Source organism: Tribolium castaneum, chromosome 7, assembly GCF_031307605.1.
Source record: "Tribolium castaneum strain GA2 chromosome 7, icTriCast1.1, whole genome shotgun sequence".
NCBI classification, from domain to species: Eukaryota; Metazoa; Arthropoda; class Insecta; order Coleoptera; family Tenebrionidae; genus Tribolium; species Tribolium castaneum.
The window spans coordinates 16,639,083-16,711,171 of NC_087400.1; the positions used below are offsets into that span (position 1 = coordinate 16,639,083).

At 34.4% G+C, this 72,089-nt stretch overlaps 3 long non-coding RNA genes and 1 other non-coding gene across 9 annotated transcripts; 2 read left to right on the top strand and 2 right to left on the bottom strand.

Annotated features, from left to right (window-relative positions):
• Positions 1-15,762: 15,762 nt before the first annotated feature.
• LOC135266653 (uncharacterized) lies at positions 15,763-19,350 on the bottom strand. 5 transcript variants are annotated; one of them, XR_010334771.1, is made up of 5 exons: positions 19,214-19,350; positions 17,581-19,066; positions 17,129-17,523; positions 16,034-16,151; positions 15,763-15,980 (listed from the first exon to the last, which is right to left on the bottom strand). It is a non-coding gene; the product is annotated as an uncharacterized LOC135266653 (long non-coding RNA). The 5 variants fall into 5 exon arrangements; XR_010334770.1 differs by having other exon boundaries at positions 17,129-17,533; XR_010334768.1 differs by having other exon boundaries at positions 17,129-17,683; positions 17,770-19,066; positions 19,214-19,349.
• A 17,062-nt stretch (positions 19,351-36,412) lies between these two features.
• LOC103313068 (uncharacterized) lies at positions 36,413-37,430 on the top strand. The gene is made up of 2 exons (XR_010334772.1): positions 36,413-36,701; positions 36,849-37,430. It is a non-coding gene; the product is annotated as an uncharacterized LOC103313068 (transcript).
• Positions 37,431-38,451: 1,021 nt separating this feature from the next.
• LOC103313072 (uncharacterized) lies at positions 38,452-44,749 on the top strand. 2 transcript variants are annotated; one of them, XR_001575808.2, is made up of 3 exons: positions 38,452-39,187; positions 42,445-42,865; positions 42,952-44,745. It is a non-coding gene; the product is annotated as an uncharacterized LOC103313072 (long non-coding RNA). The 2 variants fall into 2 exon arrangements; XR_511464.3 differs by lacking the exon at positions 38,452-39,187 and having other exon boundaries at positions 42,630-42,865; positions 42,952-43,354; positions 43,421-44,749.
• LOC107399151 (uncharacterized) lies at positions 42,035-42,507 on the bottom strand. Its single transcript, XR_001575807.2, has 2 exons — positions 42,367-42,507; positions 42,035-42,300 (listed from the first exon to the last, which is right to left on the bottom strand). It is a non-coding gene; the product is annotated as an uncharacterized LOC107399151 (long non-coding RNA).
• Positions 44,750-72,089: the final 27,340 nt, after the last annotated feature.

A 72,089-nucleotide genomic window follows, 5' to 3' on the forward strand; every position in this document is an offset into this window, starting at 1 on the left:
TTGCAGCCTTGTAGCGATCAGGCGCCAAGCGCCGGGGGCGACATGAAACGGGTGGACCATCGGTTGTCCGGATGAAGTGGACGGTGTTGTGCCTTCGCTCTTGATGAATATTGGGTGGCTTGGTGATTGCGGGGAATTCCAAGAGTAAACGGTGGTACTCACTCGCGCCCGCAATGCATAGAGTTTTAACTGTCGGCACATCTACTGCCCGTATCTCGCACTCCGCGCACACCTGGGTTAATGAGTCTATCAAGCGTCTATTGCGTAAATCTACTAGAAGTTTGTAATGGTGAATAAAGTCCGCCCCGATTATTGCGTAGCTCACATCCGCGATAATAAACTGCCACTTAAATACACGACGCAACCCCAGATTTAGCTGTAGCGTTCGTAGTCCGTAAGTTGGAAATCGCGTACCGTTTACCGCAAAAAGCACCACGTCGGACGCCGGTGGAGATCCACGCAGAAGTTTTTTGGGGAAAACACTCACATCGGCACTTGTGTCAATAAGAAATGGAACTCCGTCGTCACGATTGCGGATGAATAGGCGGCAAGTGTTGCGAGCGCAGTCGTATGCCGCCACTACTGACTGCTTGTGCCGTTTTTTTTTTTGGTAGGAGCATGGGGCTTCACACTTCCTTGCCTTGTCGCCAAAACGGTGGTGAAACCAGCATTTTCCATCGCGCGGCTTGCTACGACTCCTCGACCGGTACCTAGATGGCGCCCGAGTCCCAAAACGCGAAGCATGGCCAGACTGCGAAGTCTGCAGTGCTGCCAGTTGTCGTGAAAGGTCCTGCACTTGTTGCGAGAGGGCGCTGATGGTTGCGTCAAAGTTTCCATGAGTGCCGGTGGTGGCGCTACTGGCGTTCGCGTTGTTGTTGATTGCAAAAACTCTTGCCTCCGGTATGGTTTCATGGATTTTGTCCGCCGACACCGCTACCTCATCCAAGGTGCATTTCGATTGCGTCGCAAGGATGGCTTGCATATTTCTCGGCAGGCGCCCTGTCCACAAGGTTCTGAGAAATGATTCATGAACGTTTGCGCCAGCTAGGTCCCTCAAATGGCGTAGGAATTGAGATGGCGTCCTATCACCCATCTCTTCTCTTTCCAGGAGGCGCCTGGTTTTCTGTTCTTGACTTCAGGAGAGGCGTTTTATCAGCTCTGCCTTTACCTTTTCGTACTTGTTCGTTTCGGGGATGTTGGTGATGACGTCTTTGATCTCCATTAAGTACCTTGTCTCCAAATTCGTAATTACGTAAAAATATTTTGTGGCGTCCAGGGTCACCCTATTTAATTGAAATTGTCCCTCTAGTTGCAAAAACCAGAGGGAAGGATCTTCTGCCCAGAATGGTGGTACCTTAAGGGCTACGCGATCGATTATCGTTGGGTTTTGCGTGGCGTCGTTGTCTGTCGGAGGAGGCATTTTTCCTTTGTGCACAATCACTTTCACAATTAAATCCGCGAAAGTCCACGAATCACGTCGGGGTCACCACTTGTGGGTGATTGTTGCAACAAAAAAAGACTAAAAATTAACAGTTTATTATCTTTATTTTTTATTATTATTTATTATTTATTATCTTTATTTATCTAATCTTGGTCAGCGGTCAAATCCGACTGCCTCGCTTGCGCAGCGTTGTCCCGGCCGGTAACTCAGGGAGCTGTGATTTTGAATTTGAATTTTAGCGCCATCGCCCACAATGGATTCATTTTAGTTATTGAAATATTGCAATATCCAATTTTCAATTATTGAAAAATAACCAATGGTCACCATAATAAGCCTGAATGAGGGTTTCCAATGTTTTTTTTAACTAAAGTTCAATGCAATTCTATTCGCAATGTGACGACTTAAGACTTGGTTGAGTTTGCGTGGTACAATGGCTTGTTGCCAAATTTCTCAAATGAATTATTTTTTTGAAGGCTTGAAAAATTAAAGAAAACGACGTGAAATTAGCTTAACATATAGGCCTTTATATTTTACACCTATTACTATGCATTATTGAACATAGTAATTTATTTTAACTTCATTTTCTTGGGCAAATACTCGTTCATAATAAGTTGAGATTTGACGTGGCATGTTTTTTTAATTTTACAGAGGAAGTCTCTTTGCCGCCGAAACAGTCAAGTGTAAAATGGTTAGTTGAAAATTTGCTTTTTCATAATGTTTTGTAGCTACTATTGATAACTTTTTCTCATTTATTTTTTTAGATTCATAGGTTATGGGGTATGTACTTTGAATATCTATTAACAAATCTTTATTTTACCATTTATTAGAAACCCCCATTCGGGACACAAAGAATCACACATGAAATCCCTAGTAGCTAACTACTTTAACCGAACACAAGTTGCAGACACACAGCTCACCCCAGAATAAGTTAATTTTTATTGTCAAAAATGTTCTAATTCTCAAAATCATCTAATCGTTTAAAACTCATCTAAGCCTCTAAATCAATCATCTAAATTTGTTGGATAGCACACTTTTATTGCTCTTAACACGTACACGTTCTAACCTCTACATCACTCAAAGAAACTGTTCTATTCAGTGTTGTTCCGAGCAGGGATATTTTACGTACCAGTGTGACAGCACTATGGGGACCAAATTTGAAATTTGGGTACCATATTTGACGACCAAACCGTGGACCAAACTAAATTCTCTATGTAAACAAATGAAATAAAAAAAAACATTTTAGAAACATGATTTTATTATAGGTACTAAACAAAATAAACTTTTGAAACATCAAAATATTTCTAAAATAAAAAATAAATTTCTACTTGAAACATAAATGTCTACACAACAATACAACAAACAAAAAAACAAATATTCAGTGTTTACATAATACAATATGTATTAATCTTGGGCATTCGTAATTATATCATCATTAGCAACTTCAACTATAGCTATAAAGCTTGTATTAAACTTCAGCATTTTGGGAGGTGGCGACCACTCATAGCAACTCATATGTGTTGCATTCTAAGAATATCCTTACAATGTAGTAAGCCAGCACACGTTTTCGCCAATAATCTGTTGCGTGTTTTACATTTTATTAAATTAAGCTGGGAAAATGTGCGTTCCGCTGCCGCAGATGAATGCGGAAGCACGAGGGCAATTTCAGCAACTTTAACAATATTTGGAAACATTGGTTCGTTCAAAGCATTTTTAAGGAAACTAACCGTATTCCAAAAATCTACCACATCACAGTCGGAGTTTTTTTGTATTTCGTCAGTCTCAGGTAAAAGTCAGTATTTTAAGCCTAGTTCCTCTTCGTCCAGATTTAAAAAGGGAAACAAATGCACAGCTTCACTAACTGTATTTACATTTCCTGATATTACAGTTTTCGGATCAAGCTTGCTAACAAATCTCAATACCGGATCCTCAAAATTGAATCTCTTTTTTATTTGTTTCGCTAATTCAATGTAAAACTCCTGAATTCGCAGCCTTATGTTTTTTAGTTCTCCAGGTTCAACAGCATTATTTTCCAAGAATGTATTGACTGTTGCTCCAATATAAATATCTTCAAGTGGTAGATAATGCGAGGGATTCTCAATATTGATTTTTTCAACGGTATGCAAATCAATGCTATTTTTCTTAATGGAGGATTTTATTACAACCTTATACAATCCAGTGACCCTTTTTATTAAAAGATGAATTTTTGGCGACTCAGCTTGGAATTCAAGATTTAATTGATTGGTCAACTCCAAAATATAAGATAAGAAAAGGTAATATATATTTTATATGTCGGGTTGTTTAAGGCAGATAATATTGTGCCAGCAACATTATCTTTATTTTCAAAAGCTGCTGATAAAAAATAAATAATTGTAGAGAACCCCAATGTTCAAGAATTCTGTTCACGACATTTTGCAATGACAGCCATCTCGTTTGGTTGGGTCGTAACATCACTTGCGGCTTCTCACTTGCAAATATTTCACATTCCTTCAGTTCATTACTGCGTTTACTACTGTTGCCGATATAGTTGTAGATGTCTTTGCATAACTGTTTGATACTTCTTGGCAACTTTTCGCAAGCGTATGATAAACACAAATTGAATGAATGACAAGAACATCCGAGAACATATATATTAGGACTTTCCCTCTGAAATAAGGCTTTTACACCATTGATGTGCCCTATCATGACATTACAGGTGTCGGCTCCAAGTCCAGTAATATTTTACACCATTGATGTGCCCCATCATGACATTACAGGTGTCGGCTCCAAGTCCAGTAATATTTGAAATGGGAATGTTTTTTGTTAATAAATTGTATTTTATGGCATTGAATGCATATTCAATCCATGGCTGTTGACGATTCCATTTCGACCAAGTCAAAAAACCTGTCCACAATTCGGTTTGTTAAATAGTATCTGGCGATGATCGCTAAGCATTTGACAGTGCTTATATCCGTCGTTTCGTCGATAATAAAGGAAAAATATTTTGAACGCATATCTTCAACCAAATCTTCTTGATTAGAAGGACCTATTACACCAGTAGCTATTTGGGTAGCCTTCTTTCTTTTGATGCAATTTTTTAGTTTTTTTCCTATTCGTGAGTCAGGACATATTAATGAAATTAGCTGAGGAAGATGATCCATAAGCCTAAAAGGCAAATTATGTTCTGCCAAAAACATTACCATTTTTAACTCTCCTTCTTTCACTTGCTGCTCTAAAGTTTTATCAGCAGTTTCAGATGTAAATACTTGTTTGACTGAGGGAGTTTTCTTGCTGACTGCATAACGAGTTTTATGATAGTTTGAACTATCGTGACGTCGGAGATGTGAAACGCTGCCAGTTATTTTAACATTACAAACTTTACACAATGCTCCATTTTCTTCGCGTTTTACAACCCAGTCGTACAAAGATTGCCACGTCTCACTAAATTTGTGATTATACTTTCTCTTATTCTTGTCGTTTCCACAAGTTCTTCTTGCACTGTTTCCGGCTCCTCATCAATATCCATATCCACATCATCACTAAAAAATTAGTTAAAAATAAAAGTCTAAGCCGTACCGTAAAATCATAAATAATTAATACCTCTGACTGTCCGCCGTTTTATTTTCTGAATTTTCTCCCCGTTCCTTTCCAGCCATGATGGGTGTTTCTGTATCTGTTGAATTCATCTTCTTTTGTAAATCAATTGGAGTTCTGACTAAAAACCTTGAAGATGCATTTTCGTGAAAAATTGGAAGTACTATGCTGCCGTTCTAAGCAAGAACGTCGTAACTGATTTTATATGAATCTTGAGTTATGTCTTGTTTTCTACATTTTCAGAGTGCACTGTTATTTTAAATGCTAGTAACAGGGAATATTGAAGTCTACCTAACAATTTATTTGTAAAAAGGAAATATAGTCCGGGACATTTCTATATGAGATACGTCACAGCGCATACCTTGACGCGAGACTATATAGAGCACAAAAACTAGATAAGAGCTCAAATTTAGGGAACTTGGTTGTTTGATGTGTTTGACAGATGACAAATGTAAACAATAATAAAAATTTAAATATTTGTTTATTGTAGTAAAATACAGCAAAATGTACCAACTAGAACACTTAAAAACAAATGGAGAAACTTTCAAATGCTTTGAAGTACCGTTGCTGGATTACTGTTGAGGTTATGTTTGACCTTGGTATGACTGTCAGGTTTAAAGTTGAAATTTGCAATAAAAAGGCCATAAAAGCCTCGAAGTGCATTTTAGGGTAGTCATCGTCATGTTCCAATTGCATGCCCCCTCTCTGCCACATCAGTAAAATTTGCCACAAAAGTTTTAAAAAACGACTTTAAACAACAAAAAAGGCCCTATTTTCATTAACAATGAGACATATCTCGCTGCATGCGGCACGACATAGGCCTCATAGACCAATGTCATTGTGAATGGTTTTGTATTAGAGGTTTTTTGCATCGCTGAGATCACTTTGAGAGGGTTTCACTGAGACTGACGTTGGCGGAAGGCTGCCTGCCTCGCGAAAAGTCTTTGCACCAACATTCGAAAACGCTGTCAATGGCTTAAAATGATAAACTGTGTCAGTTTTTTTGTGTCTTTTGGGATTAGTCTTTGAGTCCTGTTGCGCCGCATGTAGCGAAGCAGATCTCAATGTGAATGGGTTCTTTAAGAAACAGTTTCAATGTACACCACAAGACATACACTGAGACGGCCTCATGCCTCCATATCATGGCTTGTAATTGACAGCGTTTTATAGAATGATTTGGAATCATAATGCAGAGATTGTTGCGAGACAGGCAGGTAGGTCTCAAGCCTATGCAGAAGTCGCTCTCAGTGAGTCTATGTCTTAGAGATGCAAGACTAATTTAGACCATTTACAGTGAGATTGGTGTCCGAGACATATGTCATGCAGAAAGCCAAACTTCATCGTGAATGGACCCTTTTCAATGGGGGTGTGCTTTTTGAATAAATTTGAAATGGCCTTTTTGAAAAAAGCAGTTGTCTCTCTTTTATTCATCTATTCAACACGTTTGTATTCGATGCACTTACACCAATTTCATTATCAGTGTCTTGATTATCAGGCAAGGGCAAAGTGGAATTGGGGGCAACCCAGAAATAAAAACACTTTAATTTCCTTTATTAGTAGGCTATATTTTTTATACAAGACGACTACTCTCAGATAGACGTACAAAAATGTAAACAAGAGTAAAAGTTGTTTTTTCGCAATATTTCACACTATTCTTCCACACGTCCACAGTAAAATCAGAAAGCGCTTCTTGTTATAAAGCCCTTATTTTGTTTATGGCTGAGACTTTGTGACGTATTTGTTAAACGTAAGTTTTCAAATACCCCATGCCAGTGCAAAGGAGTTATATTAACAATTTTATAGGATTATTTTTAACTTTACACCCATTCTGCTTGAAACAAGAGTGGCCACCAGGAAATAACAACCAAAAAAGTGGACCCAAAAGGCTTCAGCTGCAAATTATAAACACTATCTGTGATTTTTTAAATAAATTTTTTAATAATTAATAAAAAACATGACAATATTAAACTTTTCGATTTCGTTTGGTTTGAATTTTATATGAAAATAGAAAGGTCAACCCTCTACACCAGAAAAGACAAAAACATAAAGAAAGTATCTGTAAATGTCGTGAACTTACTTTGAAGTAAACAGTGGGCTCCATCTATAACTCATAATTACTTGAGCCGCAATTCCCATCATCAAAATGTGCAAAACTGCGATAAGTGATGTTATGCAGTTATGCACTTTGTTTTCCAGTTTTTCACACAAAATATATCACAAATCATACAACCAGCGATAGTCAGTACTGTCAGTACGTCACAACAGCTTTCTCCAGCACAATCACTGACTGCAATTCTGTGTTGTGCCATTCCCATCTCATCATACAATCTAAGTAGTTGTTATATGAGAAGTAATGTTTCTACCTTCAAAAATACTTGCGTAAATATGTTATTATCCCGTTAGTACACACTTTTAAATCAGCCACTGGTTATATAGATTAAAATTATAACATTTCCTTTGTTATTGTGTTATTGTTTACATCAGTCAGCTGTTTACTGTCATTTTCTAATGCTACCAATTTAAAAAATGTCCCTGTTATTAAAGCTCAAGGACCATAGAATGAGAGAGAGAACATTTTTTGTTCAAAAAGTCGTAACTACAAAAATATTTATTAACGGCTTTAAACAAATGAAATAATACGTAACAACAGGAAATTTAAAAAAAATGTACCCAAGAAATTACACCTAGCGTACGATACTTTTGAAATAAACGCAAATTTTGCCAAAAAATCAATCGGTTTTCTGGTAGAATATTTTTAATTTTTTTTAAGAGTTCCTGTTTTCTTTCTGTATCTATGCCATTTGTTGTGTGTTTTTGAGTGGGTTTTTTGAATATGTTATTGATGTTAGGAAATTTAACTCTATAAAGTCACTATCAAAACTGCATTTATATTTCATGTTTTTTTTTCCTCTTTCAAACGTAAAGTTAACCATGTCGCTTAGGTAAGGTCGATTAATAATTTTGGTCAATTTGTACTGTGAAGTGTAGTCTTGCCATTTGAAAAAGTTTTCAATTTTCATTTGTTTAATTTTAGTTCTTGTACCCGTCCTTCCAACCGAATTGATAAAATCGTCAAAGTCATACACTATTTTTGTTTTTTTAATTGTAATTCGACTTGGTAATCAACCAAACTTGGTGGTACCTAATGTTTTTGATTAATTTTAGAAAATATACAATTTTTGATTCATTAATGAGTGGGTTTCATATACATTTTATAGTTACGACTTTCTTGCTAAGTAATATTGCACAAACCCCACTTACGTCAATTTTATTTACGTATTTCGTCTTATTAATTTCTGGATAATATCTATTTAGTTTTTTAGAATCAAAGTTATTGCACTATTGATCTCAGATTATGTGTTATCTCAAATTTGACAAAAAAGTCAGTTACGACGTTCTTGCTTAGCACGGCAGTATGCTTCACATGGCTTACTTGTCCATTGTTATTTCGCTCCACCACGCTCCACTTCGATTTAACGATCTTAAAGCCTAATTATTCTGCCTGACTGTCATTTACTTTACTTATGCAGACATATTGCTGATTATGCCCTGAGTCCTGCTGTGGGTTTACAGTTTACGACAGATGACAGATTGATAGTATTGACACTTGACAGACAACATAACAAAATTTTTGAGCGAACGAAATGTTTTCAAACCGGTTATACGGTTTCAGGAAGAGTCGACGTCATAACTTTTAAATTTTATTTCAATATTTAATAAATACACACTAAACATTTTAGGTACCAAATTGCCTTTGGGAGGACCAAGGTACCTGCCGAGTAAACAAAGTACCAAATTTGGTACGAAAGTACCAACTGGAACAACACTGGTTCCATTCGTAGATTATAGATATTTATAGTGGCTGTAGATTGGCGACTCTGCCGTCCCCACCACAAATTGTACATTCTAGTTACTTACTGGTAATGTCACGTCAGCGCTAGTTGTATCGCTTGGAGGGAAATTCAAACCCATCCAGTATTAGACAATTCTAACATCAAATATATTTGATGAATAAAAACACAGTTTTACACCCAACACACGAAACTTTGAGTTTAACATGTCGCATTTCAACCTGAGGATTTCCACAAGGTGATCAGCCTCAGTTGAAAAGGATCTTATAAAACTCGAAGTTTGGTGTGGCGGTTGTAAAAATGTGCTTTTATTCATCCACGTGCGTGACGCATGTGTTCAACAAACACAAATTCTGCGCCTGCAGATATAATTAAGTATCGAAGGGTTGCGACAAATTTAATAGTTTCATTGATTCTGTCCCATCACAACGAGAGACACACTATTTTGACAGTATTCAAGTGTGAACCGTTGGAGACACATGCGCAAACAAATTTTTTAAATGATTGAGACAGTAATATATTTTATCTTTCTTGATTGCTTATCAGCGCTTCGGTGATGTTACCACTAACTAACATACCTACTCCCGGCTTTTTTTAAGAGTGAACACCCCGTGGTTCCACTCCACTGTTTATCATTTTGCGTAGTGGACCTTCGACCATATATCATATAGACTCGCCGTAAAGCGAGTGAAAAATGTGGTCTTCAAAAATGTCAAATGAGGCTGGAGGAAGAGTATGTAAAGTCGAATTAATTAATAATTTGTCAATATTTTCAGTTTGAAACATTGTGTCATTGGCTGCCTGTAAATATCTCAGGCACTTTTCTTCTCCCGCTCTACAAACGTTAACAACAAATGACGAGGCAATCGTCATTTTCCCATATTGCTTTCGTTTTTGTAAAAGTGAAGTTGGGGAAGTTGACTCTAATAATGAAAAACAAAATGCACAAATCACACTTTTTTTTTTAGGCATTGAACAACAAAACCTGATACATAAGCAGCCACATCGTCGACATAAGTTGTTAAATGCCAGACTGGTGCTCTAATATAGTCATGATCTTCAACTGCATTTGAGATTAATACATATTCTTGAGAATCTTCGAGATTCTAGTTATTGTCATTAAAAGTTAATGTTTTTGATGAAACAGTTAAAATGCAGGTATTGTCCAATGCAACAGCCTTACCTGAATCGGCCCTTTCAATTTCTGTGTGCAGCAGTAATCTTTTGTACGAATGCTCAAATTGACGAGCTGTGGGGTTGCTGTTTGTACCGCTTCTACTCCTTATTGCACTGAAAAATATTTCCAGATGATCCTTTGACATTTTATATGATAACAGGTATTTTAATATAGGCATGTCATTGACTATATACAAAGAAACCATAGCAATTAAACTTTCTATGTTAATTAAAAAACCTAAAAATCCAGTTTTTCTATTTGAATTTACAAAGAGGACATTATGCAGTTGAATCCCAAGAATGTACTCTTTGCAAAAACGTAAGTACTGAAATATTTCTTCAAAATTCTGAGAATTTATTGGCCTTCGATATTTATATTTTACAACAAAGTTTCTAGTATTAAAAATATAGAACAGATTATTTAGAACTTTACAAAAATTCGCAGTAGCGTTAACATGACGAAAGTTTTCTAATTGTAAATCATTTCCCAAAAAAAGAAAAGCATCCGCAACGCTGTTACTAAAAGTTTGTGCAGCTATTTTAACTTTCATTTTTTCTTTGGTCCAATCTATGTGACGCTTCCTCAACTTTGTTGCCGCATGAAGCCCTTCAATATCCTGTAGTTCTACGAATTTTTCAAAAAAAAACACCACAAAATTTCACCCCTATCTTTGTCAACAAATTTCCCTTGACTTGCCAAGCAATTCCTGATAAGTTTCAACGTATGACATGCATCTAAATAAAAATAAATTTTTTGCTCTATTAACGGATGCATAAAATCATCAAATTTTGCACCCAAAAGGGCAGCCATATTCAAATTGGCAAGCACTACCACTAATTAAAAGAGAAAACAATTGTGACAAATGGCAGTTTTTTATAGTTTTGAAACAGAAATAACATTAATTCAAAATAAAGATGGTGGTAACTTACATTTACAGTCAGCGAAGTGTTTTCATTTATCAGGTTATTGTCTTCCAGATGTCGTAAAAGTGTCTTTAAACAGTTAACTCGTGCCTTTAATCGTCGGTTTTGTTGCTGTAAAGTTCTAATTTTTTTGCTCTGTTGTATAACTCTTGATTTAGCCACACGCCAATTTTTTTATGCTTTCCTTGGATTGTTCATCTCTTCTGTTAAACAATCACCCATGTATCTAACAAACTTCTTTTTTTCTATAAAATAAATAAATACTAATGATATGTGCTGCAATTTTTTTTTAAACATACCGGCACTGAATCTTGCTCAAAGTCGAAACGTGTGCCTTTTTTTCCGACTCATGTGACTCACTGGTGGAACTAACAGTGCTATGTGCTGGTCCTACTGGTTTTTATTCTTTTTCGAAGTAACTGCTGATCAAAGCTTCTAAAATTTGACAGATATTTATACATCTGTAAGCATGTATTTTTTTCACATTACCTTTCTCACTAAATCTAAAGATTATCATATGCTCACTACTAGGTTCTTTATCAGCAACAGATTCTGTGGCCGACTTTGTTGTCGAAGATGATAATAATAATAATAATAATAATAATAATAGTAATAATAATAATAATAACAATAATAGTAATAGTCAGCCTTTATTAAGGAAAAAATAAATTATAAAAAAATAAATAAATATATAAACATACTCTGAACAGATCTGGACTTAATCTGCATTACTTTTTGTGACTACACGTCACGGTTAAGGTAGAGGTGAAGTGAGTAGAGCAACGGTTTGTGCTAAACTAATTTCATTTTACAATTAACCTAACTGTACAAAGTAATTACATTGCATTTTTGATATACAAATGTTAAAATGAATGTGGATTTTGGTCAGCTACTCAGCACTTTGACAGTCGTTGCTTCGAAACTCAACGACTGCAAAGTCCAGTTAATTCCTTCTTTTGTCCATAATGTTTCCACATCGGAATTTGGAACGGAAATTTGTAATCCTGCCAAAGCCGTTGACGACAACTTGCAATTGGCAATATCGCTGACCAGGATATTGGCAAATGTGTTCGGTTTAAAGTTTAAAAAAAATTGGGATGATTTTAATGTTTAATTGTGATTAAACATTCTGGCGGGACTCGGGCGAAGAATAAATGGGCTGTAGTTCGATCATCTCCGTCCTGTGTTGTTGGGTTGTTCCTTCAGGGCGTCTTTGTTTTCTGTACCTTTGTACTTTGTACTTTGTACACTTGTATCCTAAAACAGAAAATAACACAATCGTTATGACAATTGCAGCTGTAGCTGCGCTTGTGATGATGGAGTGATGATGTATTTTCTTACAGACTTTCCCATCAATTTCTTCTTGCATGTCGCTTTCTTGGTCCATGAGCTTGCTAAGCTTCTCCGTATTTTTTAAAACCGGCTCCAGCATTCGAATTGGATCGTTGGGATTACTGTAGGGCAAGGTAAAGTTTTGTACTGGGACTACCTTGTGAAAGGATGCCAAAACTGGAGACGCATCAATCCGCTTGGGATTGATATTTTGTTTCGTTTTGATGGTGCAATCTTGAGTTATCTTGACTATGCTAGTACCATTCACCGATGCTTCTTCTCGTCTGCCGTTGCAAGTGATTGCCACTTTAACAGATCTGTTGACAATCACCATCCACGCGTTTTTCATGTACATCTCTCTCCAAATGGTGGTAAAAATGGAGTGTCGGACAACATTGCATTGGACGGGGTCTGATCTCTGATAAATTTCGCCAATGATGCAGTTTGGACTGGTTTCCATGTTCTGTATCGCTGCCAAGGAGCAGACGTAGTCATTTGATGACAATTGAATGCTGTCCCTTAGGTCTTCTGCTGTGAGTTCGAAATAAAGTTGGAGACTATAATCCACAGCGAAAATCTCCTTTTTTACGTCAAATATCCAATACGAGTTATTTTGGACCTTTAGTGGAACTGGAGTCACTTTGATAAGTGTAAAATTTGAAATTCCAACTAGTAAGAAATGGGTAAACACATGCAAATTTTGGTCGTCGGATTCGAATGACATCTTTATTATGGGGTCAGAAATTATACTTAGTGTTGGCGGTATTTTCCTGTGCGCTTCCGCAATCAATTTGTTTACATGAGCTGATGAAATTAGCTCATGTAAACTGCCGCGACGGAATCGAACACTCACTCAGCAGTTTTGAATAATAATCTCGAGTGTCTTCAACAAAATTCTTTGCTGTTTCATAAGAATTCAAAATCTGGATGTTAAGTGTGTTGTGATCTGCTGCTGACCACCACCTTTTCATGTCGTTTACAGCAGCAAGGCCTTCATTAAGTTTGATTCGGAATTGCTCTAACCTTTTGTTGATGCGTTGCTCGGTCTCGTTGAAACTGGCGAGTGAAGAAATCATAAACTTCGTCTGGTGACTTGCTGATCTTCTTAAGTCCTGTTGATTGTTTTCTAAATTTTCTATGTCTTGATACACTTCGTCGTTTACCCCAAAAACGGATGTTAGGAGTGGTCCTAGTAACCCTCCTTTCTGTCGTCCTGAAACAGGATTTTCTAAGCCATTTTGGATCCATTTGATTTCTTTGTTGAGTTCTTCCAAATGATGCTGAAGAGAGTGACATTGTGCTGCGGCTGACAGGAATTTTGTCTCGTTGCATAAATGTGTGAATTGAGCAGTAACATTTTCGACTGTATTAACGTCGATTTCTAATTTCTTGCGACTGTATTGAAGTTCCATCCTAAAGATTCCTCTTTCTACTCGAACGTGACCAAGGTGCTCTACGTACAATCCTGGGGATAGGGCTTTTATTACGTAGCCGGCCATGTTTCCTTTTAGAAAAAAGCTTAGAAGTAGCTAAATAGTGACCAATAAATTGGATCCTGTCATCTTCGTCTTCGTTTTTCTCTCTGGCACTTGTCTGTTAAACGTTGCAAGATTGGCTTGAACTTAAACTTTTTGTGGTTGGTTTGATTCTGTTTCTAACAGAAGGGGTATTAACTGATGGATGCTTCGTTTGATAGGGCGGTTATCTGCTTTTGTGATCGTCACGACTCGTATATTGCCGTCAGGGTCCGGATGTGTGTGAATGATTTTCGCCAAGGGCCATTTTTTCGGATTTATTTCCTTTTCTTTAATGATGACAATGTCGCCAATGGTTGGATTGCCTTGTTGACTTGGCCACTTATATCGCTGTTGTAATCTGTTGAGATATTCGGATGACCACGATTGCCAAAAATCTTTTTTCATCTTTTGCACTAGTTTCCACCTTGAAGTTAAATTTGTTGTCAAGTCGAGGGCTGACGAATCTTCAGAACCCAAGATTTCTCTTCCTATGAGAAAATGTCCTGGGGTTAAAACATCAAGGTCTTGAATGTCGTTGGTCACTACTAGTAAAAAAATGGCGACCACGACACACGTCTGTAAACAGTGCCGTGAAACAGTAAATATAAACATCGACAAAGTGATCCTTTGTTATGGAAAGTGCAACACATGCATTCACTATGCATGCAGCCCATACAAACCTGGAGAAATCAAGGTACTAGATAACTACAAGGAAAATATCAAATGGGTGTGCGACTCCTGCAGAATCAGACCCTCGCAAGAGGAAGCGATGAGACACCTTATAGACATTGTAAGTAACCTTAAGGGAAAAATTGACGACTGTCTGAAACAAATACAAAATCAAAACGGAACAATACAAAGGTTAGATCAACTGTTAGCGGAGTCACAAACCAAATCGTCCAAACCAATAACAAGATCCAACAAAGGACACACAGATGTCATCACAAACCAAGAAAGAGAAAACCTGACGAACGTAAAAGCTCAGAAAAAAAGTAACAAGCCATCTGACAGGGTGATAGAAAACAACAAGCAAAAAAAACAAGTTGACAAGGAGGGTAACACAGTCCAGGACAAAAAACCCGAAACAAGCCAATCATTAAACCAACGAAACGACGAAAAAGAAAAAGACATCAGGACAAAGGTTGCAAAAAAATCGAAACAGGACGTAATCACAGGGACAGCTAGAGTAGATGAGGCTGACGGCTTCAGAGGCGCCCGTAAGATGGGATGGCTGTTTGTTGGCCGTGCAACAAGTACTACGACAGAAGATAAAGTATCAAATTATCTCAAACAACTACATCCTGATGAACATTTCACCGTGGAAGAACTACCCAAGCACATCAACAATAAGAGTCAAAATAAATCCTTTAAAGTTGGACTACGATTTGAATTAGTAGAAGAAATGATGAAACCTGAGTCGTGGCCCGAAAACCTAACCATACAGAGGTTCAAGTTTTTTCGAAGACCCCAACAAATCGGTAGGTTTTGAAAACCTAACCACAATAATAAACTATAACATACAATCACTATCGAAAAAAATAGACGCACTGACTATACAGTTAACAGAAGACGAAGTAGACATTGTAATTATCACTGAGCACTGGTGCAAGGACAACACCCTGGAAAGCTTAACCATCCCAGGATATAATATTATAAGCCACTTTAGCAGATCACTTAACCAGCATGGCGGATCCTTAATCGCAACAAGGGAGGGTATTTCCGCAAAAAATATTGAAGGCATTAGACCCTTATGTGAAGAATTCACTGCAGAAATCTCAGCTGCTGAGATTCCTTCAAAAAACTTAATAATAATGGCGGTATATCGATCTCCAAATCAGAACTTCAAGCACTTCATAGATAAAATTAATGAAGCACTAGAAAACCTGACACAAAGGAACCACTCTAGACGATACATTGTCGCTGGGGACTTTAACACCAATATTCTCAAGGATGGCGTCGAACAATCTTTATTAATCGAAACTTTCACAACATATGGTATGCAACCACTAATGAGAGAGGCATCTAGAACAACTGAAACTTCTTCTAGCTGCATAGATAATATATTTTCAAATATTAACATAGAAGAAATCTTCTCAAAAGAGACAAAAAGTTGGTGCATGTCTGATCACTACTGTCAAGTCCTGAAGATTAAGAACCCAGTGCAAGAACCTAGAAAACCAGAAAAACATATATACAGAAGAATAAATGAACAGAATACTTACTACTTTAAGGAGTACTTAACCGGAATTGAGTGGGCTCGTGTCTTCAAACACCGTAATGCAAAAGAGGCCTACACTGTCTTCCATACAACTCTGACAGCTGCCTTTGACAAATTCTTCCCTAGAAAAGAAAAAATTAATAAACCAAAATTCAATAAGAGACCTACGTGGATTAGTAAAAAAATCATGAGTATGAAAAATACACTAGAAGCTCTACAAACAATAGCAAGAGTTGAGAAAAGCCAACAATCAGCTGAGGTCTTCAAGTCATATAAACGCAGCTACTTCCAAGAAATTGAAGAAAACCACAGAAACTACAACGCTTATATCCTAAACAATGCTGATAATAAGCAAAAAGCCATTTGGAAAATCATCAATACAAAAACGAAGACAAGCAATACCAAAGAATGCAAATTGAATGCCGACGACCTCAATCTCTACTTTGCCACGATAGGAGAGAAAACGTCAGACAGTATAAAAAAAATCGACAAAGATCCTTGTGATTTCCTCAAGGCGTGTAAAAGCAATGCAAAATCGTTTTGGTTAGCGCCTGTTAGTGAAGAAGAGGTCACAAGACTGATAAGATCCTTAAAATGCAAAAACTCCAAAGATGTGTACGATATGTCTACGTCATTTTTGAAAGAAATACTCCTAGAAATTACAAATCCACTTACTATGCTCATAAACAAAAGTTTTATTGAAGGATACTTTCCTGACGAGTTAAAGGTGGCAAAAATTATTCCGGTTCCAAAAGAAAAAGGCGAAGTAGAAAACATCAACAAATTTAGACCAATCTCTATTCTACCTACAATTTCAAAAGTCTTCGAGGCTGCTCTGAAGAATCGTTTAATGAAGTATCTTGAGCAAAATGACTTATTTAGTGAGTCACAACATGGCTATAGAAGTGGTAGATCAACCATTACTGCAGCATTGGATCTATACAAGAAAATAACAAGAGCCCTAGATAACCGAGAAATGGTAGAAGTAGCGATGTGCGATCTAAGCAAAGCGTTTGACACCCTGCCACACAAGTTGATTCTACAAAAATTACAACACTATGGGATACGAGGGATCACGCAAGAAATTTTTAAGTCCTACCTTGAAAATAGAACCCAGATAGTAAAATGGAATGAAAAATGGTCAAAGCCTCTGCCAACAAGGTGTGGAGTGCCCCAGGGATCAATCCTCGGTCCACTGCTATTTATAATCTATGTAAATGACTTGCCTATCAATATGAGAGTGGATGGACAGTGTCTATATGCGGACGACACTTCCTTCTGCATCAAAGAAGAAACAGAGGATACGCTAAAACCAAAAATGAGAAAAATCCTTGAAGATGCCAATGAATGGTTCACAGCAAATAAACTGAAACTCAATGGAGACAAGACTCAGGAACTATTTATATCTTCAAAACCCACCAACGTCACATCGGTAAAATTCTTGGGATTTTACCTAAATAGCAAAGCATCTTGGAAGGACCACATTCAGGAAACCTGCAAAAACCTAGCATCAGCTTTATTCAGTATCAGAAGAATCAAGAATATCTCAACTCCCCAAGCTGCAAGGGTGACATACTTTGCTAACTTCCACAGCAAAGCCACCTATGGTATACTTCTATGGGGTACTTCATCAGATGCTGACAAGATCTTCGTCCTGCAAAAGAAAGCAATCAGAATCCTGTGCCAAATGAACTATCGGGAAAGCTGCCGCCCAGCCTTCAAACAACAACAAATTCTTACCATCCCTTCCGCGTACATATTGAGCTGTCTGAGGTACGTCCACAACCACCTCCACGAGTTCATCAAGAATGGCTCATATCACGAGCATAACACAAGACACGCTGACGCGCTCTCAACACCGTACCATCGGCTTAAAGTGTCACAGCACAGCATTGACCATTGGGGCCCGAAGCTTTATAACAAGCTTCAGGACCCGATGAAGAGACTAGCTCCGGCTCTGTTTGAGAAGAAGGTAAAGGACGCACTATTAGAAATGAGTTATTATTCTATCCAAGAGTTCCTGGATAACCCTCCAGATTTAAAATAAATGTATGTATTGTCCCATATACACTTACATGTACATAATTATATGACGCGCCATGTATTATTTATTGATGGCAATAAAATCTATAATCTATAGTAGGGCCCCTTCAGCACACAACCATTTTTTAAGGAAAATTCCCGGATTTTCAAGGGTAAACAGAAAAGCAGAAGAAATTGTGAAAACACCCCCGTTTTTAAGGTTTATTTTAAAATTAACATTTTCAAAGATTTTACGTTTTTCTGTTGGGCTACTGTAACACACATTGGAATACGATTCCGGCCAAACAAATTCAAGTATTTAAAATTAAAAATCAAATATTGTCACAGATTGAACAAATGAATTATATTAGAATTAACTAAAATTGCAGTTATCAAAAAGGATTTGTGTTCTTGACATAAATAAACCTATGAATAATTTATTTATTATTTTATTGATGATACACCTTTATTAATAGAAAAATATAAGAGTTAGCTGAATAAGTTGCCATGAAAATAATAAAAATATGAAAAACTTGAGTGATTTGCTTTTTAACAAACTTAAATTTCACCCGGTAACGTGAGCATAGTTTCGTCTGTGGTTGAAACTGATGTTTGGGACCCCTCTGGCGAAGTAGACCCATTGGATTCTTCACTCGAGCTTGAGGATGATGAATCATTTTCAGCTAGATCTCCGAGCGTTCTCTTAAAGGCGTCTAAACTAGCAGCACTTCTGAATCTTATTCTTATAAACAGAGCAACGCTCATCACTATTTCAACAGTTGTGTCATCAATTCTATCAATCTCCTGAACCGGCGGGCGACAATTCTGTATGAGATCAACGGTTATTCGCTTGTGGGAAGCCGTCACCATCATTTCGGTCTCTCCACCATTATTGAAAGACACAAAGGCCAATTGTTGAAACATTGCTCTTTTCCTTCTCTTTAACTGTAGAACTTTTAATTCGTCAATCAATCGACTATCAACACCATATCGTTTTTCTTGTACCATTGTTTTTCTGTAACAGATAAAGAAATGCATAAAAAGTTGTGTACCTAGCGTATTCAGCCACATAAAATAGGAAAGCCTCTTCCATGAGTTTTGAATTAATGAACCACAGAAGGAACCATCGAAATACACAAAAATTAATAACAATTCTCCTTACCTTATTTTGTGTTCTTCAATAAACGCAAGAAAAGTCACCGAAGAAAAGATGAAAGTGATTTGTTGTTGATAATATTTTGACGTAGTGATTTTGACATTTGACTTTGCCGGTTGCCCCATCTTTCGGTGTACTAGTGCAACATATAATGACAATTGACTTTCCGAAGTAGGCAACTCAGTTAACGTTTCTGCATACAATTTATCTATTTTTGAAAATTCAAAATTGTATTTCTAATAAATAAATCAGACCTTTAGATGCAGATTTTTCAACATCCGCGGTTGCAGATGCGGATTTTAAGAATTTTTTGGCGTAGAGGTGCAGAAATAAAATAGTAAGATAATAATAGGTGGTGGTGATATTTTTTGACCTTGTTTTCAAAGGTATGTTTAAGAAAAGCAAAACTATATGGGCTTGTTCGGCACACACCATTTTTTATCAGATCTACCCCGTTTTTCAAGGTACCTTTGTTAAAAGTTAAAATTCGCTTTTTGCCCTGTTTTTCTATTGTGCCCCTATAGTACACAGCCACTTTTAAGGTAAAACACCCCGATTTTCAAGGTAGTTAAAAAAGTAAAAATATTAAGCAAATTAGCCCCGGTGTTCAAGGTAATCTAAAAAAACTAATAAGGCCCCATAGCACACAGCTATTTTTTAAGTAAAACACCCCTGATTTTCAAGGCAAACAGAAAAGCAGAAAAATCATGAGCCACTTGAGCACACAGCTACTTTTTAAAGAAAAACACCCCGATTTTCAAGGATTAATATCCAAATGGTAATGTATCAAAGTTTTCTAGAATAATTCTCTTGTCATAAATAAAACCAAATTCTTTTGTTTCTATTTTATTTAAAAGTTCTTTAGTTTTAGTATCTCTGGTAATTCGATTATATTGTGTACTGATTTTTTTGTCTTTCTTTTCTAAAATATTATTTATACTATCGGAATTAATCTTTTTGGACGTTTCATAATTTAACGTAAATCCTTTTATTTTACAAACAACTTTACCTGTGTTTGTTTTATAACAATAACTTTTAGGACCTGTTGATAACCAGTCAACAATCCATACATCCTTACCTAATTCGTCTGTCCAATCTCCCAATAGACAGCCTGTTTTAACAGTGTTTTTTCCATCATCTATATATACAATGCTATCTGTATCATAATATACTACACTTTCTCCTAATATATCTAACATTTCGTACAATCTTAGTCTAGCATTTGCAGTTGTAAAAGCAGCTATGAATATATTGGTATTGAAATTATTTTCTACATAGCAATCTTTATACTTGTAATCAATTTGTAACATATTTTCATTTATTTCATTGATATGTATATTATCAAGTCTGTCATCTAATAAAATTTCATAAAATCTTTTAACATCTGTAACATATTCTGTTGCGCCCATATTTTGTCTTTGCCCAAATTTACCCCATAAGGAATTTAAGCATATTTTCGCAACAGCCCTCTTTCCAGGATTATTTTCTATTTTACCCAATTCAATACCTAGAATTTCTTTTACAGCTTTTCTATATTCTTCTTCTGATTCAAAATCATTTCTCCATTCACTTGTCTCTAACTTTATTTTCATAAATGCTTTTACATATCCTTTAAACAAATAACTCGATTTTTTTTCAAAATGCCAAACTTCATCAATACTTATTATTTTATAGCCTTTTTCAATTGCTTTTTCTACTTCGTTGGTACACCAGGTTCCTCTGATAATTCTTTGAGATTCCGTATGAGAACATTTATCTTTTTGATTATTTAATTTTGCGCACAATTGACATAATGGAAATGTTAGCTTTTCATCACCAGATTTGGTTTTATTCTTAACAGGTAAAACGGGGTGATACAATCCTCTTGGCGGTAAAATTGCACATTTTATTAAACCATACCAATCTGTATTATACGTACGAGGTTTGAATATTTTAGTAGGATGTCCAACTGGATAATCATCGTAACATTGTACTGTTGGATATAAACTGCAAATATCTATATATTTCATTTTCTTCCCCTTAACGCGCAATTTTGTTGCATTCGTTCTTCCTCCAAAGAATGCGTTTCTAGGATTAAGTTCTTCCAATTCCTTAATTTCTTCTTCAATTTGTTTCATTTCTTTCTTATATTCTTTTGACTTCGTCCACTCACATTCCCACATTTCTATTAAGTTATAACCAGCTTTTTTTAATTGCTCGCTTCTTTCTATTGTTTTCTCATAAAGATCTTCCATAGTTGTTTTATTCTTATTATTAATAAAATCTGAACTATAACATGTTGTACAACCGTGCCAAAAACAACCGTGATATTGGTAAACAGTATTGGATTTTTCATCAAACCCGTCAACTTTTGATCCACATATTTTCACTTCACCATTGTTCAAAGCGTGTTTTATATTTGGATTATGAAAACTATTTAACCATGAAATAGACTGTTGAGAATATTGATCTTTTTTTAGATTATCAACAACAGCTATTGTATCTTTCTTAATATATTTTGATCTATATATCGCCAAGCAAACACCTGCAATAGTAATATATCTAAAAGGATCTATATTAGCAATTTCTAGAAACTGATTTCTTAATTCAAGACATCCTCTTCTTAATATATCAACATCAGAATTACAATAATCATAAAGTTCTTTTTTAAAATCAAACAAATAATTTTCTTTTCTTTTTTGTTTATGCCATTCTAAAAACTCTTCCCTTTCTTTTGGTTTCATAGAATTAACACCATAGTATTTTGTATCAGGTATTTTTCCAATATAGTTCTGATTTTCCGTTGTATTGAAGAAATGTGGAAAATAACCTTTTTTAAGTTCTTTTAGACCGAATGTTTTAGGGAAATTTTTTAAAGGTCCTTGAACAAAATTACTACTATCAATAATTCTTAAATTAATTGATTTTATTTCCATTAACATTATTTTAGATCCGTTATATACGCAGAAAGGTTTAATACCGTTTTCAACGCAATGTTTTAAAATAAAGTAAGAATCATAACCTTTAGAATAATGTGCGATAGCTGTATATCCTTTATCATCTCTAGAAATTAACCATTTGCAAAAATCTTCGTTACTCTTAAAAGAATTAACATTTCCGCTAAAATCGTGAGATATAATTAAATTAGCGATGTGTTTGCCTGTTTCTTGCATCGCTTCATAATCAAAGAATAAATATTTTTTTGTATAGGTACAATGATTTGTATGCTTTGTAGAACCACAGTTAACACATTTAAACGGTTTCGTATCATTCAGTGGTTTTTTATTACAATTTTTGCAATCACAGCATTGATAAACCCAATAGTTTTTGTTTTCAATTTTTTCCTTAGAGTATATTATAGTACACCCTTTTTCGTTACAATTTTTACAACCTTTTACTGTGTATTCCTTGTCATTTTCTTTTATTTTTGTTTGGCAGATTCCACCTTTTTGTCGTTTCCATTGCATATAACATTTATGTTTTAATATTTCAACTTCTTTACAACAATTTCGACATTTTTCCCATCCACATCTGTGTTCTTTACAACCCTCTTCTATCATTTTGTTACCTTTTTCAATTATTTGATTACCCTTCTTGTTATTTCCTTCTTCAATCATTTTATTTCCTTGTTCAATCATTTTTTTACCTTCGTCAACCATTTTATCACCTCTTTTGAGTATTTTATTACACTTTAAGCATTTATGAAATCTTTCACAAACTTCTGAATGATTTTCTAAACATTCTTGATTAAAACAGTATCTATTGCATTTTTCACAATATATTCTAGAGTCTTCTTCGTGTTTGGGGTTAAAACACATTAGGCACATTTTCTTTTCTTTTTTGCATTTATGGTCGTCTTTGATTTGATATGGTTTATCACATTTTTTACAATAATAAGACTGACCGTAGAAACCTGTCATACTATTGATTGTATCGAAATGATTTCCATTTTTATATAAATAAACTTTCACATCTTTTTCAGGTCCTGAATATATTATAGAATTAAAACATTCGGCTGCTACGATTTTTATTTGAATATTTAATAATCTTTCTATATTTGCAATATCATCTAAAGTAAAATAATTTCTATTATATTCCCCAAGTTGATTACATAGTTCTTGAGCTAAAGTAGTTTGTAAATTTCTTCCCATTCTTATGTATCTTATATCATTATGATCATATTCTCTACCAAGTATAATATTTGTATGATAAGTTAATCCAACAATAACAGCTCTTGGGCAACATAAATTATCTTTGTTTTTTATCGGTGTTATGCTTTTTTTTGTTCGTGAGTCTTCTGCTATATTTAGCAATCTTTTCGCATTAGTAGCACCTCTAGGCATATTAACTACTTCAGTATAAAATGTACAACCGTATATATCTAAATCTTGATTTGAAGTTAAGATACTCTGAATTTTGTTTAATAAATTGTCAATATCAGAAGTTCTTGATAACCCTGTGGAAATAGGGGACCAAAGATCATTGTGATTAACTACTATATTTAATAAATCTCCTTCTTTGAAATTTGTTTTCTCTTTTACTATTTTAATCATTTCATTTAATCCCTCTCTAATGACAGTAATTTTTTTCATAATTAAGCCTGAAAGATCAGGCTCGGATGATTCTTCCTCTTTCAATAATATAACTTTATAGTAAACTTTATGTTTCCTCCATCTTTTGGTGTATTCAGCATTTGTTTCTATTATTTTAATTTTAGATTTTTTCGAAAACTCTGTAAAATAACTATCTTCAAAAGCGAACGGTTGGTCGTTAATTTTTTGTAATAATTCTGCCTTCTTCATTTTAGAGTAACCTTTGATATTCTTTTCTTTAGCAATTTTTCTTAATTCTTTTATCGTTGTATTCTGAGTTGATTCGTTTTTTGACATGGTTTCCTCTAATAATTCCTCTAAACTTTGCGACCCGATTTCTTTAAGAACAGTATTTAAATTCGCTTCGCTCATCAGGGCATTATCTGAAATTTGATTCACTAGATCTGTCTTTTTACTATTTTGCTTTATCTTTAGACCTAGTTTTTCAGCAATTGATTTTAATTTTTTAATATTGAGTCTATTTAATTTATTAAACCAATCGCCTGCATTGATGAGCTCTTCTTTTAGAATTAATTTTATAAGATCTAATTTAGTCTTTGAGTTATATTGCGAATAGTTTTTTAACCCCATCTTTTTTGCGATGGCTTTTATTTTTTTTAAACTTAGTTTATTTAGCACAATCTCATTATTTGATTGTGGTGTTAAAAAATATTTATCCATCGAGGACGACTCATGTGTCAAAGGTGAACTCTTATCTGAACTCGATGACGAATTGCCTTCACTAATTTGTTCAATTATGTCACCCACTTTTTTTAAATCACCTTTAGTAAGTTTTATAATTTCCTCAAGTGTCATTTTACGAAGCTCATCTTTCGAGAGCCCCATTTATTAGGGAAAAAATTATTCAAAAAAATTTATGAATGAGATTATCCTTTTAAGTCGTTAATATATTTTTCTAATTTTTCATGCCATATTTTTTTGAAATGTCTTTTTTTATATCGTATCGGAACATCCATAAAACATATATTACAAGTAAATTTATCATTTCGTCTTTTTTTACAATCATAACACACGTATCCGATTCCATATTTCTGATTTTTACTTTTAACAAAATTTGAATGAGATTTTATGGTTTGACAAATGGAACATTTTCTTAATAACGACTCATTATTCGGAGATGTTTGTTCATGATCAATCTGACAATCTTTATTCCCCATTTATTAGAAAGATATTATTTCATAATAAATGGCTCATACCAAAAGGGAACAGTCAGCTAAACAAAAGATAAATATAATAATTAAAAAAGATTATACCTTAACAGAGTCTAGTATTCCATCAGTTAAGAATTTAAATAATATGCGATCAAGACAATTAGCGTTAAATTTTTTAGCACAAAAAGGAGATCCTACTTCTAAAAATATTACTTTAAAAGAGTTTGCTAAACAGAATAAAATTGGTGAAAACACAATTAGGAATCAAATAAAATTTCTCACTGGTGAAACACTAATTAAACATAACACAAAATCAAACAACATAGAACAATATAACAAAAAACAGAAACAAATTAAATCTAAACACAAATCAAACACATCTCAATCAGATTACAAAGCTAATTCTCAGCATACTGCTGGCAGTACAAAACCCGAAGAAGAATTTGATAAAATGTTTGATAAAACTATGAATTCCCTATCTAATAAATAATGGCACTAATTGATGTTGCAGATAAAAATCAGATAAAAATTATTCAAAATAGAATAAAAAAAGACTGTATTGAGTTTAATAGTTTATCTGTTGGTAATAAAGTTAAAGCATCTAATCAGCTGTATATGGAAAACAGAATTTTAAAAGAATTAGGAAATGCTGCGGTTGAAACAATAGAAAAAATGGATGAAGAAATTGAGTACAAAGATAATAAAATTAATGTGTTGGAACAAGAATTAAAAGAGGTAAATATTTATGATGAAGAAAAAATAAACGCGTTACTGAACAAAAATCCTGTTATTAGATATAACAATAAAGAACGAGCAAAAAGACGATTAGCAAATACTCTTTCTCTAGTTAATAAATGACTGGCAAGGCCAGTCCAGTGTCGAAGACGACGATGAACACAGCGAATTTATTAATCAAGGCAAACTTAAAGATTGTGGAATTAAAAAAAGAAAAGAAAAAAATTATATTTATTTTTATTTGTATTATTTCAATAATTCTTATAATAATGTTAATTGCATTTCTTCTTCGTATATCCCCTCTTTAATTTTTTCGCCGTTAAGATCAGAAACAAAATAAATCCAAACATTATATACGCGTTTTTCTACAACTGTGAATATTTCTTCAGTCCAGTTTGTTTTTAATTTGTTACGAAAAATATCAACCATATTAGACAATCTAATTCTATCACCAACTTCAAATTTTGGTTTTTTATTTGTTAATGTAATCATATATACGGTTTCTAATAACTGCCTTTCATTTTCTTTATTAACATCTTTTGGTTTCATTTTAATCGTAGAATGATAACAATTGTTATAAGATTTTATAATTTTTGGAAGTAACGAAAGCCAATTAAAACTGTCATACAATATTGGCTTGAATTTATTTCCTAAAGTACGGTTGAACCTCTCAACAAAGAAAGCTTTATTTTTTGTTCCAGTACTATAAAGATTGATATTGTACTTATTTAAAACGATTCTCATATCTTTATTATAAAACTCTTTTCCTCTATCAGCATGTAAATTTTTCGGTGGATTGTGTTTATCTTTAATCGCTTGTTGTATGATTTTTAAAAACGCGTTAGCTACTTCTAATCCTGATTTAGTTTTTAAAGGTTCTACCCATACAAATTTAGAAAAGGTGTCTTCAGCGACTAGAATATAGATAAAACCGTTATTGATCTTTTTAAATTTATTAAAATCATTCGGCTTCGTCTTCGACTCTGTCTTTGTTCTTAAAGAATAGCTTGGATCTTCTGCTTTTCCTTTTGGTCTATAAAAAACATAAATATCTATTTGCCAAGTATCATCAATACCTCTATGTTGAAAGCGACGTGTTGGGTATTTTTTCCTAGCGGGTTTAAATAATTCAAAAATTAAAATATCTTTAGGTGATTTAGAAATATTATTTTTTACTGATTGACAAATTTTGCATGTTGATATTCTTCTCCAGCGTTTATATTTTACAATAAATTCTGGTTCTCCAGTGGATTTAGTTTTTGTTTTGCATATTTTACAATAATCCATTTACTGTACAACAAACAGTAGAGATACCATTACTTTTGTAAACGCACAATGAGCATGAAGGTCAAAGACTGATAATTATACAGAAAACTTAACTAGCATATAAAAAAAAATTGGAATTCTTAATAGATAAGGTTTATTATGGTTATAACCACCGAGATTTTCATCTGTGTTTACCTTTTCTTTTTTTATTCTAAAAGATAGAAGATCAAATTCTTTAACAGTAAAGGGTTTTGAAAGATCTATTGTTTCTTTATTAGTACTAATATCCAAATCTTTCAAATTAGCCGTTGAGTAGAATTTTATAACTTCCACATTCATTGGTATTCTAAGAAATAGTTCACCATCAAAAGAAAAGTCAAGCAAAGTAACAGCCTTTTGTCCATGAACTTCTTTAACAAAACAAATTTTTCCTACAAATTGTAAAAAAGAATAATGAATTTTTTTCATGAATTCAGTTTCCAAGTTAATTAACCTTTCTCCGTAAATATCTAGTTGTTTTTTATTGACAACATCATGCTTATCAATTGCATCGGCAGTTTTAACTAATCTTCTATTACCAATATCAATATATCGTTTTGTAGTAGTTAGATTCAGCGAATCTTTTTTGATCATATTATTCAGTTCAGGTTTAACCAAATTTATAATAGTTTCTGAATCATCTTTTTTGATCATATTACTGAGTTCAGGTTTAACAATTTTTAAAACGCTTTCTGAATCATCTTTTTTAATCATATTATTCAGTTCAGGTTTAACAATTTTTAAAACGCTTTCTGAATCATTTTTTTTAATCATATTATTCAATGCAGGTTTAACCAAATTTATAATAGTTTCTGAATCATGTTTTTTAATCATATTATCCATAGCATTAGTCCACTTCGCCTCGACTGACTCTGTCAGCTTTGTGGACGCTGACTCTAAATATTGTAAATTAACAGCATCGCCAGGATTTTCTGGTTGTTTTACATTAACTAATTTGTGACCTGCGATATCATAATCACCGTTTTCTGTTAGATTAAATCCTATACCAGGTGGTCCTCTTGTTGACTTACCCCCTTTTTTTCTATTTTTTCTAAGAATATATTCAGCATGCGAAGCACTAGTCAAAGACGTTGTCATCGCCTTTGGACTGGTCCTGCCAGTCATTTATTGGTGTAAAATTCTTTCTATATTTCATTTCAGGAGTTTTAAAATCAATAGTTAAGCAATCAAAATTATTAATGTTATTTTCATAATATTCCTTGATTTTCTTATCCAATCCTTTTTCTCTAAATATCAAGCTTATATCATTACCATCACATGATGGAAATATTGAAAGATAATTACATTGTAAACGAATTGATTTTGGTACTCTATACCAATCCTGCGTTATATAGATCATCGAAGCATTCATTTTTCTTCCTCGTATAGCTAAATCTATCAGTTTCTTTTGATCTTTTTCCGTTACGAAATCATCAACAATAATCAAATTTTGTTTATCTCTATCTAATTCGTCTACATTGACTATGTCTTCTATATCTGACGAAAAATCCGATTCAATTATATTTTGAATCGTTTCATCATCAAATACATTTTGTAATAATTGATAATAAGTTTCTTCTAAATCTTTCGCATACAAATAAAAAGTATCAAAAAATAAATATTTTAAAAGATTGATAACAGTATTTGTTTTACCAGAACCACTTCGTCCTATAATTATCAATATAAATGGCCATTTTGGCGCTAATTTATTAATGTTGTAATGTTCTTTTTCATCGGTTTTAATAAAATGAATAGGCAAAGACGTATTCATTTATTTAACACAAATACGCACGCTTATCGCTAAACCGCGATAGCACAGAAGTTAAAGCGTCGCACTCCCAACATGAGCATTCATTTGCTGCGTGTTCGAATCCTGATGACGTCAAAAATAAAAACAAAAATAAAAGTTTCAAGTTGTAAAATAAAATTTCAAAACGAATCTAAAAATTCAAAACGAATCCAAAAATTCAAAAAAAATTTGAAGGGCCTTATGCAGACAGGAATCTACTTCAGTATGCAAAGTACTGTTAATTACTATTACTATTCCTTACTAGATGGCAGCTGGATCAGACTTCGGTCTTTCATAATATATAAATGACTAATAACACTGATAGTAAAACTGAAATAATTGACGCTATTTTAAAAAATCGTGAAATAATTAAGAATAGGATTCATTTAAAACAATTTAACGAAGGAAGAAATTAAAAAACTACAAAAACCTATAACTGACAAACTTGATAATATTACTGAATTTACGCAACAAATTCTTATGAGCGAAACGAATCCAAAAAATGTTTTAGCAATTGAGGAAGATGATGTAAACGAATCGGATAATTCGGACAAAGTCCTCATGAGCGCAGCGAATTTATTACCATTACCAAAATCACCTTCCTCAATAAGTTTAGATCCTAATAAAGATTTAAATTTTGATATTATTGAAAAACAATTTAAATTTGAAAAACCTTCACATTTATTATCGTTAGACATTAAAAATCGAAACGCAAAAATTGATACAACGATACCCGAAATATCAACTAAATTAAAATCATTAAATGCACACATTACAAACGCAAAGAAATCACAAGAACAAGAAAAAATTGATAATTTACAATATGTGTATTCACAGTTGAAAAAATATAAAAGTGTTTTAGAAGATATTCGAAAAATTCCCTTCTATGAAAAAGGAAGCGGGATTCGACCTTCGGTCTTCAGCATGCGAGGCACTAGTCCACTTTGTGGACGCTGGCCATGCCAGATTTTTTCAGATCCGAATGAAATGGTAGAACGTCTTGATCTATTAATTGCGTCAAAAAATGCTGGAAATGATTCAACTGAAATATATAATGAATGCGTAGAAATACTTGATAAGTTGTTTAAAATGAATCTCATAAAAAAGTCAGATCACAAAAGAATATTCTCGAAGCTTGCTTTTTAAATTGAATAAATGAGTCTAATACACATTAGATCTAAAGAAAATGATTTTGAAATAAGTTATTCTGAAAATCCTATTAATTTATCCGGATTAAAAGGTAAAATAGCTTTAAAAACAGCAAGTCTCTGGTATAGTTGGGATAACATTACTGAAGAGTATAAAAATAACGAAATAAAATTCAGGCGAAGCCCTCATGGCCGACGTACCGTCCCTGAAAGGGACTACGGCTCCGCAGCCGAACTCAAAAACGAAATTAAGAAAGAAGGCATTAGAGATGAATCGGAGTGGAAAATATTAAAATTACCAAACGGTTTGTACGATGAAAATGAATTAAATAATTATATCCAAGAATATTTTGGAACGTTTGAAACACCCCCGTTTTATTTTGATGTAAATTATGCAACTAATCGTTTTATGCTAATTATACGCGACAAAGACTATGAAATTGACTTTTCCCACGGTAAGATACATGAGCTTTTAGGATTTGATAAAAAAATATATAAAGAAGAAATAAACTATGCAACAAAAATTGGTAACATCACCAAAGATATTGATCAAATCTTGATTCACTGCTCCCTAGTTTCATCTAGTTATCAAAATAATCTCAAAAGTGATGTTATATACGCTTTTACCCCAAATATTTCACCTAGATCTTTAATTAATATTGAACCGACGCATCCGAAATATTTACCAATTAATCGTACGGATTATATATTTAATATTCGCATTTCCGTTACAAATCAGCTAAATCAATTGATAAATTTTAATGGAGAGTGTTTAAATTTTGTTCTAGATATTCAGTAATTGTCATTGCTATTCTTTCTTGTAGAATAAATGGTACTTGTTGTTCATAGAAAACAATTATTTCCTAAACAATATGGGTTTGGTCTTAAATATCACAGAGATATTAGAGGTGGAAATATTTTTCAATCTATAAAAAAATTTGGTATACCAGCATTGGGTTTTTTATATCGCAATATATTAAAACCTTTTTGGAAAAATAATAAAGAAGATATCATTCAAGGTGTAACTTCAGGGCTTAAAAATATAGCGTCTACATACGTAAAATCGCCGCCCTTTTCTACTTATAAAGAAGAAATTATAAATCCTATTCTAAACAAAATGAAAGAAAAATCGTGGAATGAACATTTACGAGGCGACGGATTAAAAAAAGGGAAAGCTAATCGATTAACTAAAAAATCAAAGGATATCATTAAAAATCTGTTGAATGCTTAAGTTTCTTAAAAGACTTCGCCTTTGGCCTGCGGAGCCGTAGTCCCTTTCAGGGACGCTCTGGGGCTGATTTCATCAGACTTCTTTTTATTTAAAGAAATGGAAAGCGTTGTGGACAATTTATGGCGTATTGATGAAATGCCTGTAACCGATGAATCAACAAAAAGTTATACTTACAATGAAATAAGAGAAAGTAATATCAATGTGAAAGAACTTGAACAGTATACGCTCGAAACTAATATAAGTGGATGGAAACATTTATCAGGTGCTTATATTTTTGTCAAATCTAAAATTAAAAACAATCCAAATAATTATGCAACTATATCAAACAATGGGATAAATGATTTTGACTATGTGAGGCTATTCTATGAAGAGGTATTAATAGAAGAAACAAATTATGTGGGTGTTGCTACGTTAATTTCAAATCTGATTGAATTTTCTGGAGATGTTTCTGATACTTCAGCATCACAATTGTGTTGGTATCCAGACACAGCAGATTCAGCAGATACGTCTCAATACAAATATGAGGCGCAAGATAAATCGGTAAAATTTAAAGATTTAGACGTTGATATAAAAACTATTATTTCAAAAATCACAAATAATTCCGCATTCAATAAAGGATATTTAGAGAGATGGTTGTTAACAAAAGATGAAAAAACTATTACAAAATTTATACCTTTATCTAAAATTTTCCGGTTTGTACGAGACTGTAACAAAGTTTTGAATGGAAAAATTCGTATCGAATTACGTAAAAATAGGGTAAAAAATATATTACACGCTAAAGTTGATGGAAATTATGACTATGAAATATCTGATATTAGTTTGTGGATCCCAATAGTTAAGCCCTCATTAGAAACTGAAAAAATGTTATCTTCATTATTAGTTAGCAAATCTAACTTTCTTTGTGGATGGAATGCGCTTAACTGTTACCGTAGTAATTTGTGGTCTTCTGGAAGTGGAAACTGGCGCGTTGTAAATAATCAAAATAAAATATCTAGAGTTTTTATAGTTTTTTCTAAAGCTGAACGAAACGATAATTTTACCAAGTCAATGATGATTTTTGATAATATGAATTTAGAAAGAATAAATATTAAAATCAACGGTACCCAACATCCTACTTATGAATATCAGGTGAATAATGAGGATTTACAACGCTTGTATGCCGCTTTCCTCTCTTGTAATTATAAAAAAGATTTGGATGAAGGTACGTGCGTTAGCTATAAAGATTTTTGTAACCTCTATTTAGTTGTTGCTTTTGACGTAACAAAAGAAAATGATGAAAATTTATTTAGTAAAACAAAATCATCTGAACTAGAAGTTAATTGGACATTAAAAGATTATCAAAATGTTAATTACTATATGTATGCCGTAGTTGAATCTCAAAGAATTGCAAATATGAATATCATAGATGAAAAGATTTATTTGGAAATGAAGTAAACGAGGTTTTATTTAATTAAATAAATGAATGATTATAAAGTATATTTATCACCCAATCAAATAAAGAAACTCCAAAGTTGTAAAGAAAAAAGAATAGATTGTAATATAAGATTCGATTTAACAGAAAGACCTAATAATACTATTAAATTAAGAGAAAATCAGATTGATGAAATTAAAAAGTGTAAAAAAGAGAAGAAAAAATATTGTAATATCAAATTTTCTCCTACACAGATAGGTGGATTTTTACCTGCTTTAATTCCTGCAGCGTTAGCTGTAGCCAAAGCATTGGGGTTAGGTGCTGCTGGTTATGCTGGTACTAAATTAGCACAAAAAGCCTTTGGAGATGGTATAAAAAAGGATAAAAAAAACACAAAAAAGACGAAGACATATGGACAAGGAATAAAATTGATAGGAAAAAGGGGTTAAGTAATATAGAAATATCTGATATTATGAAAAATGAGAAAAATTCGGGTTTGCCTCAGGAAGCTACGCGAAATTTTCGAGGTGTTTTTGCAATTGACATGTTACCAAAAAAAATTAGAAAAGATGAATCAGGTATAATTAATTTTCAACCCTCTAATTGTTATGGCTCACACTGGGTATGTTACATAAACAAACCATATTTAAGAAATATTTTATATTTTGACAGTTTTGGAATATCTCCACCAGAAAAAATTAAAAAATATTTATTAAGTAGCGGAAAAAATATTGCGTGGAATAGCACGCAGTTACAAATGAATTCTTCTGTTTTATGTGGTCATTACTGTATATATGTAATAATCAATGTAAACAGAGGCAAAGATTTTTATGATATATTATATTCTTTTAAACAGATTCCGTGCAGTTTAAATGAGAAAAAGATTGACCGAAGTTAAAAATTCCCTTCGCTCATGAGGGCTTCGCTCTAATTATGTATTATCTATATGTTATAAATGGAAAAATTTTCTGAATTACAAATTCATCAGGAAGACAGGCAAGGTCCGCCCGGAGTGGAAGACGAGGACATAGTCGAATATTTAAAAAAACGGTTGTATGTATACAGAAAAAGTTACATTTATTTTTATAAAATTGGAATCGGATTATCTATCAGTAAATTATTATTTAGTGCATCGGGATTATCTTCGTTGGCCCTACCTCCACTAGTTTGTTTATCTCTTGGTGCGGGGGTAATAGAAATCTTAGATAAGAGATTAAAAATATCAGAAAGAATTGAAGAATATAAGTTAGTTTATAAATTTTATAGACAGTTATTGCATTTATATAAGGCTGATAAAATAAATGAAAAAGAAATAAATTTACGTGAAGAGGAATTTGTCAGTAATTTTAACTATTTTCCTAGAGAGAAATACCTAGAAAAAGTCCGCTTAAACGGAAATTGATGATTTCTTATAGTATAATTATTTTTGAAGATTTAATTTAAATTTACACTATTAAATGAAATATATGGTTCTTTTCCTATTTTTCACTGCTGTAAAAAGTTCAGATGGTGACTGGCACGGCCATCCCAGAACCGAGGGCGATGTTAATATTAATAATTATTTAGAAAAATTTGGATATTTAGCGTCAGCTGAAGCAGACTCAGGTCTGCGACTAGATAGTAATGGACCATTAATAGCTGAAACGTCTTTGACTAGTGCTTCGCATACCAATGAGGCATTAATAAAGTTTCAAGAATTCTATAATTTACCTGCTGATGGAACATTAAATCAAGAAACACTTGCTTTGATTAATACTCCTAGATGTGGTGTTAGAGATAATCCAACTGCTTATAGAGTTCACACTAACAAATGGTCTAAAACAAATCTTAAATGGTATTTTTCGTTGGCAACAAACGAAATGAAAGAATTAGCACAAAAAGCATTTGATCAATGGGAATCGGTTTCAAAATTAAAATTTGAGTTTAATAGTAATAAACCAGATATACTTATTTCATTTGCTAATATGCCGTTTCAACATAATCATAATTCCCGGTGTCAAAAAGGAGTATGTTCTAACAGTTTCGATGGGAAAGGTAATATTTTAGCACATGGATTCTTTCCAAATAACGATGAATGTCTAGGAATTCATTTTGATAAATCAGAAAACTGGTATTTTGGAGAACTAGGTAATACCCCTGACGGACAAACAAATTTTTATACGGTATTATTGCATGAGATTGGACATACTTTAGGTATTGAACATTCTGCCAATGATAAAGCAATTATGTATGCTTATTATAAAGGAGTTGGTGATAAATTAACGCAAGATGATGTTTGGGCAATTCAATATTTATATGGAATACCTGAACGGTCAAAATATGAATCAATACCAACTACAACTACCACAACTACTACATCTACCACAACTAAAAAACCTATTACTTTGACTCCTAGAAAGACTGATTCATTACCTGATTTATGCAGCTTAAGTGAAACTATTAACACATTTTTAATAGCAAATCATAAATTATATATTTTCTACAAGAAATATGTCTGGATTGTTAATTTAAAAGACATGAGCTATGATAATAAACCAAAATTAATTACAGATTATTTAACTTTTTTACCAGATAATTTTCAAGAAATATCACAAATTTATCAGAGACCAGATGGAACTATTTTGTTAACAACAAACAACTTATATTATATTATTGATTTTCCTAGTTTCGTTGTTAAAAATGGTTTTAATGGAAGATCTATCACAAGTTTGGGTGTTCCTAGTGGAAAGAAAATTAATGCAATATTTAGTACTTATTCTGGTCAAACATATATATTTTATGACAACACAATGTTTATAGAATTTGATGAATGCCTGTTTAGACCTAAGAAACATGGAATGATAGTTGAATTGTTTTCTAGTATTCCTTCTAATGTTGACAAAGCTTTTAGATATATTAATGGACAAATTTATTTCTTTAAAGACAATAATTACTACGAGTATCATGAATTTTTGCAAACGACAAAATCGTATAAATTTGATTTATCTATTTTTGGAATTAAATGTAGTATTATAGATAAAATTATGATTTTACTAAATAAACTTAAATAATTTTCAATATAAATGGATAACAAAATAACTTTAATTTTAAAAGAGAACGGTAAACCTTATCTTTGTTGTCAAGTAAACGGCAAAGAAACTAAAATTGATCTAACAGAAAACGAAGAACTTGAACTACATCTAAAAATTAATGATATTATACTCTCAAAATTAGCCCCAGACCAGAAGTAGCACATAAACATATGTATGAATTCTTAAAATTTGTTGAAAGTAGTTGTGTCCTGAAGGGTAACGCTTTTCAGTTTATCCTTGAAAATCGGGGTGTTTTTCTTTAAAAAGTAGCTGTGTGCACAGCGATTTTAAAATATAAAAGACATGTTGAAAAACAGGGTGATTTCCTTAAAAAAGTAGCAGTGTGCTCAAGTGGCTCATGATTTTTCTGCTTTTCTGTTTGCCTTGAAAATCAGGGGTGTTTTACTTAAAAAATAGCTGTGTGCTATGGGGCCTTATTAGTTTTTTTAGATTACCTTGAACACCGGGGCTAATTTGCTTAATATTTTTACTTTTTTAACTACCTTGAAAATCGGGGTGTTTTACCTTAAAAGTGGCTGTGTACTATAGGGGCACAATAGAAAAACAGGGCAAAAAGCGAATTTTAACTTTTAACAAAGGTACCTTGAAAAACGGGGTAGATCTGATAAAAAATGGTGTGTGCCGAACAAGCCCATATAGTTTTGCTTTTCTTAAACATACCTTTGAAAACAAGGTCAAAAAATATCACCACCACCTATTATTATCTTACTATTTTATTTCTGCACCTCTACGCCAAAAAATTCTTAAAATCCGCATCTGCAACCGCGGATGTTGAAAAATCTGCATCTAAAGGTCTGATTTATTTATTAGAAATACAATTTTGAATTTTCAAAAATAGATAAATTGTATGCAGAAACGTTAACTGAGTTGCCTACTTCGGAAAGTCAATTGTCATTATATGTTGCACTAGTACACCGAAAGATGGGGCAACCGGCAAAGTCAAATGTCAAAATCACTACGTCAAAATATTATCAACAACAAATCACTTTCATCTTTTCTTCGGTGACTTTTCTTGCGTTTATTGAAGAACACAAAATAAGGTAAGGAGAATTGTTATTAATTTTTGTGTATTTCGATGGTTCCTTCTGTGGTTCATTAATTCAAAACTCATGAAAGAGGCTTTCCTATTTTATGTGGCTGAATACGCTAGGTACACAACTTTTTATGCATTTCTTTATCTGTTACAGAAAAACAATGGTACAAGAAAAACGATATGGTGTTGATAGTCGATTGATTGACGAATTAAAAGTTCTACAGTTAAAGAGAAGGAAAAGAGCAATGTTTCAACAATTGGCCTTTGTGTCTTTCAATAATGGTGGAGAGACCGAAATGATGGTGACGGCTTCCCACAAGCGAATAACCGTTGATCTCATACAGAATTGTCGCCCGCCGGTTCAGGAGATTGATAGAATTGATGACACAACTGTTGAAATAGTGATGAGCGTTGCTCTGTTTATAAGAATAAGATTCAGAAGTGCTGCTAGTTTAGACGCCTTTAAGAGAACGCTCGGAGATCTAGCTGAAAATGATTCATCATCCTCAAGCTCGAGTGAAGAATCCAATGGGTCTACTTCGCCAGAGGGGTCCCAAACATCAGTTTCAACCACAGACGAAACTATGCTCACGTTACCGGGTGAAATTTAAGTTTGTTAAAAAGCAAATCACTCAAGTTTTTCATATTTTTATTATTTTCATGGCAACTTATTCAGCTAACTCTTATATTTTTCTATTAATAAAGGTGTATCATCAATAAAATAATAAATAAATTATTCATAGGTTTATTTATGTCAAGAACACAAATCCTTTTTGATAACTGCAATTTTAGTTAATTCTAATATAATTCATTTGTTCAATCTGTGACAATATTTGATTTTTAATTTTAAATACTTGAATTTGTTTGGCCGGAATCGTATTCCAATGTGTGTTACAGTAGCCCAACAGAAAAACGTAAAATCTTTGAAAATGTTAATTTTAAAATAAACCTTAAAAACGGGGGTGTTTTCACAATTTCTTCTGCTTTTCTGTTTACCCTTGAAAATCCGGGAATTTTCCTTAAAAAATGGTTGTGTGCTGAAGGGGCCCTACTAGTAGTTTGGTCAGTGCACAGAGTGGTCGGGAATTTAAACAAGCTTCTATCTGACATAAAAGCGTGGTCATTTCTTCGAAGGTCAGGGTTGATTCAACGATGGTTCTCTTCAAGTGAAACTTCATTGATTTCACACCGGCTTCCCATAATCCTCCGAAATGAGGGGCTGCGGGGGGAATAAAATGCCATTTTATCCCTTTGGAAACAACTTTGTTTTGCAAGTTTTGGTCCTGAGTGATATTCAAAATTTCATTTTGTAGAATGTTGTTTGCTCCTACAAAATTTGTGCCATTGTCACTGTATAAGTCTGTACAGTGACCACGTCTGGCGATGAAACGCCTGAATGCTGCCAAAAAGGCCTCGGTTGTCATGTCACTCACAGCTTCCAAGTGAATTGCTTTAGTTGCTGTTATAGAAGTTAATGTTTTGGTTGTCTATTGAGTATGAAATGGTAGGGACCCTGCAGCAAGCAGCAGTCAGCAGTCCGCATCCGAACACGAACCACGCTTGTAGACAATAAACTATGTAACCAACATGCAAGTAGTTTTATTAATATAACATGGCGCAGTCTTAAAGAAAAAGTGGTAAATTTGAAGTGTGTTTCCAAAAGTGGTAACTAAAAGAAAATTATATTTGTAAAATGGAATTCTTAAAACAGCCAAAGGGCATGTGCCTACAGGGTGACTTGGGCACCAACTGGAAGAAATTCAAAAAGTCAATGATGGTATATTTAAATGCCTCGGGATGTAGTGTTCGAGACAAATCGGTGCAAGCAGCCGTATGGTTACATTGTATGGGGAAGGAAACCGTCGAGTTACTGGAAACATTAGAAATAACAGACGTAATTATGAGTATTTTATTCCGAAGACCAATGTGAGTGTAGAAAGACATAAGTTTAATTCAAGAATGCAGCTTAGTAGGGAAACATTCGATATGTTTTTGAGTGAATTGCGGAAAATCGCTGCCAATTGTAATTTTGGAAACCTAAAGGATAAACTGATTCGAGACCGAATTGTTTGCGCAGTTAATGATAAAAGAGTAAAGGACAGACTTCTCAGGGAAAGTGATTTAACTCTGAAGAAAGCAATCGACATTTGTCAAGCAGCAGAGCTGACAAATTCAAATATATCGGAATTGCTACATAAAAATCAAATTGGGGATGTGGCCGCTATCAACAAGAAGTCAACTTCAGATTTTGAAGCACGTGGACATAAACAGTGGAGAGACGGCAGCGGTGTCAGCAATTGGAATCGTGGGAACAAGAAATGTACGGCCACCAGTTCGACACCTGCATATCAACATTCGTACTATTCACAGAATTCTTGAAGGACGACAGACGTTAAAACAAAGGAGGAAAAAAACACATCTGGCCTGTATGGAAGAAACAACAATGGGGTTCGAGGAAATAGTTGCAGTCGTTGTGGTTTCAAGAAATATGACGTAAGTGTGTGTCCAGCTTATGATAAAATTTGTTTCAACTGTTCGCGGAAAGGTCATTTTAAAAATATGTGTTTCTCAAAAAGTGTCAACACACATGCTATTGTTAGTGATAACAATAAGCAGGATGCAAGTCAATCGTTTGTACTAAATAGCATTAATAGTAACGGCTCGAAAACTTAGTTTGAAATTTTAAAATTTGTTGATTGTAATAAAGATGTTAATAAATTTAAAGTAGATACAGGATCAGACATTAATGTGATACCGAAAAATATTTTTGAGCAATTAGGTATAAAGATCAAACTAAATAAGACCCATGGTCATGTAACAGTTTATGGGGGTACCTTATTGGACGTTTTGGGATCTTGCACCCTGACAGTGGAATTTAATGACATACTATACTCATTAAATTTTGAGATTATTAAAACAAATAATGATACGGCTCCTATTTTAGGATTGAATGGTTGTGAAATATTACGACCTACCTTTTGGTATCAGCGTAGCGCCAGAAATTTTTCATAGAGTTTTTACCGAAATTTTTGGGCATATTAAAGGAGTAAAAGTTTATATTGATGACATCTTAATTTTCGCTAAAAACGTGAAAGAACACAACGAAATTTTAAAACAGATTTTAGAGACAGCGCATCAAAAAGGGGTGCGATTTAAAAAAAATAAGTGTAAAATTTTTAAGGACGAAATACGGTATGTAGGGCATATTTTCAACAAAAACGGAATCAAATCTGATAACGATAAAATCGAAGCTATCACAAAAATTTTACCTCCTGACAATAAAGACAAAGTAAGGAAATTTTTAGGCATGATAACATATGTCTCAAGGTTCATGCCAAATTTAGCAGAAAAAGCATACAATTTGAGACAGTTATTAAAATAAAATGTAAGATTTCAATGGCTAGAAATACATCAGAAAGAATTGTAAAATTTGAAAAATTTATTATCAAACAGTCCTATACAATTATAATTAAACAACGGGCCATTTGCTTCAATTTCGCCGCCATGACAGCACGCTTGTAACGTCATTAACAAATCCATGTAATCCATGGACAAATAAAGTTCTTCTATTTGTTTATGGAAAATATCTGTGTTATTTGGCTGATGATGGGGTAGTTACCCCGAAACAATTGTCCTTATTTTATAAATAAATTTCTTGGGGGGCGACTTCGAGTTTGGTTCTCTCCTTCATTAATTACATTGCATTTTTGTTATACAAATGTTGAAATGAATGTGGATTTTGGACAGCTACTCAGCACTTTAACAGTCGTTGCTTCGAAACTCAATGACTGCAAAGTCCAATTAATTGCTTCTTTTGTCCATAATGTTTCCACATCAGAATTTGGAACGGAAATTTGTAATCCCGCCAGAAGCCGTTGACCACAACTTGCAATTGGCAATATCGCTGACCAGGATATTGGCAAATGTGTTCGGTTTAAAGTTTAAAAAAAAATTAGGATTATTTTAATGTTTAATTGTGATTAAACAAACTCTGCAGGGGCAAAGTCTAGTCGAAGACTATTCACATCAACTCCCAAAAAAGTAATATAAAAATATATAAAAAATATTAAACAATAAAAAAATAAAACAAGTAATATAAATAACTTCAGAAAGGCACAAATAGAAAACTTAAAACTAAGGAAGAAGCAAAAGAGTAAATGTGGAAATGGAAACGTAGCATGCAATGATGAAAACCATAGTTAACCATGCGAGAACAAGAAATTTTTGTGTACGAAATTTATTCACCGAAACATTGAACTCATTGAACTAAAGAGTACAGTGGAGTTAAAAACTTTAACACCATTATAAGTTAGCGAGCGTTGAAAGATGGATGAACCAAACTGAGACATATAAATTTAAGTATTATGGTAGCGGTCAGCTCCATTTGCGTGTGCGTCATCTGACATTTCTGCAGGGGGTGTTCATTCTTTAAAAAAAGCCGGGAGTAGGGATGTTAGTTAGTGGTAACATCACCAAAGCGCTGACAAGCAATCAAGAAAAATAAAATATATTACTGTCTCAATCATTTAAAAAATTTGTTGTTTGCGCATGTGTCTCCAACGGTTCACACTTGAGTACTGTCAAAATGGTGTGTCTCTGGTGATGAGACACAGAATCAATGAAACTATTAAATTTGTCGCAACCCTTCGATACTTCATTGTATCTTCAGGAGCAAAATTTGTGTCTGTTGAACACATACGTCACGCACGTGGATAAACAAAAGCACATTTTTACAACCGACACACCAAACTTCAAGTTTTACAAGATCCTTTTCAAACTGAGGCTGATCACCTTGTGGAAATCCTCAGGTTGAAATACGACATGTTAAACTCAAAGTTTCGTGTGTCGGGTGTAAAACTGTGCTTTTGTTCATCAAATATATTTGATATTAGAATTGTCTAATACCGGATGGGTTTGAATTTCCCTCCAAGCGATCCAACTAGCGCTTACGTGACATTACCAGTAACTAGAATGTACAATTTGTAGTGGGGACGGCAGAGTCGCCAATCTACAGCCACTATAAATATCTATAATCTATGCATTTCTGTCACTACGTTTACATAGCAGGATCATAGCGGTGACAAACTATCAAATATTTTTTGAGGTAATAGTGTTTAAATTTTGGGTTGTTCGTTGGTGGTGAAGGTGTCGTTTTCTTTAAATACATTTAAATACAATTAAAATTGTGTGCAACGTATTGGAAATTGTCTCCTAGATGTCTTGTTTATTACGCCAATATAAAATTAACAAGTTTTTCAACGGCTCGACCTTTTTTTTTTGGTGCCCTTAGAAGATGGACTTTGTAAAGAACAGTATCTAAAGTGGGAGTAAAATAGGCTATACGAAAGTATCTTATTTAATTACATTTAATACAAACATAATATAACATAAAGAGTATGGACAAGAAATTTCGTAATGAAATAACGTGTGGATTGCCCGAAACCAAGATGTAACTCTTGTTAATTGTTGGAATCTGTAATCATTTTTATGTATTCTGCAGGTGAGAAGTAAAAGATCTGAAAGCTGAAACTGAATATGTAGGTCCATATCTCACTACCAGAAGCAAAAGTATGAACATCGAACTTGTAATTTTGACCATCTAGAAACTATAAGATCACTCTTGTGTGAATGCTTATTAACAAAATTAGGCTTTATTGACTCTTTATACGCACCACGAGTTAGTAAATTATATCTGTGGTATACACACAATATGTGAGGTTAAGTAATTTCCATTTTTATTTCATTTATAGAGCGTCTGGCCCACAACACAATAAACGAATGGAAAATACTTGCGAATAACACCGATAACAACGATGCGACGACTATAATTTATTGTCAATGTCAGGTTGACACACATTCGTCACACTTGATGGTGTTGTCGAAGTGCACATGTAAATTAATGTTCAAGGATACCCTTACGTGCCAATTTCAAGTTGTGAGATACGACCGGTGCAAATTATGGTCGCAGCGCAACGTTGCGCGGGTGATTAGCGCCCACTCTGCGACCGCGAGATAAGACCAGTTTCAAGTCCAAAAACTGCTATGTCGCAACGTGGTAGCAAACTGGTGCTGTGATCAAAATTTTGTGCGGATCACTTTCGAAACATCAAATTTTTAATTTGTGATTTGCGTTTCTTCGTTCAAATTCCAAACTGACACGGAAAATCAAGCGTAAGTATTGTTATAATAAAAAATGTATTAACTACTATTCAATTAATGATAAACAAAATTCAAATTATTTGTGTGATTACTTTCAGAACGATTAGAAAAGGCCGGCGGGCGAAAAATTTCACTTCCACAGAGGTCAAAATTTTAATAGGGGAAGTGGAAAACCGCCGAAATATTTTGTTTGGCCCATTGAAAGGGCCATCATTAACGCAGTACCATCGCGACAGGGCCTGGGATCAGGTCCTGTCCCATGTAAATTCGGTGGCCACCTACGTCCGGTCTGTGGGAGAATTAAAAAAAATTTAAACACCTCAAGTCAAGTACCAAATCGAGGGCTAATACCCTACTTAGGGAATCGAGAAAAACGGGTGGGGGCGAAAATGATGCGCCTCCCCTCAATACATTTGAGGAAAAAATGCTTGCGTTTGTGGGAAAGGAAAGCGTTGAGGGAATACGCGGAGGTATCGACACCTTTACTTTCTGTAAAGTAAGGTAAAGTATACGAACAAGAAAAACGCTATAGTTTGACATATTTATTAATGCATTTTTCATTTTCAGACAAATATAGCTTTTCACAACTTACAATTTTGTTTACATGTAATAATCCGTATTCACTCAAATTACAGAGTCCCATGATCCAATTCCGTCACGTCCTGTTACGCCGCCGCCACGTACTCTTTCCCCGCCGCAACATCCTCTAACCCCGTCTCCACTACATATTACTCCGCCGCCACGGCATCTTACCCCGCCGCCACGACATCTAACCCCGCCGCCACCACTGCCTGCGCAGACTCCAGCCCTCCAAGTGCAAAAAAAAATTCAAAGAAATCTGCACTAGATGAAATAAAAAAACTTCTGCGTTGCAAGCAGAAAAAAATGTACTTCTGGGGCAGCTGGTGGCGGAAATACGAGAATCTAGGAAGGAAATTAATATGCTAGAAAATTTAAAGAAAAGAGAGCTAGAGATTAGAGAGGAAGAGTTGGCCATTAAGAAAAAAAAAATAAAATGAACTTTTTTAACCAAAAATTTTGTAGTTCAAGTTACTTCTAAATTTTTTGTTTATTTTAACTATAACTGTTTGAACCACGTTTAAAGATATAAGTATTTAAAAAAGAAAAACATTTTTTAGTTTGAACAGACCAATTTTAAAGTGGTTATCAAGTGTAAATCAAGTTTAAATGTTATCAAGTGTAAATAGTTGCCAATTTTGTTATTTCAATTAAATATGGAAATACCTGGTGGGACCACGGAGAGGATGGCAAGTTTCCACCGGGATAGGAAAGGAACAAGGTTTGAATTAATTGGGAGGTCATTATCCCAAACACAAATGTCCAAAGTCATTTTCAAAATTCGTTTCAAAATTATAATCGGTACAATGATAACAAGAGGCCTCTAAATAATTACAATACGAATAATTTCCAAACAAGAAATAACTGTCCGCTTTCTACACCAAAAAATAAATTTGGGAGTTACAACAATTCGTACTCCAAAGTAAATTATCAAAAGAATGAACTGCAAAATTTTGTCCCCGTCACCCGAACCGCGAACGGAAGACCGAGATGTTATCATTGTAACAAAATTGGTCATTACGCAAGTGCCTGCTGGTCCAAACAACCACAAAACCCAAAAGATTTGGGACGCCGCAATTACATCTTTGCGTCGTCCTAACTACGAAAGGGGTACACAAATCCAATAATAACACGCAAATATTAACATTAACATTATATTATATTATATTATTTTATATTATTTTATATTAATATTATATTAAATATAATTTTTTTATATTATATTATATTATATTATGTAATTATTTTATATAGGTATTATATGTATTATATTTTCAACCATTAATACTTTATAGACCCGATAGTAACAGAGACAAAACAGCTTTCTTGGAATTCGTGTTCATTTTTATTTTTTCATAGACATATTAACGAAAGCAAAATTATCTTCATTATCATTCATACTGGTGTTTTTTGAGATTCACTTTCAAAATTAAGAGTACCAAAAGGCAAAAAATATTATAAATTTTTTTTATCTTGAGACCTTGAAGCACTCATTCCTTTTTAATAAAAACAATGGAGTTTATTTATTAATTATTTGAAAAATGAAGAATATCCCTGATACACATAGAATCATACATACATAAAATGGTTATTATAATTACCTGTTGTCAAAATGTACAGTCTGTTTATAAAAGAGTATAGGATCTCAGGTGGTTCTGGAATTTTAATTTGCCGCATTCAATTATTTAATTTTTATGAAATTTCTGAAAAGCACCTCTTTTTATCTACCTAAGCAATCAGTAAGACCAATTTTTTCATATACTAATATTGGTCGTTTTTTCTTGAAAGAAGTGGCAAACTTTTAATACCTACTACGATAGCATTTATAGATAGCTAAATAGAACTATGAAAAACACTATTTAATTTATAATTAAATTTGCCATTAATATGATGTTTGGAAATGCAAAGTAAATGATATCTTAAATGAAATTAGATTAATTCTGAATTAAATTTTAATCTGCCTTTTCTACCAAAGGCCTTAAATTACTGTAACCATTTTATGTATTTAGAAGCTTCATCAATTATATTAGTTTTCAAATAAATAATATTAACAAAATAATAAAAAAATAATTGCTGAAAATAAATTTTATTATTTTTATATTTAGGGAATTTGATTCCTGTGTAACAGAAGAAACTGTAACAACTGTTACTACAATTTCATACAAAAATCATCGTGAAACGAGACTGAAGTGACGATTGATATGATACGAGATATAAATGTTAATAATTTAATATAATATTAAATGTCACAAATAAATTTATTTTTTTTTGAAACCGTAAATATAATTGATGTAGATGTCTTTCCAGTTCATTTGGATTTTCAGGAAGTGCTTCTTTTCCAAAAACTATGTTACTAAGCTTTTTCATAAATCAAAAAATGTAGATTTTTAAAAATATATGAAAAAGCTTAGTTTTTAAATCCTCGGACGAGGGCACTCCTGGAAGTCGAAATCAATGGTTCTACGTATATGGCTGATGATCCTCTGAGAAATTTGATCATAATAAACAGCTGAAGGTACTAAAATATTAAAGTGATTATATATTTGTAACAATACAGTAATCACTTTAATATTTATATACTTCAAGCGTTTATTATTATCATATTCCCTCAGTGCCACCAGTTTATGATGAATTGGATCTGGTTCTCCGTAATGATTTAAATTCTGCAGGCAGATTTCACAATTATTTCTTTCGGGAGAAAGGTGCTTAATCATGAATCCACCTACATAACTTAAAGCATTAGTATCGGAGAAGTTCCAATCAAATTCATCTAAAACTGGTGGTGATTGCCAAAGAAGCCTGCGACACTGTGGGGGTACATGTGTCTGAGAAAGAAAATCTCTAATTGTGACCAAGAAGGAATCACCATCTTCTTCACAATTAGATCCTCCTGAGTGGTATGACGAAAAATTTCTTATTAATAAAGATTTGTAGAAACTAAGGAATGCTTTAGAAGTTGGGTTTGTATATCGTACTCCATATTGCCTAATTTGACCAAATAAGTTTTCCAAAGGGTCTTGGTTAAAAGCCCTGGCTGGAAAGGTCTTATACCCAAGCTTTCGGAGTGTATCTTTGATCAAAATGAAGCCATCCAAGTACGACACCAGCCATCTAAAACTGGAGGCCTTTTCTGATCTCCAGGCTTAGACTTGACAAACTCCATCTCCGAAAACATTCGCTTACCTTGTAACCAAATTCTATAATGAGAAGATTTTTCAGTCACAAGCCCTCGCAAATGTTTCCCAGAAACATGTCCAATTCCCCCATTAACACTATCAAAAATATTATCTATAAATTTAAGAAATTTGGCAGTGTCACGTGCTTCTTCTGGCAAGGATCTTCCCCCAAAGAGTTCCGGGTTTGCACCGGCCGCTAAAATCATAAAAGAAGATACTGAATGACTGAACACCTGCGCTGCCAATGAAACCTTCATCTTACGTGTTCGATGGGGAATAACGTGATGAATTGTTAGTTTCGATTGGCAACGCCAGTGTCCATGCTGATCTAAACGATATGCATCAATTATATGTGACCACTTGACTAACATTGTTTTGCCATCTTGTGTAAATTGCAACTCCTTGGTTAACAAGTTATTGCGTAAACTCTTTAAAAGATGAGGAGGATCAAACAATGGAATAATCGTTTGATTATCAATTTTGATCACACCATTTAATACCTCCTCATCTTTTAAAGAAGCTTCTCGCCTTGTGTAATCAAGGAGTAAGTTTATGGCCTTAACATTGTTAGTCCCTTGGTCACAAATCGATGCAATAACGTTAAGACCAGCTTCAGTAGCTTCTTTTACAACCTCTTTATATAAACGGACAATGTTTTCTGCCTTTATAGAAGATTTACAAAAAGCAAAAGCAACTGGTTGCTTCCACCTTTTGTAAATTCCCCTAAGCATAAAAACACAAACATGGTCCGCTATATCTTTCGTCTGCCTCCAACCATCATCTTCAAACCCAATTATTCTGACCTCATCACACAAATAGTCCAAATGAGGCTGAAACGAAATTTCATCGAAGACGATAGTACAGAATGAATTACGTTTATTTTTCATTTGGGCTATTTGTCTTTTGAGGACTTGGAAAATAGGTTTGCAGATGCCTGGCTGGATAGGAACTCTTCGTAGGGTTGCCTTCAGGGTACCAACGGAAGGACAAATATGCATTTTCCGTAATAATCTATAAGTCTTTGGGCCACTCTTCCAAAGAGCAATAAAATCAGCCTTTTCTTCGAAAGTAAATTTTCGACCATTCGGTTTACAGTTTTGATTTCTTATTTAGCTCTCAATAAATCTTTGCTGCACCGGCGTCATACCCTCAAATAATTGTTTTAACTTTTGAGACTTACTAATATTCTGAGCAACTTTGACACTATGTTTTATACAATTTTTTTGTCGCAAGAGTCTTGACACCTTTGCCTGGAATCTTTTTGCTTCCCTAAATAATTTTTTTTCCGTTTCATTTACGATTTTTTTCCTATTGAGCCCCATACGTTTTAGAAGCGACACTAAAAAATAAGAAAATAGATCCGCCTAAATTATCTTTTTAAATTAATACCTCTATTAGGTTCCATTGTTTTCTTACTATGGCCCGGAGAATCTATCATTTTTCTTTTTTTTGACGTATTATTAAATGAACACTGAACAGCTATAAAACATTACTTTGTTAATATAAACAACGTGATAATATAACACACTTACGACTTGTATTGTCATTAGGAATATTATTTCGAGCATCAGCTCCATCACCATCTACAAAATATTTTATTGTAATTCAAGTTATTTAATTACCAAAATGATCTAAATACTAAAATTGTTAAAAACTTAATGCAAATATACCTTGAGTATAAACTTCAGTTATTTCATCAGTATTCATTTGAGACCTGCAATGGTGTTAAGTAAAAATATATAGGTACAACTCAGTAGTCGTGTCACTTACCTTCTGATGGTGACAACCGTTTTCGCGGGCTGTTATTAAGCGGTTGATCAATAATTGGAAATTTTGAAAAATCTATATTTTCTATTAATTGAGTTTCATGATTATCAGGATTAATACACAAATTAATTTCTGTAGAGACAAAAGTTTTAGCAGATCTCACTATAATATTGCCAAATTTTTTAACCGTTTTTTCTTAAATTACCTAATTACTACCGTTCGGTAAATTTAAAGTAGGTACAGCTGTCCTTACAAGCTTGTCCCAGGTACAAATTGATTTTCATCAAAATGCAGCCAACAAATAAATCCTCGGCGATAAATTTCGTCGTGAATAATACTTTGGTATTTTGGGTTTGCTGCTGCCTGAAGCCATTGAAAGAATTGGTGTAGATGAAACCTCGGATTGGGAAAATGAAAAATGGGTATTTCATTTTTCCCACAACCTAAAACGCTGCAATAAACCCTACTCTTTTTCCAATCCATTATACAGCTGTAGATGTATATGATATTGTATTTTTATTACCAATATTATTCCAACTTACCAAAATCGAGCTTTCAAAAATTGAAAATTTTTCAGTCAAACACTAACACTAATTAACTCAACACTAACAAACGAAAACGAAACGAAACAAATAAAAAGAGCAAACCACGAACAAAATATATAAAGGAATAACAATTAGAACTCGAAACGGTAACAGTTATGGTAGAAAAAACGTTCGCAAAATGTTGATTTTAATGATAGATCTGAAATTTGAAATTTCGCGCCAAAGGCTCCTGTATATTTCGAATGTTATTTTTAAATTTTTAAAACGAATCACACAACCAAAAGATGGTACTAGTAGTTTCTACTTACCCCGTTTACCCCAAATTTACAGAAATCTGCATAAATAACGCACGTGGCGCCGCATGTTGATAGTATGATTTAATAAACCGTTTCTCCTATGCCGTTTGACTAACCCTGACAGAAGCTGACGAACTACACATAGCAACGCGCTTAATTAAGGAATCACTGTTTCAATGCATTTTTTACGAAATGCCCAGGCGGGATATTCATACGTTTCATTAAGGAGGCGGTGATTCTAACACTTTTGAAAACTCAAGTGCAACTAGCATTGCGTTCAGTTGACATTTTTATATTGGAAATTAAAGGAGTTGTGACACCCTAAATCATACCTCATCTTCCACACGATAAAACCCCTTTGAGCAATGGTCTCCTAACCTTCCCAAAACGCCTGTCACTACACCCTAAATTACAATAAACTCCGATCATTTTTGTAATAATAGTACACTAGACCGGTCCAAGTTGTAGTATATGTATCTCGATGTTCACATACAAGTATGGAGAGTAGCCGAATCACTCGATGTTGCGAGCCCCTCTCGAGGGAACAATGTAATGGTGTGTGCAATAAAACGTGTCTCTCCTGTGATAGTTTCATTATCAATTGATAAACCCAAAATTAAGAACACAACATGGTGTCAGGTGTGAAACAAATCTAATTGAAAGTGTCACAAACGCAGAATAGTGCCACACAACTCGGATGTTCGAAGATTTGAAAAATCAAGGTTAGGGTGTTACAAAAACACGTGAACCAAGGAAGATGGAAGGAGTTAACAAACCACCGACGCTAAAAATAAAAGGAGTTCCCAACGTCAACTGGACCAAATGGTACAATACATTTGAAACATTTCTGAGCGCATCGGGATTAGACGAGGCCACGGAGAAAAGGAAAATAGCGCTGCTACTTAACCTCATTGGCGAAGATGCTCAAGAGTAGATGAATAATTTCGTATGGGCCACAGCCGAAGAAAGGGGAAACTTCAGAGCAGTAGTCAACAAATTCAAGGATTACTGCCAGCCTTTGAAGAATATCACGATCGAGAGGTTCAACTTTAACAGCATTGTCCAAAGAGAAGGAGAGACATTTGATTCATTCGTAACGGAACTACAAAACAAGACAGCCACACCTGTGAGTTTGGTACATTGAAGGAAGGATTAATCCGAGATCGCATAGTGTACGGAATCCGAGATAAAGCTTTACAGAAGAGATTGCTACGAGAACCAAATTTATTGTTGGCTGATTGCATCCAGTACTGTCGTGCCGCCGATCAGAGTGAACGACAAGCCCAGTTGTTTCACAATGGAGCAAGAGTAGAAGCTGTAAAGAAAGAGCAAGTTACGAAGAAAACGGAGAACTGTCACAAGTGTGGAAGACGACACGAAGCAAGGAAATGCCCCGCATTTGGAAAAACCTGTCTACATTGCAAGGGTAGAAATTATTTCTCGACGGTGTGCAAGAAGAAAAATCAAGTGGAAACTGAAAACAGACGAAGCGGACCAATTCCAGATAGAAGAAAAATTAAAGAAGTAACAGAAGAAGGAAGTTCTGAAAGTTTTTTCGTCTCCGAAGTGTCGGGAGAAAATTCTAAAGCCTGGTATGAGTATTTATCGATAAATAATGTCGCAGTGAAATTTAAACTTGACTCAGGAGCGGAGGTAAATATTTTGCCAATGTACATTTTAGATAAATTGTCAATTCAATTAAATTGTATGTCTCCATATAAGGGAACTTTGTTAACATTTGGCAATATGAAACTAAATACGACTGGAAAAGTTACACTAGAGTGTAAATATAAAGACAATGTAAAGCGTCTTGAGTTTGTTGTTGCAGATGTAAAATCTCAACCTATTTTAGGGTTAGCAGGCTGTATCTCATTAAATTTGATTAAAAGAATTGACCAAATTAACAAAAAGTACTGTACTGTTAATGATGTAATGATGTAATAGATGAGTATAGAAATGTTATGATAGGCGTAGGTGTATTGGACACAGCACATCACATAGAAATCGACAAAGACATTATTCCTGTTGTTCATCCTCCTAGACGCATTCCTTTTTATCACTCCAGCCCAAACTAGAAGAGACCTTGAAAGAATTGGAACGCCAAGGAATTATTGAGAAGGTGGAATATCCGACAGATTGGGTTAACAGTCTAGTGATTGTTGAGAAGAAAACAGGACAGCTGAGACTATGCTTGGACCCTAAGGATTTGAACAAAGCCATAAAAAGGGAGCACTATATGATACCCACAGCCCAGGATATAATTCCACGTTTAGCTGGTAAGAAGATTTTTACAGTAATAGATATGAGCGCTGGATTCTGGCATGTGCCTTTAGATAAGGAAAGTTCAGATTTGTGTTGTTTCAACACCCATGTGGGTAGATACAAATTTTTACGGATGCCATTCGGAATTAAATCGGCTCCAGAAGTTTTTCAAAAAGATGTCATTCGTATTTTTGGCCATATATCGGGAGTAAGCGTTATTTTTGATGATCTCATCATCGCGGCAAATAATGAAAAGGGCCACGATGAGATTTTACAAAGAGTCTTAAACACAGCTCTAGAAAACAATATAAAATTTAACAAGGATAAAATTCAGTTTAAAATAAAAAGCGTACGATATATGGGAAACATAATAACGGACAAGGGTATAAAGCCAGATGACGATAAAGTACGTGCAGTACGAGAAATGTCTGAGCCCAAGTGCAAGGAAGAAGTAAAACGTTTTTTGGGAATGATAAATTTTCTTTCGTCATTTATTCCTAATGTAGCAATAATTAATGCCCCATTAAGAGAGCTACTGAAGCAAAACGTTGAGTGGCATTGGACCCATAGGCATACAGAAGTCTTCAATAAATTAAAAGAATTACTTAGTAAACAACCGACCATGAAATATTTCGACCCAAAGGAAAATATCGTTATCCAAACAGATGCTTGAAAGAAAGGGATAGGTTGTTGTTTGTTACAGAACGGACAGCCAGTGGCTTATGCTTCAAGAGCATTAACGGAAACAGAAATCAATTACGCACAAATTGAGAAGGAACTGCTTGCAGTAGTGTACTGTTTAGAAAAATTTCATTATTATATTTACGGAAGACACGTGACGGTGCAAACAGATCACAACCACTACTAGCAATAACTAGAAAGAATATAGGACAAACGACAGCAAGACTACAACGTATGTTGTTAAGAACATTGAAATATGACTTTCATTTGGAATTCATTCAAGGAAAACATATGTATCTAGCTGATACTCTTTCTAGAAACTTTTTGAAGGATACTGTAAAAGATGATGAAGATTTGGAATCTGTAGTACACAGTATATCGAAACATATAGCTGTGACGAAGGAGAAGAAAGAAAAAATCAAAGAAGCAATGAACACGGACAAGTCAATGCTAGAACTTCTGAACTATTGCAAAAATGGTTGGCCCAAAAGGAAGACACAAGTGCCGGAAACAATAAAATTTTATTGGAATATTAGAGACGAACTTTCTACCGATGACGGTTTGATTTTCAAAGGAAACAGATTAGTCATTCCCCAGACTTTTCGTGAAGACATTCTATCACAAATACACGAAGGACATCAGGGCATTGAAAAATGTAAAATTCGGGCAAGATCGACTGTGTACTGGCCTGGAATTTCCAAACAAATAGAAAATATGGTCATGCGTTGTTGGATCTGTGAAAAATATAGACATCAAAATCAGAAGGAATCACTAATTCCTCACCCGGTTCCAGATCGCGCTTGGAAGAAGATTGCTGCTGATATAATGACGTTTAGAGGAATGGATTTTCTTATAGTAATCGACTATTTCTCAAACTGGTTGGAAATAATTCGCTTGCAAGGAAAAACAGCAGCACATTTGACCATCAAATTTAAAGAAATTTTTTCCCGATATGGAATTCCTGAAGAGCTTGTATCAGACAACATGCCTTTCGATAGTTACGAATTTAGAAGATTCGCTACGGAATGGGATTTTTCCCTCAGCACTTCAAGTCCACGTTATCCACAATCCAATGAAATGGCAGAAAGGGGAGTGCAAATTGCAAAAAACATTCTTCGCAAGTCGTATGAAGAAAATACAGACATATATCCAGCACTACTCGCATACCGGAATACTCCAATTAAAACAACCAGGGTTTCGCCCACGCAGGCCATGCAAAACAGGACCCTCAGAGAAAAACTACCGATTAAGACCGAGTGTTTACGACCTCAAATTCCTATAAATATTAAAAGGGATAAGGAGCTTGCACAAACGAAAACAAAAAAATATTATGACAGAAATGCAAGAGATTTACCTAGTCTAAGTAAAAATCAAAGTGTTCTAGTCAAGACAGGCAGAATTTGGAAACCTGGAAAAGTAGTAGACAAACATGAAAAACCGAGGTCATACATCGTTCAAACAGAATCAAGCTTCATTCGGCGAAGTAGGAAAGACCTAAGTCCTTCTATGAATGCCCCACCAGTATTCATGGAAGAACAAGAAGAGCTTTTCAAACCCAAGGTAAACTCTCAAATTCAAGACCGAACAGAAATTCCCAGTTCCCCAATTCGTGACCTAACTAGTCCTACCAGAAATACTAGCCCAACTATGACAACTCCTACCATGCCCATGACAAGACCAAAACGCACAATTAAACTACCACAGAAATATCATGATTTTCGAATTTTATAATAATTTGTTTAGTTTGTTTTCTTTTTAAACGTATAAAAAAGGGGGAGATGTAGTATATGTATCTCGATGTTCACATACAAGTATGGAGAGTAGCCGAATCACTCGATGTTGCGAGCCCCTCTCGAGGGAACAATGTAATGGTGTGTGCAATAAAACGTGTCTCTCCTGTGATAGTTTCATTATCAATTGATAAACCCAAAATTAAGAACACAACACAAGTCATGTTACTAAATTTGACAGTTGGCAACGCTTGCAAAATTGTCACGAAAATTTGAAGTTTAAACGTCATCTGAAAATATTTTTTTTCAGAATGTGTAACAATAAGCGGAATAAGCGAGCAACATTAACTACAGAAAGCATTTCCAGAGCTTTTAATAAAATCACTGAATTAATGAAAGAAGGCGAAAACAAAATTAAATTGTTAGCAACGGTGGCTGAAATTTTTTTGGTAAACTTTAGTAATATAAATAACAGGTACTTTCTTCAACCAGTTTATATAGGTTTCGACATAAGAAATTAAAAAAATCATAAAAGAAGAATATGAAAATTTAAAATCAAATGACGGACATGTTAATAATAAGAAAAATATGGAGATTTTAACTTTCAAAAAGCAAAAAGAAATTTTAGTTCTTGACTTAATGGAATACGCAAGAACAGATCTAGAATATAAAGGGGGGAAAACTACTCTACTTAAAATTCTGAAATCAATGGGCTACAAATATAAGTTTGTGAATAATTGTAAAACACTCTGTGAGTAAACTCATTTATTGCCACAGAAAATTAAATTTTTGAGAAAATACTTACAACTCTAACAGACCGGACGTGACATTTATTTACCTCGATGAAACATGGATATATCAAAATGGAACACCTGTACGATAGTGGACAAATGACCAAGACAAATTGCTAGTAAAAAACAATCTGGCAAACGTTTTACTATCTTACACGCGGGATAAAAATTTGGGTTTGTAGAATGTGATTTGCTTTTAGGGTCCAATAATAACGACATCGCTATCACAAAACCATGAACGGCGATATTTTTAAACACTGGACGACAAATCAATTATTACCTGCTCTTACCAAGACTGGAGGAAAATACGTTCTTATTATAACAATGCCCCATATCATTCCATGATTGTTGAAAAACAACCATCATTTTCCTCTAAAAAAGTGATATGTAGAAATGATTTAAAAGACGTAATCTTAACATTAACAAGGAAACGACAAAAAACAATTACATACAATAATAAAGACATTTGGACCGACAACAAAAACATACAGGCTGTCCCAGCGATCCGAAAAATAACTTGTCCATATTGACTATTTCTTTTTTAGATCATAGCTGCCTTTCTGCTGCACCTTTTTAAAATATTGCTGTATATATACAGGCAGTTCCAATATTAAAAAAACACTAAAGTTATGATTTTTCAAATACAACACCATAAATTTTGTAGCTTTTTTGAACGTAGCTTTAATTTAAACTTGTATTGTTCCATTTTGCTTAGTTTTTGAAATAATTTGATTTTTTTGATAAAAACACTTTTTATGTAAAAATGTTTTACCCAAAAACAGAGAATAGTAGAAAAATAGGACTGTCACCACTTTAAAGGGAAAAGTTCAAACTTAAATATGTTCCTATTGTTTAGCGGATGATGTATGATATATGGTGTCACAACTCCCTTTAATTCCCCATATAAAAATGTCAACTGAATGCAATGCTAGCAACATGGCAAGGTCGGGAACTTTTTTTAACATTATTCAGCAGATGGAGCTGTTCTACAAATTTCTGATTATTTTTCAAATTTACGTCATAATGAAAATTTACGGTGTTTACGACTATTTACAAACCTGTGCCAGGAATTATATTAGTTAATGAATCACAAGTATGGTCTTTAAAGGGGAATTGATTTATTTAACAGTAAAATGGTTTCACTACAATAATCTCTTGAGTAGATACATCAGCTATCAATTCAGCTATGAATAAATTCATATCGGAGGCCAGAAAACAACTGTGAACGCATTATAAGGTGATTGATGTCCGTACAAACGGTAGTTGCACTTGAGTTTTCGAAAGTGTTAGAATACAGCAACGCCAAAAACAACAAGGTAATTATATCGCTTAACACCATAGTCAAAATGATTTTGAATTCTATGTACTATTTGCAGTTGTGTAGAAAAAGCATCAATCCATCTTTGTAATCAAACCCATTTGGATGTAAGAACCAGCCTTGTTTCAATGATTTTAACTGAAATTCCGCATAACATAAAAAATGACAGTAATTAACAAAGTTATTAATATTTTTATTCAAAACTACAGATAAGAAGTATAATACACAATTAGCAAATTTAGTCTTTTAATTAACTACAGTTGGGTGTGAGTCTCTTAGGTATTAGGTGTCTGAATCTGTCTTTGGGAGCCACTTTTTGCGAAAATTTTACATACACAAGTAACACTGAAAACACAAACCATCACAAAATATCAGTTTGATGTACCCGTCACTCAATTAAAGACCGGTAATAGTATCACTATCTTCCCTTTTTCAGTAAATTGAATCTTATCTTCCAAAATGCTACTGTCATTGAAATCAAATTTGAAGCATTTTTGAAGTTCAAAATGTGATCGGTAATAAGGATACCTTTACATCAAATTCAAAAAGCGTTATCTAATGGCCATTGTATGAAATGGTTCCCAACCTCGTCAGTTCGTTCTAATTTAAAACAAATGAAGGGAGTTGGAGCACCATACCTTCTAACACCACCGTTTAGCGTATTGCAATTAGAAACATAGAAAAATTAAGAAGCTTATTAAAAATTGAATAACTTGAAAAACTTAAATGGGACACCCTATTTTTTGTTCTTGCTTCTCAAAGATTATTAAATTGTTTATTTAAAAACATAAAGTTTCAAATGCCTAAAGTTAATAACTAAAAAGATATTTCACTTTAAAACATAATTTCAACAACAATGCACACTATTCATGAGCATGTTGTTACCATAGTAAACCATACCATAACCATAGCAATTCCACCACAGACCATTTGTTGGAGTTGATACGGGATTTTAAAATTCGCCATAATTTAAAATTCTAGTTATTTCACTGAAATAAATGACGAATAATAGACTAAGGGTAACACTAAAGTTATTATTACCTGAAAATTTCACTTTTCAACTAATGAGATTAGTCAATAATTTTATAATTTTTTTAATGCTTATCATTCAACATCTTTTGAGTAATCAGCAAAAGACACTTAACTGTTAATGTTTTTAGAGAGAGTCTTATATATGCAAAAATAAAAAATTGAGTGTTACATTTAAAAATTTTAAGTTATTCAACTTGTAAAAAACCTTTGCATTTTTTAAAATCTTCTTGATTGCAGTAAGCTAATAAAACTAATATGTCCTTGAAGTTTGAAGTTTCTTCTTTAAAGTGGTGAAAGTTCTACTTTTCTGAGATTCTTAGTTTTTAGGTAATAATTTTTGTAAAGTGTATTTTTGTCAAAAAAATCTAGTTATTTCAAAAACAGCAAAATCGACCAATAACAGTTTAGCTTAAAAACACCAGTGTTAAAAGCTACATCCAAAAATGAAAAAAATATAGGTTGTTCTATTTAAAAAAAAATACAAGTTTGTGTTGTAGCTAATTTCGGAAACACTATGTATACTTAAAAATAATTTTAAGTGAGTCATGGCGTTAGTACGTACGACTTTCGAAAAAAAAAATTTTCAAACTTCAACTTTTAAAGTCAATAATGGACTTTCTCACATTGCTGAGACACACTGTACGTAATTGACGAAATCCTACGACATGTCCACGAAGTTCTTAGGCTGCCTCCTCTATCACTGCCAGTACAGTCCCATAGAGTTGGCATGGGGGCAGGCTAAGACCTTCTACAATAAACACACTGACGCAACGAAGGGAAAGACAAAGGATAAAAACTCCGGTAAGAAAGTTTGAGCCAGTGAACAGATTTGGACTTGGTTTGTTAGTTGTGTTGCATTTTATTCCACTTTCAGCATTTTGTATTTATAATTTGTTATTCATTTACATTCTTGTTCTATTTGTAGCGCAATGAAAACATATTAGTGACTTTGCGCATCACAAATGTTATAAACTTCGTTACATTATGAGCTTTTTGTTCGATATCGTATTGGCTAGATTCCAAGAGAAAAAGTTCTAACATACCGTATAAACATACATAAAGTTTTGCGCAAACTCACTATTTAAAGACTACGTACAAATAATAATAATAATAATTGTTAACATCAAAACAATAATTTAGAGAGGTTATGTTGCCAACTAGTTCAGATACGACCGGTGCAAATCATGATTGCAGCGCAAAGTTGCGCGGGTGATTAGCGCCCACTCTGCGACCGCGAGATACGACCAATTTCAAGTTGAAAAGACGCTATGTCGATCGTGGTAGCAAGCTGGTTCCGTGACGCAAAATTTTGCGGGGGTCACGTGACTTCCGAAACGTAAAATTTTTAATTTATGTTTTGCGTTCTTGAGTTTCTTGGTTTAAATTTCAAATTGATATGGAAAATCAAGCGTACGTATACTATATTATGTATTATATTGTATAAAGTATATTATATATAGTATCAGAACTTCCTCCCCACCAGAAATGTACGTATAGTTTGGGCAATCCTGAAGCTAAAGTTCCTTTACAAAAAAGTTCTAACTCTTTGCGTTTGGGAGATAAAAACGTTTGAAAATAATAAATCATAAAAGGCCTTGCTCTGGAGAACTAGGGGAACAAAACACGTTGATAGCAAAACAAAAAGTAGGTAGAACGAGCAACAAAAGTGGGCAGTTGAATTATTTTTCATTCCTTAGTAACGTATCTACTGTATGCACTACACCTAGGAGAGAGCTTCTTTCTGGGATTGGTCACTTTGAGACCTCTATATCTCGCGAACGAAGAATAAAAGACGTTTCCAGTGGGGAGTGAGTTCTGATATACCCTGTATATACTATATTAGTTAATACTAATTAACTCATTAATTAATGCTAAACGAACTTCAAATTTTTTGTGTGATTACTATCAGAACAGTTAAACACGAACGATAAGCGAAAAATTTTACTCCCACGGAGGTTGAAATTTTAATCGGAGAAGTTGAAAATCGCCTAAATACAGGGATGAGTCTAAATTCCGTCATAGTCTGTAAACTGGAGCATCGTCAGACCATTTCGCACAACCACGTAAATTCTTTTTTGGGCGATACGCCCACATAGGGGCACAAATGCTATGTAAAGTTTACGCACAAAAGATGAGTACGCCACTGGTAACTACATTTAAGAGGAACGAGAAAGTAAAAAAAACTTATTGCGCTTAATGCAAAAAATTCACAAAAACGTCTGTTATCGCTATTACTCATTTTCGTATACTATTAATTTCGTCCGTTCATCGTGCGATTTGCAGTGTCATTGTGTCAGTGGGACATTATGGCCAATTTTAGTGTTGCTGAAATGACCGATATGGTCATGTCTCATGTCTTACGGTAGTGCCGAGGGGGTTGCTGTGAGGGCGCAAAGAGTGTACAGGGACAAGTTTCCGGGACGTCGTGTGCCCCATTACCAAACGCTTCAGGCGGTGGTACGGCGATTGAGGGAGACGGGTACTTTTCGGGTGAGTACTGCAAACAGGGGCCAAGAACGTACTCCTCGGGTACTAAAAGCTGAACTGCAGCTTCAAGAGGCTGTAGAAGAAACCCCAAAGACCAGAACGCCGCAGTTGGCGCGTTAATTTCACGTGTCCCAAAGTGTCGTGTCGCGGACGCTCAGAGCGCAAGGCTTACACCCTTATCACGTCCAAAAGGTGCAAGCTTTGCTCCCCAATGATTACGTAGCGCGCCTAGAATTTTGTGAGTGGGGCGAGGACCCGGACTTTTTGCGCAAAGTATTATTTACCGACGAAGCGGGGTTTACGCATAACTGGGTGTTTAATACCCACAACACACATATCTGGAGTGATGTAAACCCCCACGCCACAACACGCGAACAGCGCCACAAGCTTCAGTGCTGCTGGAAGAAGTGCTGTTGGCCATTTTACGCCAAATGTGATATCATCACGACGGAACACCGCCGCATTACGCGCGACAAGTTGCTGAGGTCCTGTATGACCAATTCCCAGATCGGTGGATTGGACGCAACGGATCCGTTCATTGGCCTACCAGATCTAAATCCGTGCGATTTTTTTCTATGGGGCCACATGAAGCAACTTGTCTATTCCGAGGTGGTGCCATCCGAGGAAGTCTTAACACAGCGGATCCACATGGCAACGGCACAAATCCGGGCCGACCCAGACGTGTTCGCAACGGTGCGGGACAATCTCCGCCGAAGAGCACAGGCGTGTATTCGCAATCACGGTCGACATTTTGAACAATTTTTGTAATTGTAAATTGGGTAGTTGGTCTTTGGAGTTGTTACGTACCGCATCTTTGCCCTTGGGCTTCATTCACTGCACGCGTTTTTGCGGTATTCCATTCACAGTAAGCTAGTAGTGCCTTTCTTTTAACTGCGTTTCTGCGGCCATTCATGTTTTGATTTATCAAGAACCTTCATAAGCGTCGCGTTGGGGATGGAATTATGGAAAATTTGACTTTTCGCGTTTGCAGTTTTGAACTACAGTTTCGGTTTCTACACATAGTGAAGACACTCCAGTTTACAGATTATGATGTAATTTAGAATCACCCTGTATTTTGTTTAGGCCTTTAAAAGGGACACATTGACGCAATATCATCGTGACAGGGCCTGGGATCAGGTTTTGTCGCATGTAAACGCAGTGGTTCTCTGCGCCAGGACGGTGGGCGAATTAAAAAAAAAAAGCAAGGACCTGCTGAAGTCGAAGACCAAGTGCCCTCCAAGTGCAGAGAAAAGTTTTTAAAAAAAATCTGCATTAGATAAAATAAGAAAAACTGTTGTGTTGCAAGCAGAAACAAATGTACTTTATTATTTATAATATAATTTATTTTAATAATATATATATATATATATATATATATATATATATATATATATATATATATATATATATAAATTTTACAACACAAACATGACACGTTACACAAAAACTGAAATTTTCTGTTTACTTCTGCAAAAACTAAAACTTGCGTGTATACGGTAGACACTGCATTAATTGAGGAATATGTTAAAAAAAATGAAGTTTCTAGCTTTATCCAGAAAGAAGAAACGAAGGTCTAAACGCACAATTTGTCCAATTGTAGTTTCTTGTACATTTTGCGCTAATACGCCGTGTTTACCAAAAAGGCAATTTCAAATTCAACAATTACGTTCAGATTCACATTCAGCAGAAAATTTCATGTAACAATCTCGTGTTTGTGCTCATTTTTAAAAATTGTACACATCCAATTTAACCACCATAAACTCTGTTAATTTGCATAATATCCACAATATAAGAGGTATTTTATGTTTAATTTTTTGCTTCACAATTTTTATTTAAAACTTTTTTTCAAGCTTTTCCCGATTTTGAAAAAACACGTTTTCAACTTTTTCGCGAGGGTTGAAACGAAAAATTCTTTGACTAGACGTTTTTAAATATTCCGTAGGAGATTATATCAAAAATTTAAGTCTATCCTCCACATTTTAATGTGACAATTTATTTAACTAGGCTAGGTTCGATACGCACGCCAATGCGTAGCCGATCAGACCGCTTTGGCCTTCGCTCGTAAAATCACTTTGCCGGTCTATATCATTACATGTCCATAGAAGAATTTCTAAAACGTAACCATTTCACATACAATTTATTTTTACGTTTTTTAATAATTTTTTCAATCAAGTAGACGTTGGGATGTTTTACTTTCTGAAGCTCCATCTTATAAAATCCGCCTGATATATCTTCCCCCTTCTCTTCACACAACAAATATGTTGCCGGATTGGTTAATTTAATTTCCTTAATTGTGAAAATTTCATTTGACCAATTGAGAGTATATTCTTTATCAAAAGCATTCCTAAACTTGCTTATTCTGACGTGATCACCAATTGTAAATTTATTATTTTTATGGGCTAATTTTATATGAGTAAATTAAAATTTTCTTTTCATTATTTTCGTTCACTTCTGATGGTTTCATTTGAATGGTGCAATGAAATGTGTTGTTATACAAATTTACCACATCATCTAACAGATGTATCCAGTTAATAATGAAGGGTTTTTACAATGCGAATAAAAATTTTTGGCGTATTATAAAACGCCTAACAAGTTTTCGTCTTAATGTAAAATGGTTTTTAATGTTGTCCACTTAGAAAATGGCTGATTACATTCAGTTGTTTTGTAAAAGAATAAAAAAATTATCAAACACTTTATAAAATTCCACCTTCTATTGTAGTTAGGTAGTTTAATAAAAAAAAACAGTAAAATTACACATCCCAAATTTAAATTTATTCATCGGCGAAAAAGCTTTTATATCTTTAGAACTGAAAACATTCTAAGGCAAGTTGTTATTTTCACTTATTTTGAGTTCTACTATCAGTACTATCACTGATATCACCCTCTGAAATACCTATTTCCACAACTATCAATTCACCCTGTAGTATTTTGATTTCGAGGTTAATTTTTTTTTCAATACTTACTTTCAATACAATTTTCAATACTATCATTTATCACCGGAAATTTTTTTAGTTCTTGATAATGCAACCCTTTATTAATGGAGACATGGCTTTCTGTGTCTTCCAGCATTTTAAAACGATAATTTATAATATAAATTTAATGTTCAAAGCATACATTTCCGTAGTACTGACTTATAATTTTAATACGCATTATAATACGCCTAAATAATGCAGATTCGTTTCAGTCGTATTGTAAAAGGACCAAAGGTATTTTACAATAAGACGAAAACTAGTTAGGCGTTTTATAATACGCCTAAAATTTTCAGTCGCAATAAAAAACCGACATTTATTCATTCATTTACAATTTGCCCAGTCGTTTACAATATGACTAGGCTTTTCATAATACGCCTAATTTTACAATTAGCTTACGACATACACATCTTGATGTTCGTTTGGTAATCGTGTTTTATCATTCAAATTGAAAGAAGTGGATGCGTATGGTAGATGCGTACGGTTTTCACCATAACTTATTGATGTATCAAAAACAGCTTTTTCATTTATATCTAATATTTCAAAATTTATTATGGATATGTATTTAAACACATAAAGTAATAATACTTAATACTTAAGTTAATAAACATTTTCATCAAGATTTAAGTCTTATAAGTATTAAGTATTATTACATAAAGTAATAATACTTAATACTTAAGTTAATAAACATTTTCATCAAGATTTAAATAACAAGGTTTTCGGGATAAAAATATGTTAGCCGATTACTGCTGGTTACAGTACGAGAAACTGATGCTAATCAGTAACAAAAAAGTAACAATCTCTGACATTTTTTATTTTTCAAAAGTTTTGAATCAACCTTTTTTGTGGTGTTTTTGGCATTTGTTACTGACGTGTTTAACAAATTGTTAAATAGTTGATTTGCTCTAAAATGTCATCAGATAAAATGTAAATTAAACCAGATAAACTTTTTCTATGTTTGTGTTTAAATTAGCGTAACAAATTGGCCACCACTAGTAGTCCGGTCAATATAGACATTTCAATTTACAAAACGCAAGAGCTGAATATTGGTAAAGGTGTTTGGGTCACTATTACAAATAAAATATCAAAAATTCTCAAATATTCAAGTCAAAGGTCAAATGTATCGGTTTTTGCAATATTTCTCGTAAACGGTAAATGGGTAAATGTTATCAATTAAATGAGTCAGACAAAAGTTATAGACCATGCAATTGTCAAAAAATAATAATAATAAAAAATTTACAAAAACATTCGGTAAAATGCGACGTTGACGTTTTTATAGTTTTGAAACAGCTAATAGAGCGTAATACCATGCGATCATTTGAATTTACCATTAAAGTAGGCGGTTTTGTGTCTATGTGATTGAAAAACTAGTATTATGTAGAATACACCTCCTTTAACTTTTAAAATCGCGATATCCGGTAATGGTGATTCGTAGAAAAAAGTTTAAAAACATTTTTTTAGAAAATGCTATGGTCTACAATTTCTGACCTATTTTAATGATAACATTTTCCGTTTACGAGAAAAATTCCAAAAACCGATATTTTTGACCTTTTACCTTGAATATTTTTTTTGCACACATGGGATCAATTGGGACTTTTGATATTTTATTTGTAATAGTGTACTAAAGACATGTACCAATTTTCAGCTCTATGCGAGATTTTTCAAGCTGGGAGGCTTAAGCGATAAAGATTGTTTCATTAAGATTAAAGTCTTATGAACTCAGAGGTATGTACATACGTATTAATGTAATAGGTCTTTTCTAAAATGATCTGAGTTACTGGAATTAAATCTATTTTCTACATTTGAAAGGTGCTTATGTACTTTGTTTCTAAGATTATTATACTCTGAGATAAGATTATCTACATCAAATATTCTTATGAAGGTCCATTGATCTATTATGTTTTTTGCTATACCCAACTTTTGTGGTAAAAGTCCGGCATTTTCTGTTATTTTTGTCAATTGACTGGAAGGATTGGGTGATGAGAAGATAATCCTGGAACAGGGGGTCTTAAATTATCAAGGTGTACTTTCTTTCTTTGATTATTTTGGTTTTTTAAGATACAAGTGTTGTCGTTATTAATTGATTCAATTATGAATGGACCTAAATATCTGTTTTTTGATTTGTTTCGATCGGCAAGGGGATTTCTTTCGAAAACTGTTTGTCCAATTTTAAATGTTGTTTGTTCCGGTTGTGCGTTTCTTTTGTTAATTACTTTTTCTTTTTGCATTTGCATTAATTTCGTCATTTCATTGTAAATCAATTTCATTCGATTTTTATGGTCAACATGGTATTGTTGAAAGTATCTTACGTTATGATATAAGTCGAAAGGGTTTCGTGTTGATGTATGTCCGAAAAGTAGTTCTAAAGGTGTCAAATTAGTTACTGAATGAATTGAGTTGTTGTAACCTAATATTGCATAAATCATTGTTTTATCTGGAGGGTCATTAAAGTTTTGTTTTAAAATTCGGTAATGTTCTGTTATTGTTGAGTGAAATCTTTCGATTAAACCATTTGATTGAGGATGTCTTGGAGTAAAATGAATTTTGATTTTGTGTGTTTCTAAAAGTTTTTGGACTGTATCATTTTGAAATTCTGTTCCTGAGTCAAAAGTTATTTTTTCTGGGATTCCGTAATGTGAAAAGTAAACAATTAATGTGTCGCTTATGTCGATTGCGTTTTTACTTCGAATTGGGTAGGCTTGAGCTAATTTTGTAAAAGCGTCAATTATTGTCAAAAATGTTTTTCCTTCGATTGTGAATAAATCAATGTTAAGTTGTTGGAAAGGACAGTCAATTTTTGGTGTTACTTTTAATGGAATTTCTGGAGGGTGTCTTTCGTATTTTGTCTTTTTACAAATTTCGCATTTATTGATAAAATTTGATACGTCTAGAGTTAATTTCGGCCAATAATATAGTCTTTGAAGTCTAGTATATGTTTCTCTTATTCCACGATGGTTGGTTTTTCCTTCATGGTGATTTTTAATTAGGTCTTGCTGTTCATCTTTGTTTGTGACAAGGGTAATTCTTTTTGTACATCGTTTTAATATTGGGGCATCATCATTGAATGTTTTCGAAAATGTTCTGCAAAAATCTTTATACATTCTTTCATTATCAAAAAAGCAATAATAATGTTTTTTGGGTTCGCAAAATTCTATTAATAAGTTTTTGATCTCTTCATTATTATTTTCTTGTGAAATTTTGGCTTTAATTATTGTCATACCGTTTTCTTTTGTAACTTTCGGTTTTTGAGGGTTTTGGAAAAATGTTGTTATAAAAATTTGTCGTTCTTTTCGATCGATTGCATCCTCACAAATGTCAATTGTTTTGGTTTTTGGTAAGTTTTCACGTCGAGATGTATTTGAAATTGAGGTAGATGTTGAAATGTGTCTTTGAGTACCGCTAGGACCTGGTATTTGTGAATTATGACTTGAGTTTGATCTTACAGTTTCAAATTCTGTTAATAAATTTTCAGGTGTTTGTGCTCTAATTGGGGAATTTAAATTTTGAGTTGGTAAAGATTCGGGAGTTCTTAATTCTCTGTTTTCAGATTCAATTATTTCATTGAATAATTATATATTTATATTTCATGCATTAATAGATAAGCTTTTTGCTGACATGAAATGGAAAGAGATACTCATTTATTTAGACGACATTGTAATCTTTTCAAAAACTGTCGAAGAACATTTGCAAAACCTACGAACGGTTCTTCAACGAATCAGAGATGCAGGCGGATAAATGTGTCTACCTGAAACAGGAATGCTTGGGTTTAAAGTGGGAGCAGACGGGATCAAGGTGGATGAAAAGAAGATAGAAGGAATTGTAAATTTTCCTGTACCCCGTAATGTAAAAGATATCCAAAGCTTTTTGGGGATGTGTAATTATTATAGGAAATTTATTAAGAATTATGCGGTAATAACTCGACCGCTGCACGAAGCAACGAAGAAAGACAGGATGTGGGAATGGACCGAGGAGCAAGATGTGGCGTTCAAAACATTAAAGGAAAAGATGACAACCGCCCCAGTGCTCCAGAGATTTGATCCAAATAAGGACTGCGAGCTCAGAGTCGATGCTAGTCTCAAAGGATTGGGTGCAGTATTGTTGCAAGAGGGCGACGACCAGCAAATGCATTCAATTGCTTACATCAGCAGAAGCGTAACAAAAAACGAACGTAATTTAGAGATCACTGAACTGGAGTGTTTAGGGTGTGTATGGTCACTATCATATTTAAGACATTTGGTGTAGGGGCGGCACGTGAAGATCGTAACAGATCACAACGCGATTAAGTGGTTAAAAACCATTAAAGATCCGACGGGTAAACTGGCGAGATGGGCTATTAAACTGAGCGAATTTGACTACACGGTCGTTCACAGAAGTGGTGTGCTTCACAAAGATGCTGATTGTCTCTCAAGAAATCCTGTCCTGACTGGAAACTCACGAGATGAGGATGAGGCTGAAGAAATTCCAACTTATCTCGCGACTAATGTAGAGTTAAGAGATAGCCAACTCAAGGACGAGGAGTGGAGTGAAATCATCAAATGCATTGAAGACCCGGATGAGTGCGAGTTGCCAATCGCAACAAGAAGGAGAGCAAAAAATTTTATTTTAAGGGATGGAGTTTTATACAAGAAGAACGCCGCAACGACAGGATTAGATTATTTATTGGTGATACCTAAGTCACTGGTTGGAGAAATTTTATACAATCATCACAGTGACCCGATGAGTGGACATTTGGGGACAGCCAAAACATTTAGTAAGATCAAAGAACGATATTATTGGACCAATTTGCAAAAGGATGTGGAGAAATATGTCAGGGGATGCCCGGACTGCCAATCAAAAAAGGGGGAGGATTTTAAGAAACCAGCAAGCCTTTTGTAGCCTATACCTGTAGACGAGATATGGTCTAAGGTATCAGTCGACCTTATGGGACCATTTCCGAAATCGAAACAAGGGAACACGACGGTAATTGTTTGCACGGAATACGTCTCTCGATACGCAATAGCGGGCGCACTTAGGGACGGAACAGCCAAAAGCGTTGCAAAATTTATTTTTGAAAATGTGATTACGGTTTTTGGAGCGCCTCGCGCGTTTCTGAGTGACCGTGGAACGGTGTTTAGAAGCCAAATGGTCACTGAATTACTAAAGTTGATGGGCGTAGCGGAAGATCTGTACACAACGGCATACCACCTCCAAACAAACGGCTTAGTGGAAAAGTACAATAAGACGTTAGCCGGGATGCTGGCCGTTTTCACATCGACGGATCAAAAGGATTAGGACTTATATGTGAAACCAACCACGTTTGGTTACAACACAAGCGTTCAAATGACAACAGGGTACCCGCCCTACCTGCTCATCTTTGGGCGACTACCAACATTGCCCACGCAAGCAAATTTAATGGAGCCACAATTGGAAAACGAAAACATTATCCAACTTAGAGAAAAATTGCTAGCGATACAGGCGGAAGCGGCGAAAAATATAACAAAACGGCAAGAGTATGATAAAAAGCGGTATGATGCCATGCATAGAGTTAGATTTTAAAGCCGGGGACAAAGTTAAAGTCTACGTACCCATAAGGAAAAAAGGCAAAAGCCATAAGCTGATGTGCAGATGGTTTGGACCTTACACTGTTTTAAGGAAAATTGGAAATGTGAATTATGAATTGCAGACGGGACGACAAAAGTCTAATAAGGAGATAATACACGTAAGTAGGTTACTAAAGTATAATGACCCTTGGACCTCACCGGTAGAGTAGTTATAAGTGTAAATATTAAAACCTATAATAAATAATAATAATTGTACATAGTCGGGATTTGGGTCATGGGAAGTAGGTTACGAGTATCAGCGTTAATATTAGTCAATTTTCAGGTTTATTATATATTTGTCGATTATATTTCTGGGGACTGGCGCGGGCCATATTGAAATCAATGGGGGCGTATATTGGAAGCCACTACCAAATGCCATCAATTACGAAGCAACGATCCCAATAACGTACACGACGAAGTGGAACATGGGTTTGCGAGATTTTGAAGAAAAAGCGATTAATTATTGCGCAAGGGACAGTCGGACCATGACGTGCAAAACCTTAAATGAAATAGAAAGAATTTCGTATTATTACGAAAACGAGGAATCGGCATTAAAAGATGTGTTAGAGGACCGAATAAAACATCCCAGGAGTACAAGGGCCTTGGACTTTATCGCAAGCTCTTTTGAGTGGTGCTGTGGGTTTGCAACCACGCAAAAATTAGAGAAGATCTCAATGAACGACCAGGAGTTGGCTGAGCGAGTGCCAAAGATTCAACAAGGGTTAAAGGAGACGTTGATGAGTATTGGCAAAGAGTCCAGGAAATTTGAAGAATTTCAAAATAAAGAAGGGGGAGTATTCGTAAAAATAGAGGAGCGGATACGAATTATTGAAAAATTTGCGGCGGTAGCACATAATAGAGTAACCTTGCAATTGAACGAAACAGAGAAAACGATGTTGTCTGAAGTGTACAATTCGTACATGAATTTGAAGAGGATAATAATTAATTTAAGGACAACGAGAGAAAACAGCGTGGTCAATGATTGTAGGCACCATTTCATACCTCAGATGCTGCTACCTTCAACGATACTTAAAGAAGATCTAAGGAGGCTGGAAGAACAAATCCGGAAAGAAAATCAGGAACTGGCCATTCCTGTATCGGACGTCTGGATTAATTACACGTTGCCGATTTGTGACTGTACAGTAGTCGGAGGAAACATCACCCTTCAAATCAGAACGCCCATTCGAGGTCAGGGTCGACACTGGTCCTTGTATGAGCTGGTAAGTGTACCGTTTGGGTGGAACAACAATACCTGCAGAATTAGACATGAGAGCGCTTACGTAGCAGTATCTGGGGCGAAGAATGCAGCAATAAGAACAATTTCAGGCGTTGGCTTACACCACTGTAAACCATACGAAAATAGATTATGTTTTTGGCACGTTTTAATGCGGACTCAATGCACGGTCCGTCGTGTATCAGAAGATTAACCAGGGGCAGTTCGATAGAGGAGCTGGCAAATCACTGCCCGATGACATGTTACCGATCGCGGGCGCTAACGATTACGGAGGTTAGCGAGGAGATATACATGTTAACACATGTTGATGAGGAAATAAAGTTGAAATGTGGGAATAAGACCACAGAGCGCGGCAGGGAATATGCCGGGTTGCCAGGGGCAATCAAAATAAAAGTTCCGTGCACCTGTGAGTTAGTGGAGGGGCACGAGGTGTTGATAGAGAAGACATTTCCTTGTGTAGGGGGGAATGAAATATTGCCAATTATACACGTATTACCAGCCACGTGGTCGTCATTGGGATCGCTGGTCATTAATAGTTTGGAGAGGCAAGAACCATTGAAATTCCAGAATTTAACCCAGTGTTTAAACCAAGAATGGACTCTTTCCATACCACACATAAATTTAACTTCTGTTCAGGACAAAGTGAATGAGATTCAGGAGATGATAGAGGATCACGGACACGTTTTCGGGTGGAGCTCCATGTACGCAGCACATGGAAATGCCCTATTGACCATCTGGAATATTGTTTTGTCGGTCGGTTTAGCGTTTGTCCTGTCAGAAGGAGTCCTCTGGGAGTTTTATATACGGCAACTCCTGCGGTTCATGCGGGGAGCGGAATGGAAAGTCACAAAGTCCATCTAATGGTTTTAGGGGTGATGTTTTTAGCGTTTTTTGGTTTTGTCACGTACATTGCGATTCGGTTAATTATGACTATGTTATAATAAACTATGTTATAGACTTAAAAATAATAACAGATCCGGTCCAGAGGATGAGAAAGAGGAAGACCCGTGTCCAGCGCCCAGACGTAAGAACACAAATCCGAGTGTCAGAGTAGAGCTGGGAGAGGAAGCTCTATTATCACTGGCCAGAGGCAGAAGTAGAGTGTCCTCATAGAGCCAACAGTGTTGGATGTTCAAGAAAATTTGGAAGTAGATTAGGAAGTAGTTACGTAAGTATAAATATTTTATTTTAGTTTTGGGGATTGGGATATAGATAAGTTCAGAAACAATAGAAAAAAATAGAAAATAATAACAACAATTGAAAAATCGCGTCGGGATCTCGTTTAGTTAAGTTAAGTTCATTGGTTATGTGGCTGTCAGCAAAAATATGTAAACAGCCACATACCAGTCAAGGCCGATGCTGCAAGAATGAAGATCGCGAAAATTCATTCTTGTCAGTACAACGTAGTAAATAGTGTAATGTAAAGCCAGTCGGCTCAAATTTCAAAATATTTATGTGTAGATTTTAAGCTTTTGGAATTTAATTTAATTTTGTGTTGTGTTTTTTTTTGCCCAACGCCCCCGAGAAGAGAACGTCCAACCGGAAGACGAGCCAAATCTATATCAGAAGGAGACTTTTGTCCTGTCCTAGGAGTAGTCTGGAGGGGGTAGAGAGAGCACATTTCGAAGTCAATCGGTTGAAAAGTGGCCACATGTAAAGCTCTTGCCAAGTTGGGAAGCAAGTTCTTCCAGAAGGCAAGGAGCGGAACCAAGGGAGAGGGACAAAGTCAGCAATGAAGCTGTTCACCTAGATGTGAACGAAATGGTCCCTCCAAGTCTCTCGTCTTCAGGCAGAACGAAAGTTGAAGAAATGTGTGAAGATTTTACACAATTGGACCAGGTGGTCTCGGAAATGGATCCAAGACAAAGTCAAGGGGATCCTAAGTAATCCAGATCAGTCGTGGCAAGCATCGCCAACAAAGTTCATGAGGCTCTGAAACCTTTCTCTGGGTGAAACTAGTGACAGTGATGTCGAAAAAACTGGACAAGTGTGAAAATCCAAAGACGGTAACAACGTGAACATTTTGACAGTGAGGCGTTGGTGCGGAAGGTTGTTTAGAATGTAATATTTGGTTAGGGTAGTTTGTAAGTTAGAATTATAAAGTGTTTGTCGGGGCGACAAACTCGTAGGGTCGCGCATATGTCACATACGCGGAAATCGGGTTAGTTTTGTTATTACCTAATATTCCGTAACAAAAATTATGTTTCGAAAAGAGGTCTGGGTTGCGATGTGTTTCATAAGTGTAACACGGAAATGTTATCAATACTGTCGAGTCAGCTTCTCGAAGCATAATAAGAACGCGGAATATTAGGAAGTCCAGTGGAGTCGAGTGAAGTCCTGATTAGTTCGAGTTCAATCCTGTTTAATCGGGTTGATGTCATTTTTCGTCGAGTGTTTGCTGTGCTAAATGTGACCTGTGCCCTTAAAATGATCGTCCCTAAAATGTAAGTACATCTTGCCAATCTAGTCATTGTGTAAATAAACCATTTATACAAAACACCCACATGCCTTTTAATCCCACCCTGTGACAATATTATATTTTGTTTCTTTACCTGGTGAAACTGCTGAAGTTATATGCGAATCTCTTTTCCAAATACTTAAAAAAATGAAATAGATAATAAAGTAGTGGCATTATGTGCAGATAATGCCAATACTAATTTTGGTGGTGTGGCTCGGAAGGGCTCAAACAATGTATTCCTTAAGATGTGTAACAAACTTGAGCGCAAAATAATCGGAGTTGGTTGTGCGGCCCACATATTACATAATGCTATGCAAACAGCGGCAGATCTG